This window comes from Amphibalanus amphitrite, unplaced genomic scaffold, assembly GCF_019059575.1.
Source record: "Amphibalanus amphitrite isolate SeventyFive unplaced genomic scaffold, NRLGWU_Aamphi_draft 001640F_arrow, whole genome shotgun sequence".
Classification (NCBI taxonomy): domain Eukaryota; kingdom Metazoa; phylum Arthropoda; class Thecostraca; order Balanomorpha; family Balanidae; genus Amphibalanus; species Amphibalanus amphitrite.
Genome location: NW_024883133.1, coordinates 1 through 69492, shown reverse-complemented (window position 1 = coordinate 69492; position 69492 = coordinate 1). Strand labels below are relative to the sequence as shown.

The window sequence follows — 69492 nt, the reverse complement described above, 5'->3', positions numbered from 1 at the left end:
GGCCCACGACATGTGCAGGCGCTCCCGCAAACTTGTATACTTATCAGTGCGTGGGCGTCGGAGACGAGCCAATCAATGTAGGAAGTGCCGAGAAGGGCCTATAAAACTGTCCTGGGCCGCCAAGTCTCCACTCCTCCGACAGGTCACAGCTCGGTCCGAGGGCCGAGAGGTCACAGTCGGGTTTGACAGGTCGACCACACACCGCTGTGCATACGTAAGTCTATACATGACTAGACTACGCAGGAGCTCCGCCAAAGCGGGGCTGCGAGCGAACAAGCCCCGCGAATTCTTGGGTGTGTGTTGTAGACTCCGCAATTTTCTAGACGCCTATAAGTTTTTTTTCGAGTTGGTTTGATGTTTTAGTATTCCCAGTGGGAAATAGGCTGTTATACATGATGCAACTAATGATTACAAGAAGTTCGTATTAATTGACTTTTGGGGAGCGGGTCCAACTGGTTCCGATTCCAACTAAGACCGGGTCCGACTGGTTCCAGAAATGTCCAGCCGGGTCTGGTTCGAGTCTGGTTCCCAAAATTTTCATCTTTTGCCACCTCTAATCACCACTTTTGAGCTGGTAACGATACATTAAAAGCAGATTAAATAACGGCGTTGAAAGTAAACTATTGCGTAGATGTCGGACATCTTTGGACAAATGGCTGGCTTGGACATTTTTGGACGGACAGTCGACGTATGTATTGGACATTGGACAGACATTGGACATATGTTTTCTGAAATTGACATCACTAATGCAAACGTATGAAAGCACTGGCGAATCCAGAAACAATGGGAGGCACACAAAGGCTCTCCAATTTCCAAACACATCCTTGGATTTCGCTTTCTTATACCCCACAATGCAGCTAAAACAACTTTCCTTAGCACGTGCTCCGCTCGGCGATCGGTGGATTTGGCATTTCTTTGGCGTCTTTCAGCAAAAAATCACGGCACTGACCCTATGCAGAACGCTGATCGACAGAGGGCGTGAAAGGAGTGGAGACCGAGTTGCGCCAAAAGAAAATTAGTATATGAAGGTCACTCGTACCACCAATCGCCGAGCACGTGCTAATGGCACCTTACTGGATCGGACGAGACTGTAAGATTCATTAGAACGGCGAGGACCACAGCCATACACACATCCGCGCCGCAAACGCCCGTACGTACTCGGCGGCGGCATCGTGAACCCTTGCCTCATGGCTCATACAAATAGAATATTTATATAAAACACCCAGTGACACCTAGCGGTTGGCCAGACATTGCACTGACGTGGAAGTGACTTAATTCCAAGTGATTTCTTCTCGAAATTGTCTACCTCACATGCATGTGAAATCAACCTTAAAAAAATACACAGTTACATAAATTAATGAAAACAAAAGAAACAACATCAGTATTCAGCAAAATAAACATACCGAAGAAACTATTAGTACAGGCGGCGGCGCCTCACGAACTGCACCCTTCCCTTTGCTGACAAACCATCACAGAGGGAACATCTTTGCCCACCTCCTCCCCACTCCCCCACTAATTTATTATCTTCCCTCCAAACCGCGCTCGAGGCGCGTGAGGACCGTTGAGAGGAGGGTGGGAGGGACAGCCGGGGTTGCCGCGGCTCGCAGCATAGCAATGTCAATGGGTTTGGTAGGCGGTGGCAGAGCAGATGGCAAGACCGGTGTGGGTGGCTGGTTGCCCTGGGATGGCTGTTAGCGCCAAAGCGCACGGGGCGGCTCTGACGCCGGGGGGCGCACCGCCGCTCCCAGTGGGGTTGACCGTTGCATCATTGGCGGCCTTGCCGATTCTGGCAGGCAGGCGGGGAGGGGCTGGGGGCCGCCGCACCGCAGGCATTCGTGTGCCCTCCAGCACCTGCCCCCGGACAGGCACACTCGGTGGTTGTAGCGCAGGCAGATCTCGTTTGGGCACAAAAATGTCAAATTGACCGTTTTGGACCTCTTATTTTTAGCTCGCACCTGAAACATTATTCACGACCGAGCCTTAAACGGGTTATCAAATGTTTTTTTTGCAGTGTTCTTAACTCCGTTATGTTCATGAACTTTGAGAAGAGTTGTCGGAGAACGCTAAAACCAGAGAAATTTGACTTTTGATTGTCTAGGGTGATTTTATTGTTGAGCTTGCCTAAAACATGACCAGATTTCTCTCATCACGTTTGTCGCTCTTTCAAACGTCGTTCCGCTTCTCGCCTCGTAACCAGTAGGTACTCAGAAGCCGAGTTAGAAGGAGCGTGAAGTGCCCACCTCTCGACTCAACGTGTTACGTCGGACCACGTCCACCACCCTGGCGCGGGTTACGTTGAGGGGGCTTTGCAGGGTATATAGAACAACGGGTACACCAACGACGCGAAAAGCGCCCATTTTACCTGGATGAGTTACATGGAAGATGATATATTTTTTGAATATGGAAAAAATAGAGTATTTCATTCTGACGAGTAAAGCCAAATTCATAAAGCAGTTATTTTTAAAATATATGTACCAGAAATAACATACTAATCATAGTTTAAAACTTAGTCTAAAGTTAGTTGAAAAGCGTATAGTTGATACCAAGATGGAAGGAATCAATGGCAGGCAGAAATGGCGCAGCTGTTTCATTCTTAAAATGTGTTCGCAAGCAGGATTTACGTTATGCTAGCGACATCTATTAATGTAATCGGGGACGCTGATTGGCTGATTGAGTCCGTGAGCAGTATCGCTGATTTACGCTAGTACAGGGTTGAAGCGATGTGCGCATGCGCAGGAACTTGTGCTCTCATGGAGGGGCTTTTGGTACGTCGGGCAGCGCCCAATGCTTTTTGGACATGTTATGGCCTCCGCATCGAAAACGCTAGATAAAAAAATTGTAGAGGAAGCTTGAGGCTACCTTTCCCCACAATAATATTGGCACTTTCTCTTTTAGCTTACGTGTGGGGCTCGCTTGAAAAAGGTCGATTTAACATGGAAACCCTATGGGGTAGTAGTTTTTGAGCGCCCATTTGGCCTAATGCTACCAACCGTTACTGGCTACCCCTGGGGCTTTGAGCCCCCAGCAGCTCTTCTATCTCACTTATACCCTCGTCCTGTCATGTTGATCAAGATAGCCCATATTCAGCCCAGATTCAGCCCGGATTCAGCCCAGATTCGGGACACCTCTGATCAAGCTGAAACTCGCACACCATGTAGGCCATGACATGCCCAATCCACAGTCCAAGTCATTCGGTGGCACTCCCAGCCGTTTGACCTACAGAGGTCAGCAAAGGTCACGTGGCCCAAATTTGCACAGCAGATTGTGGCCCACCCAGTAGAGCTAGAGCGCTAAAAATGGCACCAATCGACTCGCCAGCATCTAATCTTACTTTCCCAACACTCATTTGACCTCTCAAGGTCATGCGATGACCTAAGGTCATTTGTGGGCTATGTCGAAAATACACTTGCACAGCAGTTTTCGAGTAGATGGATTGACCGAATTCCAAATCAAAGCACATCATCGGGTAGCCCATAGGCCGTAGTAACTTTCCTGAAAAACCACTTTACGATATATGACCCCGTTTGACCTCGGCAGGTCAAAATGTGCAAATAAACGACACTCAATACGTCGCAGCCCGGATTCAGCCCAGATTCGGGACACCTCCGATCAAGCTGAAACTCGCACACAATGTAGGCCATGACATGCCCAATCCACAGTCCAAGTCATTCGGTGGCACTCCCAGCCGTTTGACCTACAGCGGTCAGCAAAGGTCACGTGGCCCAAATTTGCACAGCAGATTGTGGCCCACCCAGTAGAGCTAGAGCGCTAAAAATGGCACCAATCGACTCGCCAGCATCTAATCTTACTTTCCCGGCACTCATTTGACCTCTCAAGGTCATGCGATGACCTAAGGTCATTTGTGGGCTATGTCGAAAATACAATTGCACAGCAGTTTTCGAGTAGATAGATTGACCGAATTCCAAATCAAAGCACATCATCGGGTAGCCCATAGGCCGTAGTAACTTTCCTTAAAAACCACTTTTCGATATGTGACCCCGTTTGACCTCGGCAGGTCAACATGTGCAAATAAACGACACTCAATACGTCGCAGCCCGGATTCAGCCCAGATTCGGGACACCTCCGATCAAGCTGAAACTCGCACACAATGTAGGCCATGACATGCCCAATCCACAGTCCAAGTCATTCGGTGGCACTCCCAGCCGTTTGACCTACAGCGGTCAGCAAAGGTCACGTGGCCCAAATTTGCACAGCAGATTGTGGCCCACCCAGTAGAACTAGAGCGCTAAAAATGGCACCAATCCACTCGCCAGCATCTAATCTTACTTTCCCGGCACTCATTTGACCTCTCAAGGTCATGCGATGACCTAAGGTCATTTGTGGGCTATGTCGAAAATACAATTGCACAGCAGTTTTCGAGTAGATGAATTGACCGAATTCCAAATCAAAGCACATCATCGGGTAGCCCATAGGCCGTAGTAACTTTCCTTAAAAACCGCTTTTCGATATGTGACCCCGTTTGACCTCGGCAGGTCAAAATGTGCAAATAAACGACACTCAATACGTCGCAGCCCGGATTCAGCCCAGATTCGGGACACCTTTGATCAAGCTGAAACTCGCACACAATGTAGGCCATGACATGCCCAATCCACAGTCCAAGTCATTCGGTGGCACTCTCAGCCGTTTGACCTACAGAGGTCAGCAAAGGTCACGTGGCCCAAATTTGCACAGCAGATTGTGGCCCACCCAGTAGAGCTAGAGCGCTAAAAATGGCACCAATCGACTCGCCAGCATCTAATCTTACTTTCCCGGCACTCATTTGACCTCTCAAGGTCATGCGATGAACTAAGGTCATTTGTGGGCTATGTCGAAAATACACTTGCACAGCAGTTTTCGAGTAGATGGATTGACCGAATTCCAAATCAAAGCACATCATCGGGTAGCCCACAGGCCGTAGTAACTTTCCTTAAAAACCGCTTTTCGATATGTGACCCCGTTTGACCTCGGCAGGTCAAAATGTGCAAATAAACGACACTCAATACGTCGCAGCCCGGATTCAGCCCAGATTCGGGACACCTTTGATCAAGCTGAAACTCGCACACAATGTAGGCCATGACATGCCCAATCCACAGTCCAAGTCATTCGGTGACACTCTCAGCCGTTTGACCTACAGAGGTCAGCAAAGGTCACGTGGCCCAAATTTGCACAGCAGATTGTGGCCCACCCAGTAGAGCTAGAGCGCTAAAAATGGCACCAATCGACTCGCCAGCATCTAATCTTACTTTCCCGGCACTCATTTGACCTCTCAAGGTCATGCGATGAACTAAGGTCATTTGTGGGCTATGTCGAAAATACACTTGCACAGCAGTTTTCGAGTAGATGGATTGACCGAATTCCAAATCAAAGCACATCATCGGGTAGCCCACAGGCCGTAGTAACTTTCCTTAAAAACCGCTTTTCGATATGTGACCCCGTTTGACCTCGGCAGGTCAAAATGTGCAAATAAACGACACTCAATACGTCGCAGCCCGGATTCAGCCCAGATTCGGGACACCTCCGATCAAGCTGAAACTCGAACACAATGTAGGCCATGACATGCCCAATCCACAGTCCAAGTCATTCGGTGGCACTCCCAGCCGTTTGACCTACAGAGGTCAGCAAAAGTCACGTGGCCCAAATTTGCACAGCAGATTGTGGCCCACCCAGTAGAGCTAGAGCGCTAAAAATGGCACCAATCGACTCGCCGGCATCTATTCGTACTTTCCCGGCACTCATTTGACCTCTCAAGGTCATGCGATGACCTAAGGTCATTTGTGGGCTATGTCGAAAATACACTTGCACAGTAGTTTTCGAGCAGATGAATTGACCGAATTCCAAATCAAAGCACATCATCTAAAGTTAACTACGTTACTACGGCCCAAAGTTACTACGGCCCATAGGCCGTAGTAACTTTCCTTAAAAACCGCTTTTCGATATAATGTGCAAATAAACGACACTCAATACGTCGCAGCCCGGATTCAGCCCAGATTCGGGACACCTCCGATGAAGCTGAAACTCGCGCACAATGTAGGCCATGACATGCCAAATCCACAGTCCAAGTCATTCGGTGGCACTCCCAGCCGTTTGACCTACAGAGGTCAGCAAAGGTCACGTGGCCCAAATTTGCACAGCAGATTGTGGCCCACCCAGTAGAGCTAGAGCGCTAAAAATGGCACCAATCGACTCGCCAGCATCTAATCTTACTTTCCCGGCACTCATTTGACCTCTCAAGGTCATGCGATGACCTAAGGTCATTTGTGGGCTATGTCGAAAATACACTTGCACAGCAGTTTTCGAGTAGATGGATTGACCGAATTCCAAATCAAAGCACATCATCGGGTAGCCCACAGGCCGTAGTAACTTTCCTTAACCCGGCACCGCCTGGGCTATTTCCGTACCCACATCAGCCTGGGGGGGGGGGGGGTCGGATCCGACCCCCCCTGTTATCTCGAGAACCAATGGTCGTATCGAGCCCCGCGAGGCGGCGTTCGAAAGGTCTCTACGACACCTTCCCAAAGCATTCTTAAGATTTTAAGATTGAGGTCAACTTTCGGGTCAAGGTCAGGTCAAAGGTCAAATTCAGGGGTTTTGCATGATTAGGCTTACAGACAGCGGGATCGATAGCTGCTGCTCGAAACTCACCACAAATGACCTCAAAGACCTAGTGAAGGTACCATGTGCGTATAGAGGTCATACTAAGTACGGGTCAAGGTCAGGTCAGGTCACGAAAGGTCACGGTTTTCACTTTCTGCTACATGGGCGTGCGACACATGTTTTATGGCTTATTTTTGACGCCAAATCCGATGGTAATGGTTATATGTGACCCCAAGTCACTGTGCTGGTGATAAGTGTGCATTGAAAGCATAAAAAATCGTTTATACCATACATAACTAAACGAGGGCTAAGAAAAAAGGTCAATTTTTCAACTTTTTATTTTTGACATAAAAATGCACTTTTCTAGACCAGCTTTGTCCCAGGAATCTAGTGGTGCCATTTGCTTTCACATGCGATGTTCAGAAGTGCCTCTAATTCGCGAAAATGCTGATGACGTCACCATGCCCTATGCATGTTGGAGCTATTTTTTACAATTTGGGGGTCAAAAATCAAGATAGAAAGTTGAAATTTGGGACATCTAATGTTCTAATAGAGCTCTATAACATATATTCCGGTTTTTTGGAAATTCTCAAAATTTTGGATTTTATTAGCTGTTTTCCAAAAATTATAGTTTTTTGAATTTTTAGGGGTGAAAAACGCATTTTATGGAAAATCCGAGATAGCCATTTTAAAGAACTTGTTGAGCTGCGTCTTTTCATGTCCTTAATTTGCAATTTGCTTTAAACCTCGATTTTTGGCGATTTTTTTAAACATTTACCATTTTTTGCCTGAAACGCCATGTAGTTACATCACTAAAATCGATATATCTCAGAAATTTTTGAAATATTTTTTCTTAAAAATTGCACAGAAGACGTCAAATTGATGGGGGAGAAGGTATGCGAAGTTTCAAGTTGATAGCGCAAGCGGTTCATGAGTTATTCAAGAAAAACGGAGGGGGGGGGGGTCGGATCCGACCCCCCACAGGCGGTCGCGGGTTAAAAACCGCTTTTCGATATCTGACCCCGTTTGACCTCGGCAGGTCAAAATGTGCAAATAAACGACACTCAATACGTCGCAGCCCGGATTCAGCCCAGATTCGGGACACCTCCGATCAAGCTGAAACTCGCACACAATGTAGGCCATGACATGCCAAATCTACAGTCCAAGTCATTCGGTGGCACTCCCAGCCGTTTGACCTACAGAGGTCAGCAAAGGTCACGTGGCCCAAATTTGCACAGCAGATTGTGGCCCACCCAGTAGAGCTAGAGCGCTAAAAATGGCACCAATCGACTCGTCAGCATCTAATCTTACTTTCCCGGCACTCATTTGACCTCTCAAGGTCATGCGATGACCTAAGGTCATTTGTGGGCTATGTCGAAAATACAATTGCACAGCAGTTTTCGAGTAGATGAATTGACCGAATTCCAAATCAAAGCACATCATCGGGTAGCCCATAGGCCGTAGTAACTTTCCTTAAAAACCGCTTTTCGATATGTGACCCCGTTTGACCTCGGCAGGTCAAAATGTGCAAATAAACGACACTCAATACGTCGCAGCCCGGATTCAGCCCAGATTCGGGACACCTCTGATCAAGCTGAAACTCGCACACAATGTAGGCCATGACATGCCAAATCCACTGTCCAAGTCATTCGGTGGCACTCTCAGCCGTTTGACCTACAGAGGTCAGCAAAGGTCACGTGGCCCAAATTTGCACAGCAGATTGTGGCCCACCCAGTAGAGCTAGAGCGCTAAAAATGGCACCAATCGACTCGCCAGCATCTAATCTTACTTTCCCGGCACTCATTTGACCTCTCAAGGTCATGCGATGAACTAAGGTCATTTGTGGGCTATGTCGAAAATACACTTGCACAGCAGTTTTCGAGTAGATGGATTGACCGAATTCCAAATCAAAGCACATCATCGGGTAGCCCACAGGCCGTAGTAACTTTCCTTAAAAACCGCTTTTCGATATGTGACCCCGTTTGACCTCGGCAGGTCAAAATGTGCAAATAAACGACACTCAATACGTCGCAGCCCGGATTCAGCCCAGATTCGGGACACCTCCGATCAAGCTGACACTCGAACACAATGTAGGCCATGACATGCCCAATCCACAGTCCAAGTCATTCGGTGGCACTCCCAGCCGTTTGACCTACAGAGGTCAGCAAAAGTCACGTGGCCCAAATTTGCACAGCAGATTGTGGCCCACCCAGTAGAGCTAGAGCGCTAAAAATGGCACCAATCGACTCGCCAGCATCTAATCGTACTTTCCCGGCACTCATTTGACCTCTCAAGGTCATGCGATGACCTAAGGTCATTTGTGGGCTATGTCGAAAATACACTTGCACAGTAGTTTTCGAGTAGATGAATTGACCGAATTCCAAATCACAGCACATCATCAGGTAGCCCATAGGCCGTAGTAACTTTCCTTAAAAACCGCTTTTCAATATGTGACCCCGTTTGACCTCGGCAGGTCAAAATGTGCAAATAAACGACACTCAATACGTCGCAGCCCGGATTCAGCCCAGATTCGGGACACCTCCGATCAAGCTGAAACTCGAACACAATGTAGGCCATGACATGCCCAATCACAGTCCAAGTCATTCGGTGGCACTCCCAGCCGTTTGACCTACAGAGGTCAGCAAAAGTCACGTGGCCCAAATTTGCACAGCAGATTGTGGCCCACCCAGTAGAGCTAGAGCGCTAAAAATGGCACCAATCGACTCGCCAGCATCTAATCGTACTTTCCCGGCACTCATTTGACCTCTCAAGGTCATGCGATGACCTAAGGTCATTTGTGGGCTAGGTCGAAAATACACTTGCACAGTAGTTTTCGAGTAGATGAATTGACCGAATTCCAAATCACAGCACATCATCAGGTAGCCCATAGGTCGTAGTAACTTTCCTTAAAAACCGCTTTTCAATATGTGACCCCGTTTGACCTCGGCAGGTCAAAATGTGCAAATAAACGACACTCAATACGTCGCAGCCCGGATTCAGCCCAGATTCGGGACACCTCCGATCAAGCTAGAACTCGCACACAATGTAGGCCATGACATGCCCAATCCACAGTCCAAGTCATTCGGTGGCACTCCCAGCCGTTTGATCTACAGAGGTCAGCAAAGGTCACGTGGCCCAAATTTGCACAGCAGATTGTGGCCCACCCAGTAGAGCTAGAGCGCTAAAAATCGCACCAATCGACTCGCCAGCATCTAATCTTACTTTCACAACACTCATTTGACCTCTCAAGGTCATGCGATGACCTAAGGTCATTTGTGGGCTAGGTCGAAAATACACTTGCACAGCAGTTTTCGAGTAGATGGATTGACCGAATTCCAAATCAAAGCACATCATCGGGTAGCCCATAGGCCGTAGTAACTTTCCTGAAAAACCACTTTACGATATGTGACCCCGTTTGACCTCGGCAGGTCAAAATGTGCAAATAAACGACACTCAATACGTCGCAGCCCGGATTCAGCCCAGATTCGGGACACCTCCGATCAAGCTGAAACTCGCACACAATGTAGGCTATGACATGCCCAATCCACAGTCCAAGTCATTCGGTGGCACTCCCAGCCGTTTGACCTACAGCGGTCAGCAAAGGTCACGTGGCCCAAATTTGCACAGCAGATTGTGGCCCACCCAGTAGAGCTAGAGCGCTAAAAATGGCACCAATCGACTCGCCAGCATCTAATCTTACTTTCCCGGCACTCATTTGACCTCTCAAGGTCATGCAATGACCTAAGGTCATTTGTGGGCTATGTCGAAAATACAATTGCACAGCAGTTTTCGAGTAGATGGATTGACCGAATTCCAAATCAAAGCACATCATCGGGTAGCCCATAGGCCGTAGTAACTTTCCTTAAAAACCACTTTTCGATATATGACCCCGTTTGACCTCGGCAGGTCAAAATGTGCAAATAAACGACACTCAATACGTCGCAGCCCGGATTCAGCCCAGATTCGGGACACCTCCGATCAAGCTGAAACTCGCACACAATGTAGGCCATGACATGCCCAATCCACAGTCCAAGTCATTCGGTGGCACTCCCAGCCGTTTGACCTACAGCGGTCAGCAAAGGTCACGTGGCCCAAATTTGCACAGCAGATTGTGGCCCACCCAGTAGAGCTAGAGCGCTAAAAATGGCACCAATCGACTCGCCAGCATCTAATCTTACTTTCCCAACACTCATTTGACCTCTCAAGGTCATGCGTTGACCTAAGGTCATTTTTGGGCTATGTCGAAAATACACCTGCACAGCAGTTTTCGAGTAGATGGATTGACCGAATTCCAAATCAAAGCAATCATCGGGTAGCCCATAGGCCGTAGTAACTTTCCTTAAAAACCACTTTTCGATATGTGACCCAGTTTGACCTCGGCAGGTCAAAATGTGCAAATAAACGATACTCAATACGTCGCAGCCCGGATTCAGCCCAGATTCGGGACACCTCCGATCAAGCTGAAACTCGCACACAATGTGGGCCATGACATGCCCAATGCACAGTCCAAGTCATTCGGTGGCACTCCCAGCCGTTTGACCTACAGAGGTCAGCAAAGGTCACGTGGCCCAAATTTGCACAGCAGATTGTGGCCCACCCAGTAGAGCTAGAGCGCTAAAAATGGCACCAATCGACTCGCCAGCATCTAATCTTACTTTCCCAACACTCATTTGACCTCTCAAGGTCATGCGATGACCTAAGGTCATTTGTGGGCTATGTCGAAAATACACTTGCACAGCAGTTTTCGAGTAGATGGATTGACCGAATTCCAAATCAAAGCACATCATCGGGTAGCCCATAGGCCGTGTATTAGTAGCCCATAGGCCGTGTAAGTGTATTTTCGACATAGCCCACCAATGACCTTAAGTCATCACATGACCTTGAGAGGTCAAATGAGTGTTGGGAAAGTAAGATTAGATGCTGGCGAGTCGATTAGTGCCATTTTTAGCGCTCTAGCTCTACTGGGTGGGCCACAATCTGCTGTGCAAATTTGGGCCACGTGACCTTTGCTGACCTCTGTAGGTCAAACGGCTGGGAGTGCCACCGAATGACTTGGACTGTGGATTGGGCATGTCATGGCCTACATGGTGTGCGAGTTTCAGCTTGATCGGAGGTGTCCCGAATCTGGGCTGAATCCGGGCTGCGACGTATTGAGTGTCGTTTATTTGCACATTTTGACCTGCCGAGGTCAAACGGGGTCACATATCGAAAAGCGGTTTTTAAGGAAAGTTACTACGGCCTATGGGCTACCCGATGATGTGCTTTGATTTGGAATTCGGTCAATCCATCTACTCGAAAACTGCTGTGCAAGTGTATTTTCGACATAGCCCACAAATGACCTTAGGTCATCGCATGACCTTGAGAGGTCAAATGAGTGCCGTGAAAGTAAGATTAGATGCTGGCGAGTCGATTGGTGCCATTTTTAGCGTTCCAGCTCTACTGGTTGGGCCACAATCTGCTGTGCAAATTTGGGCCACGTGACTTTTGCTGACCTCTGTAGGTCAAACGGCTGGGAGTGCCACCGAATGACTTGGACTGTGGATTAGTCATGTCATAGCCTACATTGTGTGGGAGTTTCAGCTTGATTGGAGGTGTCCCGAATCTGTGCTGAATCCGGGCTGCGACGTATTGAGTGTCGTTTATTTGCACATTTTGACCTGCCGTGGTCATACGGGGTCACATATCGAAAAGCTGTTTTTAAGGAAAGTGACTACGGCCTATGGGCTACCAGATGATGTGCTTTGATTTGGAATTCGGTCAATCCATCTACTCGAAAACTGCTGTGCAAGTGTATTTTCGACCTAGCCCACAAATGACCTTAGGTCATCGCATGACCTTGAGAGGTCAAATGAGTGTTGTAAAAGTAAGATTAGATGCTGGCGAGTCGATTGGTGCCATTTTTAGCGCTCTAGCTCTACTGGGTGGGCCACAATCTGCTGTGCAAATTTGGGCCACGTGACCTTTGCTGACCTCTGTAGGTCAAACGGCTAGGAGTGCCACCGAATGACTTGGACTGTGGCTTGGGCATGTCATGGCCTACATTGTGTGCGAGTTTCAGCTTGATCGGAGGTGTCCCGAATCTGGGCTGAATCCGGGCTGCGACGTATTGAGTGTCGTTTATTTGCACATTTTGACCTGCCGAGGTCAAACGGGGTCACATATCGAAAAGCGGTTTTTAAGGAAAGTTACTACGGCCTATGGGCCAGCTTGATCGGAGGTGTCCCGAATCTGGGCTGAATCCGGGCTGCGACGTATTGAGTGTCGTTTATTTGCACATTTTGACCTGCCGAGGTCAAACGGGGTCACATATCGAAAAGCGGTTTTAAAGGAAAGTTACTACGGCCTGTGGGCTACCCGATGATGTGCTTTGATTTGGAATTCGGTCAATTCATCTAGGTACTCGAAAACTACTGTGCAAGTGTATTTTCGACATAGCCCACAAATGACCTTAGGTCATCGCATGACCTTGAGAGGTCAAATGAGTGCCGGGAAAGTACGATTAGATGCTGACGAGTCGATTGGTGCCATTTTTAGCGCTCTAGCTCTACTGGGTGGGCCACAATCTGCTGTGCAAATTTGGGCCACGTGACTTTTGCTGACCTCTGTAGGTCAAACGGCTGGGAGTGCCACCGAATGACTTGGACTGTGGATTGGGCATGTCATGGCCTACATTGTGTGCGAGTTTCAGCTTGATCAGAGGTGTCCCGAATCTGGGCTGAATCCGGGCTGCGACGTATTGAGTGTCGTTTATTTGCACATTTTGACCTGCCGAGGTCAAACGGGGTCACATATCGAAAAGTGGTTTTTAAGGAAAGTTACTACGGCCTATGGCCGATGATGTGCTTTGATTTGGAATTCGGTCAATCCATCTACTCGAAAACTGCTGTGCAATGTATTTTCGACATAGCCCACAAATGACCTTAGGTCATCGCATGACCTTGAGAGGTCAAATGAGTGTTGGGAAAGTAAGATTAGATGCTGGCGAGTCGATTGGTGCCATTTTTAGCGCTCTAGCTCTACTGGGTGGGCCACAATCTGCTGTGCAAATTTGGGCCACGTGACCTTTGCTGACCTCTGTAGGTCAAACGGCTGGGAGTGCCACCGAATGACTTGGACTGTGGATTGGGCATGTCATGGCCTACATGGTGTGCGAGTTTCAGCTTGATCAGAGGTGTCCCGAATCTGGGCTGAATCCGGGCTGAATCTGGGCTGAATATGGGCTATCTTGATCAACATCCGAATGACTTGGACCGTGGATTGGGCATGTCATGGCCTACATTGTGTGCGAGTTTCAGCTTGATCGGAGGTGTCCCGAATCTGGGCTGAATCCGGGCTTCGACGTATTGAGTGTCGTTTATTTGCACATTTTGACCTGCCGATGTCAAACAGGGTCACATATCGAAAAGCAGTTTTTAAGGAAAGTTACTACGGCCTATGGGCTACCAGATGATGTGCTTTGATTTGGAATTCGATTAATCCATCTACTCGAAAACTGCTGTGCAAGTGTATTTTCGACATAGCCCACAAATGACCTTAGGTCATGGCATGACCTTGAGAGGTCAAATGAGTGTTGTGAAAGTAAGATTAGATGCTGGCGAGTCGATTGGTGCCATTTTTAGCGCTCTAGCTCTACTGGGTGGGCCACAATCTGCTGTGCAAATTTGGGCCACGTGACCTTTGCTGACCTCTGTAGGTCAAACGGCTGGGAGTGCCACCGAATGACTTGGACTGTGGATTGGGCGTGTCATGGCCTACATTGTGTGCGAGTTTTAGCTTGATCGGAGGTGTCCCGAATCTGGGCTGAATCCGGGCTGCGACGTATTGAGTGTCGTTTATTTGCACATTTTGACCTGCCGAGGTCAAACGGGGTCACATATCGAAAAGCGGTTTTTAAGCAAAGTTACTACGGCCTATGGGCTACCCGATGATGTGCTTTGATTTGGAATTCGGTCAATCCATCTACTCGAAAACTGCTGTGCAAGTGTATTTTCGACATAGCCCACAAATGACCTTAGGTCATTGCATGTCCTTTAGAGGTCAAATGAGTATTGGGAAAGTAAGATTAGATGCTGGCGAGTCGATTGGTGCCATTTTTAGCGCTCTAGCTCTACTGGGTGGGCGACAATCTGCTGTGCAAATTTGGGTCACGTGACCTTTGCTGACCTCTCTAGGTCAAACGGCTTGGAGTGCCACCGAATGACTTGTACTGTGGATGGGGCATGTCATGGCCTACATTGTGTGCGAGTTTCAGCTTGATCGGAGGTGTCCCGAATCTGGGTTGAATCCGGGCTGAATCTGGGCTGAATATGGGCTGTCTTGACGGACATCTGATGTTATTGCAGTGCCATCTTACGATAAGGACCCTTAAATTTGATTTAATTTTGTTTGATGAAACTTGTCGGGCTCCGCGATGAAAAGATTTGAGTACATAGAAGCTCCAAAATCAAAATAAATAAATTTTCAAAAACTTTTCAAGGTAAGTAGATAAGAATCGAATAATGAGAGACACTTAATAGGTGGCAGTTTTTTCGTATGGAGACAGCTTTAAGCATTTACAAGAGACAAGAGTGGAAAAAGTTACCCCGTCCGCGCCGGGGTAGGTAGGCTGAAAGTTACCCCGGCCACGGCCGGGCGGCCGGGGCAGGTTCTCCACTTATGCCTATAGCCTTATATGCAATGGCCATTTTCAACAGGAGCACCAAACTTGACCGGGTCATGAAGGGAGAAGCAGGAGTCATCATGTAAATGGAATCCAGCCCGTGTAATGAAAGAATAACAAAACACTAACTTTTTACGCAATTTAGTTTTTTTGCACCTAATCCACTTCCGACTTTCCCCAGGTGGCCCCAGAGGACGACGGAAAATCATCTGATCGCGGTAGCTGCAGCTGAACTTAGATCTAAAGTAATGGTGTGAACTGTGAAGTGCTTTAGCGAGGAACATAGCGAGTATGAATACGTGAAGAATCATTGAACCTTTCCTCGAAAAAAAAAAGAAAGCCAAAAGTCTAATTTACGAGCTACAATGAGATGATGACCAAATAATGCCTCCACTTTGTACGCTTATTCGTCACACATAGGCGGCGGAACGGGGAGGGCACCGGGGCACCGTGCCCCCCTTTGATTTAGGCATTTTAACATTATTCCTATGGGAGTTGCATAGAAAGAATGGGACCAAAAGTCGGCAAAGTCGGCTTAACCCGCGCCCCACTGGGGGGCTATTCATAGCCCCCCTCCCGTTTTTCTGCAATAACTTCCAAACCACGTGACGTATCGACGCCAAACTTTCAGTACCTTCGGCTGCATCAATTTGACACCTTGTGTTAAAATTTGATCATCGTAGCTACCATAGGTCGGCCGGAAATGACGTCAGAGTGACGTCATGTTCGGCCGATTTCGACGCAAAACATTGAACCACGGCAATCACTCCCAAGAGCTCAGTTTTTAAGCTAGATCCAATTTATTTGCATGAAAGGACTCAAAATTGACTGCGCTATCAAACTGCTATCTCGGATTTTCAAAATTTTGCAAATTTCGAAAATTTTATATAATAATATTCAAAATTTATATTTTTATATTTTATTCAAAAGGTTTTTAACTTTTCGAAAAAACCGGAATATATGTGACAGAACGCATGCTTATGACTAACTCTAGCAAGTTTTAGCTAAATATCTTAAAAAATGGCCAAGCTATACGCATTATTGCAAAAAATTCACAAGTATTAATTTTTCAAATCAATTTTTCAGCACCTATTTGACATCGTACACCAATATAAATAGCACCATCGTGTTCCTGAGCTCAAACTGCATCCAAAAACACATTTTTTGTTGAAAAACTTAAACTTCAAAATTTGACATTTTTTGACCTGAAAATGACCTGGCCTAAGCTAAATTCGACTCAAAATGACCTCGAATGACACAGACGACATCAAATTCGAAATCTACGGCCTAAATGGACCATAAAACATGTGTCACGTGACCGACGCATGATATCATATTTCCGTGACCTGTGATGACCTGACCCTGACCTGAAAATCAAAGTACAAGTGTTATACCCTCAAGGTATCTAGAGCATCTGTTTACGAGTGTGGAAACCAAAAATGAGCCTGATCTGACTTGTAAGACGGCGGCCAGAGCCCAAAAAGTGAACAAGCCAATATGCTAATAATTTTTACTTTGACCTGACCTGTGACGTCATCGGTGACCTCGAGGTCAATGAAATTAGGTTTCGTTCGACAGTTTTTCCGGGGCTATCAGACGCCGTTTGAATTTTGACGATCGGTCCAGTAGTTTCGGAGCTAGGCAGTGACGTACCCAAGGGGGGGGGGGCCCTCAGGCCCCAGGATATTTTTTTAAACACTGGATAAAACGTCTTTTACTCGGAAGAAAAATTGATATTAAAGTTTAATTTATGTGCCCTGGGTACCCGAGGGGCCCCTGCAGTCATCCAAGGGCCCCCAGTTTCCTGGGCCCCTGGTCGCCTAGGGGGCCTCTGGTAGCCGGGGGCCTGGTCTCATGGGGGCCCCTGATAGCCTGTGGCCCCTAGTCGCCTAGGGGCCCTGGTCGCATGAGGCCCCTGATCGACTGGGGGCCCCTAGTTGCCTAGGGGGCCCTGATAGCCGGGGGCCTGGTCGTATGGGCCCCTGATAGTCTGTGGCCCCTAGTCGCCTAGGGGGCCCTAGTCGCATGGGGGCCTCTGGTTGCATGATATTGAGGCCCCTGATCGCCTGGGGGTACCTAGTCGCCCAGGGGGCACCTGGTAGCCGGGGGCCTGGTCGCATGGGGCCCCTGGTTGCCTGGGGCCCCCGGTCGCCCCTAGTCGCCTGGGGGACCCTGGTCGCCTTGGGCCCCTGGTAGCCTGGGATCCCCTGGTCGCCTGGGGGCCCCTGATCGCCTGAGGACCGCTGGTCACCTAGAGGGCCCCTGGTCGCCTGGGGGCCCTGGTAGCCGGGGGCCTGGTCGCATGGGGCCCCCTGCCCTGGTCGCATGGGGCCCCCTGCCCTGGTCGCATGTGGGCCCCCTGATCGCCTGGGGGGCCCCTGATCGCTTTGGGGACCTGATCGCATTGGCCTTTGGTCGCCTGGAGGGCCCTGGTCGCCTGGGGCAGTGGGGCCCCTAGTCATCTGGAGGACCTGGTCGCCTGGGAACCCCTGGTCGACTGGGGGCCCCTGGTCGTCTGAAAGTACGCTTATCACCTGATTGATCCCAAATCATCTGAGTGGCTACTGGCTACTGGATATAACCCGGCACCGCCTGGGCTATTTCCGTACCCACATCAGCCTGGGGGGGGGTCGGATCCGACCCCCCCCTGTTATCTCGAGAACCAATGGTCGTATCGAGCCCTGCGAGGCGGCGTTCGAAAGGTCTCTACGAGACCTTCCCAAAGCACTCTTAAGATTTTAAGATTGAGGTCAACTTTCGGGTCAAGGTCAGGTCAAAGGTCAAATTCAGGGGTTTTGCATGATTAGGCTTACGGACAGCGGAATCGATAGCTGCTGCTCGAAACTCACCACAAATGACCCCAAAGACCTAGTGAAGGTACCATGTGCGTATAGGGGTCATACTAAGTACGGGTCAAGGTCAGGTCAGGTCACGAAAGGTCACGGTTTTCACTTTCTGCTACATGGGCGTGCGACACATGTTTTATGGCTTATTTTTCACGCCAAATCCGATGGTAATGGTTAATATGTGACCCCAAGTCACTGTGCAACTTTTTTTTCAACTCAATTTTTCAACTTTTTATTTTTGACATAAAAATGCACTTTTCTAGACGAGCTTTGTCCCAGGAATCTAGTGGTGCCATTTGTTTTCACATGCGATGTTCAGAAGTGCCTCTAATTCGCGAAAATGCTTATGACGTCACCATGCCCTATGCATGTTGGAGCTATTTTTTACAATTTGGGGGTCAAAAATCAAGATAGAAAGTTGAAATTTGGGACATCTAATGTTCTAATAGAGCTCTATTCCGGTTTTTTGGAAATTCTCAAAATTTTGGATTTTATTAGCTGTTTTCCAAAAAATATAGTTTTTTGAGTTTTTAGGGGTGAAAAACGCATTTTATGGAAAATCCGAGATAGCCATTTTAAAGAACTCGTTGAGCTGCGTCTTTTAATGTCCTTAATTTGCAATTTGCTTAAAACCTCGATTTTTGGCGATTTTTTAAACATTTACCATTTTTTGACTGAAAACGCCATGTAGTTACATCACTAAAATGGATAAATCTCAGAAATTTTTGATTTTTTTCCTTAAAAATTGCACAGGAGACGTCAAATTGATGGGGGAGAAGGTATGCGAAGTTTCAACTTGATAGCGCAAGCGGTTCATGAGTTATTCAAGAAAAACGGAGGGGGGGGGGTCGGATCCGACCCCCCCAGGCGGTCGCGGGATAAGTAGTGACTGGAGTAGGCACTCATCTGAAGGAGCCAATATCTTTCACAGTGCCGGAGATATCACAGAAAAACAAAAAGGCTAAACTGAATACCCTCCCAACCTTGGCCCCAAAGGCGTCATTGGCTAACACAGGGATGTGGGTCGATTTGCAATCTCATTTCCTCCTAAGTCCTATTCCTTTAATTAATACAGAGTGTCCCAGAATTACCCAAGCATTTATTTTCTGGCTAAAAGTACAATTGCGCTCGTTTCCTAGTGAAACATATAATAACCGCGTTTACATAGGGCTAGTTGCCAGATAGTGGAATTCCGATAACGAGACATTTATTCCCCACTATTATATTATATACCTACATATCCGGAATTGGAGGATGTTCAGTAATTGAGGCGCTCGCTCATAAAATGCCGTGCGTTTCTTGCACACTCCTCAAGCAAAAATATTTTTACTTTCCAATTTTCCACATTTTCTCAAGGCTTAGACCGTTACAGCGACCGTTTTAACCCGCGCACCGACGGGGGTCTGCGCCAACTTCGCACCGACGGGGGGGGGGGCGGATGACCGCCCCCCCTGAGATCTCGAGAACGAAGCAAGATAGCGACAAGCGGTAAACAGCATCGGATACGCACGGCCAAGATCTACAATTTTTACTAAGGTCATTTTCAGGTCAGGTCAAAGATGACGTCACAGGGGTCGAAAAAGTCAAAATGGCGGCGCTAGATATGGAGAGTTTTTCTCGAATAACTTTCGAATTAGTCAAGATAGGAACAAACTAAGGGCATCATCGTGATCCTCTCGTCAATCCGCATCAAATGATATATATGTTGACCTCGAAAGGTCAAGGTCAAAGGTTGACCTCAGGTCACGTGACCTCGAGGTCATCATATATATCATTCGATGCGTCTTGACGAGCTGAACACAATGAGACCATCCACGCGTCTGTATCTTGTTCCTGTACGGAGTTATTGGCCAAAAACCTTTGGTGACCTTTGATAACGTCACATGACCTCACAGCTGCCCAACAGCAAAACAGACCTCAAGGTAGTGAAGGTTGATCGTATATGAAGTCATTTTTGGTATATGGGGCCATTCCGACCCGTTTTAGTGGTAAAAACAGGGAGTTGATTTTTCCCCCATTGACTTATAATGGGGAGGTCGCGAAATTGACCTGACCTTAGGTCACCGATATCAAAATTCCGAGATATACAAATTGTAGCTACTAATCACCTAATAATATCCTGCGACTTTCAAAGGCCTCCGACATCTACTGTAGCTCTGGCACGGTGACAAAGTTGCAAAAAAGTGACTTGAGGTTGGGTCATTCAAAGTGACCTGGTGACCTGACCTTAAAAGGTAGGAGGTTCAAACTTGCACACCATGTGTAAAATTGATGAGTTTATAGTCATACCAAATTTCGCGGCGCTACGCGCCGCGGTTTTCCCGCTATTCGCGAAAAACCTCAGGGGGGGGGGCGGATATCCGCCCCCCCCGTCGGTGCGCGGGTTTATTGACTTTGATGAAGTCGAGCGCGAGAAATCACAACCAAATGCTACATTAGGTTGTAAAGAACTGAATTGCGTTTTCCCACACACATGGCGTTTTCTCACCTACGTCTGCAGGAATGACCGGACCCACTATGCCCCCCCCCCCACCATCGAAAGGTTCTTCATGACTCCCGGGGGCCCCCGGGGAACCTGGGGGGGGGGGGGCCCTATACACTGTGGGGGGCCCCTTCGAAAGCAGGTGGCCCCCTGCTGGGCGAAATCCTGGGTACGTGCCTGGAGTTAGGAGGGGGTCTATGGAGAGCCCCCCCCCCCCCCCAGTAAAGCGTGTTATACGCAGACCCCAGTGGGGCGCGTGTTAATTAAAGGTGTTCCGCCGCCACTGTCGTCACAGACACAGTAGGTAGGTAAGTCATCGGGTGTTGTAGAAGACGGCGTTCAGGCGTGAGCCTAGGCTCGCTACATCCACTTAATCAACCGGAAAAGTTGTAACATCATGGTTGTTGTATTGCACTTTAATACCTACAAACGTGACACAAATGAAACATGGCGAACTTTATCATGTGCTCAACCATCAGGCGGCGTCCGTCTCGGCCTGTTTGTCCCGGCGCCCCGCGGAGCGTCGGGCGATGCAGGGATGGAGCAGCACCAGCGCGCCGCCGGCCAGCATGCAGCCCGACAGCACGGCGAACACGGTGCGAAACGTGCCGGCCGCGTCTCGCAGCAGGCCGCCCAGCGGCTGCGCCGTCAGGTTGGCCACACCCGCGAACAGGTTCGACATGGTCAGCGTCGACGAGAGACGCTCGACGCCGTAGTACTCGGCGTACATGACCGGCGTCACCACAAAGTAGAAGCCGACGGCGGCGTACACTACCGCACACGCGGCGAACAGCTCGGCGTACGAGCGGACGAACACGAGCGCCAGCACGCCCGTGCCGCCCACCAGGCACGTGATGAACAGGCCGTAGCGCTTGTGGAACAGATTGCGGTCCAGCAGGAAGCCCAGCGAGAGACGGCTGACGATGTCGATCGGAGCGATCGTGGCGATCATGCTGGCAGTCTGACCGCGACTAACGTCAATCTCCAGACCGAAGCGCGGCACCAGCAGACACACGTGCGGAAGGCCAGCCGTGAAGAGAAACACACTCGTCACACAGGCGACGTACAGTGGATCCGTCAGCAGATGGAGGTCTAGGGACCGGAGCACCTGCTGCCAGCAGCCCGCCGATCGCGGCGCCTCCGGAGGCTCCACGGCCAGACTCAGCTGGCTCAGCATGATGGTCGAGGACACCAGCGTGGCGCTGGGCCTTCGGCTGCGAGCAGCGCTCTCGGAGACTGCCAACGAGGGGCGCTTTTCCATTCCGTAACCTTGGGGTAACAGCCGTGCGGAGGAAGGAGCCTCGTCCGGTAGAGGAGGCTTCTCTGCCACTAGATCAGCCTGCTGAGCTTTCACACCAGGCAGCGAGGGCTGGCGTTGCCGTCTTCGCTTCCGCATTTGTTCCAGGCGCATAATCTCGCGCTGCTTGTCCATCGGCCGATACAGCATGGCTGAGATGATGGTGTGCAGCTGAAATCCTCCCATCATCAGGTAGGTGCCGGGGATGCCGTACTCCTCCAGCATCCCCTGCACCATCAGCGGGAAGAACACGCCGCCGATCGCGGCAGACGCGGCCGTGATCGAGTTGGCCAGGCCGCGACGCTTCACAAAGTACTTGGTCACCATCAGCGTGCCGGGGAGGTTCGCGAACCCCTGCCCGATGCCGAAGATGACCCCGTTGGTGACGTAGAGCGCGTAGATGTTGCTGGTGAGGCCGCTGAAGGCCAGACCGAGCATCGTCAAGATGCCGCCGCCTATGCCGACGGTTCGCTCGGAGAAGCGGCGGCAGAGTGCGCCACAGACGGGCGCTATCAGAAAACTGCCCGAGTAGAACAGAGCCGGGATGACGGCCACTTGCGCCGAGGTGAAGCCGTACTCGTGTACCAGCGCCGCCAGCAGCAGACCGAAGGACTTGTGGATGCCGCCGACCAGGATGAACTGCAGTGCGGCGCCGGCCGCTACCACCCAGCTGTAAAAGGAGTCCTCAACTTGGGGATCTTCGATGAACTGTTCCACTTCTCCGCTCCTCTTCGAAGATGTGTGTGTTGCTTTGGAAGAAGTCACGGCATTGGCCTGAATTTTACTTTCATATGACATTGCAGAGACACTCGAACTTCGCTCGTCCGAGGATGGTGCCAGTGAGGTTTCCCGCGACAGTTTGGGACGGGAGGCGTCCGTCCACGTTCTTGCTCGGGTGGACAAGGGGGACACACTCGTCAAGGACGACGTGCTCGAGGTCCTCGTCGTGGGGGATTCGCTGGTTGCCTTGACGGATGCGTTGGCGCCTCCTTTCTCGGCCACGACCCCTGAGGATGACACACCTGAGGACTTCTCTATCGATTTAGAGACATCCTCAAACGAGGAGGAGTCTTCGAGTCCCGGCATGGTCCTTCACCGTTATGCTTACACACTTTCACAAAGTGCTTTCATAACGAGACCAGCCTTCTTATCATTCCAATATCGTAAACGGTTTACGCGAAAGGCAGATAACTATGTATCACAAGTAGTTAGTTCAATTATACGGAGAGATGCCTCAGTTACAAAGCACCGCAGTGTGCCAGTTCACTATCACCGTATCCGCCGTCACCGGCTCATTCTTCCACTGATCGCTAATGCCGCCACCAACGTTCGGTCTGTCTTGCCCAGTAACGCTGTCACCACTGTCCTTTTCGACGAGTTACCGTCTTCGACTGCCGCCATTCGCCGGCCGAAGTTGAGAGTACAACGTCCGAAACGCAAAGCCACCGCAACTACCAATCCTCACACAAACGAGTCCACGACTTCGCCCGTTTCGCCCGCCTCTTCTCTCCCAGGTCTCCACTCCTCGATGTCCCACTCAGGCTCCGAGCCAGCAGCGGTGCGATGCTCTCCTCTCCACACCCAATACCCGTCTGATCGCCGCAGAGGACGGCGATGTGTAGCGAGCTGACACAAGTCGCACCGCAACGCAGCCTGGGCGGAGGCGGGGCGGGGCGTCCATGGCCGCAAGATAGCGGTACGTCGGCTCAAGTGGCCACTTCACCTCGCAGTACCCGTGACAGTCAGCGACTACAGTCCCGAGTCATCGTGACACGAGGGATGTAGGACCTACTGCAGAGCCTTGGCGAACCCATGGGCGTGTGGTGTAATCGCCGGCCGCCATTCACCGTGATACGCCGGTACGCCGTGACCGTGAACCAATGGACCACGACCGTGGCCGTGTGACGTGTGTGCGTGAGGGGGGGGGGGAGGGGGACATCCGAGCACGGAGTAAAACAACTCGTCATGTCTGACTCTGGGTATCGTCGTGGCTAGTGGATTGTCGTTGCAGATGAATTGGAGGTTAGAAAGCACTGATGACTAAAATTTTAGGCATTGCAACGAATATTTTGGGCATATAGAGCTGAGGAACCTATAACACGCTAGTTAATATTCTACACGCTGGACATCTAGATCGTATAGTTCCATAACAAATAGGTTATGGTTTTTTAACGAAACTGATTTTACCCACCCCAGGACGACTTATTACTGTGTACTATACTGCTGGTTGCAGAACAATGCTGGGCATTTATCCAATGAACGTTTGACCACAGAATAAGGCACATGACAGGCGCACCGGAAACATTTAGCAGAGTTCACAGACTGCGATAACTCCTCACGCGATGCCGTGCGTCCGTCTAGACTTGTACCCGCTATCTCACGGCGTAACCTTGTACTTCGATACATCAGCGTCACTCCCGGGTCAGCAGTCGCCAATCGGCGGCGGAACCTACCTTGCGGTGGAGTTTATAAAACACATTGTACCTACCAATTGAGCGCCAGCATAGCTTACTGGTCTTTGGCAATACCTGCTTGGAGTAGAAAGACGCCCAGTCATGCTTACAGCTCCTTCGGCAATGTCGTACCTATGACTAGCTAAAAGCCTTGTGCATTTGCATCAGCAACAGAACGAGACGAATCATCAGTGGCACCTCGTCTATCCTCGTCTTTCTCCTGCCTTTACGTCTCTTTCTCGCTAAAAATGTCAGAGGCAAAAGAGCACTGCAAGAGCTCTGGCAGGTACAAAGATTTAGAGGAGTTGCAGCGCCGACGGATAGTGAGAAAGCTACACTCGTATAGCACACATTGGCCGACTATCTAACCACACTGACCACCAAAAAAACAAAAACAAAAAAAAAAAGGAAAAACCGTTGATGTGGACGGTGTATTTCATAACGTATAGTTAGGTATATCAGGCGTATATATCACAGTGCGGTGCAATCTCGCTATCAGCTAATGGCAAGTACAGGTGCTCATTGGTCTGCGATGGAGATCTCAACATAGTTATGTACATATGAACAAAAAGCCGAGATATCAAACTATCAAATCCCACTCATCCCTGTTTGAACACTATCAATGACTCGAGTCGAGTCTCTTCAGCCTTGGTTCGAAATCAATGGAATATCAAAACGATACGCATATACGATACATGCATGGATATCAGATTCAATTGGATTGTAGAACGTGGGTCTCACAATCGCACTGAACGAACATATTACACTTGGTCAACTACGTATGTATACTACCAGAAAAAAAAAAACGTGGACGGTGAGAGAAAGAACTATATCGCGAATCGCATACCCTAGTTGTACGTGACACTGCCCGCAAAATGCTATGAGTACCATGCGCTACGCAGCGCATGGTACCAATAATCCATGGAGTGGGGTAGCATGACAATTTACCGACATTTTATAACACAAGATAGATAAAAATTGGCCAGTGTTTCACTCAATGCTAACAAGACGGGTAGGTAAGTAATCAATACATCGCGTCGGCACAGCACTGACACACTGCACTTTGGTAACTGGAAGCTGGACATCAACTGACAACAAAGTCCCTACACGGCGGTCCATAGATACGTCAGGTCTCGGGAGTCATAATAAACATCGAACAACACTTGGTAGCTGAGATCGTGGAGAGATCGTGGAGACCTAGCTAGTACTTGTGGAGCCTGTCGCTGGAGGCAGTGATCGACCTGTGGCCCTGGGCTATCTTCCCACGGCGGACATCACGCAGCTTCAGCACGGCCTCCCAGGCGTGGGACGACATCCCCAGGCAGGCGAATATCTGCAAATGGAAGAGAAATATTCAATACGAGAAAACACAGACATGAAGACAAGCTAATGGAAAAAATTCAGTGGGATGGATAGGTTAGGTCATGGCACATGGAGAGCAAAGAAATCAACTCCTATCTATAAACAAGTCATACAAAAAAAAAAAATTCTCTCAATACAGCCTTCCAGGCATTTAATATCTATTCAATGATTCTTATTAATATGTCAACATACCAGTAACAAAACACTCACAGATCCAATAGTAGAGAATGCAAACACAAACACTCACTGTGGCAGCCACCCATGTGGCCTGCAGGTGCCCAAATGAAGTGGCGAGAGCAGCAGCAGTTAGGTAGAGCACACTCCAGCAGCTACTGAAAAACAGCTCCTGACAAAGCACAGGCAATTGTTACGTTAGGACTGTACTTCAATAAACCACGGATGAATATTACATAATTTTCAGCATAGGTATAATGTACATTGAATGTAGAAAGTTCAGGTTGATCAAAATGCAAGCAAGAGAAGTAACTGTGAAACATTTGCAGCTTCCTAAAAATGCCTAAAATAACACAATGAGAAAAATACACTTACCATTCCCAGCCAAGGTAAAAAGTGTAGCTTCTCCACAACATGGAAGGCATAGCAGAGCAGCAACAGAAGTGATGTCCAAAAACTAACCAGGCAGACAAAGTAGTACCATGTAGCTCTTGGATGAAGACTCAAGTTGGAGAATGTGATGCAGAGAAATCCACATAAAGCAACAAACTGAAAAAAGATAATGCATAAAACCAAACCATGTTTTTTTTTTTACTAAGTTTGAAAGTCTTTGATTCAAATTACAAATGAAGACAAAGATATCAATTGTGCATTGAAAATGATTTTCTCCTCTGTTCTCTTTGCTGACCCCAATGAAAAGATATCACATCTTTGCAATTTAAAATATGTTGATGCAAAATATTGTACAACACAAAATGTAAAACAATACAAGACAGAAAATACAAAATATATTGTGTTATATGTCTAAAAATAAATGAACAATTAAACAAAATTATCCAACTGAATTACTTAATTCAGTAGGTGGAACTATGGTCATGAGTACCCAAATATAGGAACGTTCCCATTTTTGGGAACGGAGTTCCCAAATATGGGAACGGGCGTTCCCATTTATGGGAACGGAAGGTAATTTTTCGGCCGTTCGCCCACTAAAACTCATTAGTGCATCACGTTTCAAAAAAGTGCACGCTAATTCAAGTATCTACTAAGTCTCTATAAAATTATCTTTAATCTGACCGTTGCACAAGGAAATTGACCGTCGAATGATATTTTTAATGATTTTTTGAAGTGACGGAATGGTGAAAACATGGGTTATTCTACATTTAACATGCAATTTTAAGGAAAATGAAGCGTTTTTTACATTTTGAGGTCAAGTATAATAATTTTCCCCTGGTTATGAAGTTTCATATTAGCGACACCAGATGCTGACATATGCAAGCGAACACGCGGACAGTCCGGGGGTAATATTGTTGACTTTTGGTGTCGGGGCGCACGACCTCGTGGAACGTCAGTGATTTTACCGAACTACTGTTGTAAACTCAGTTTTAGTGGTTTGAAATTATTCAGCTGTATTTTATCAGCCCGGAAAGACATATTTTATTTGGATGCTAGCTGTTTAGCGTTGTTTTATAAGGAGCGTCATGAGCGTGGTTTTTGTCTTCCGTGTTTCTAAGCATGATCGTTTTGGGGGAATTTCTCTTATATAGGTCGCTCTGTGTGGCTTGTTTATAATTTTTATGCTGATTTCGATCATTCCTCGTGCCCATCCTACCAGGCCTTTTGCCACTTACACTCATCAAGAAAGGAAAAAACTAGATTTTCATTGGGACTAGGTGTTTTGAGGGTGTAACATATTCAGCGTTCCCATTTTTGGATACTTCCTTGTGCTCGTCAACTATCGGTGATAAACAGACAGGTGCTTGACATGTCTCCACCCTCGGCGCGGACGGTGGATATAGGTATGGAAGACCTTGTTGAACATCGCTGAGCGTTGTGAATTACGTAATCCTGCAGAGGGGGGCGTGCCCGCTGCGAGATCGACGGGAATAAAAGCGCAGAAGACCGGGCGAAACATGCGACGGTCTTGCCGGAAAGGTCATCTGATGATTGTTGCGTTAACAATAATTTGCGGCGTTGGACGTGATGCTTGTTAATGAAAAGAGCCCTTGAAAGGCGTCGGTGAAATCGTTCCCAATTTTGGGTACGCCGTTCCCATAATAAGGAACGCTTGCAGCGCCAGTGTACGAGAGCGTTCCCAAATTTGGGATCGCGGCCCGGATGATGGACTGCTTTAGAAATAGGGGAACGATTTGAAACTACGATGGGCCTTACAATATCAAACTCTTTCCCAACAATATTGAGACAAATATCAGGCGGTTCACGATCGTTTTATATTTTTTGGACGTCATTTAACGGTTCTTTTTCTTGTTTTAAATAATGCCTACATGGCGTTCCCATATTTGGGTTTATCGTTCCCAAACATGGGAACGAAAATGCGTTCCCGAAAATGGGTACGCTTGACCATAGTTCCGCCTACTGAATTGGAATAGCTTTAACTCTCATCTTTGAAGCCCAAAAAAGTAAGAAAATGGGTGAAATGGATGAATAAATGAAAAGTTTTATCATCACAACATATAAAAATGGCGCATTGTTACAAGAACAGGTACCTTGATGCATATCAAAACATAACACCATGTGATAAGATAATGTATAACTAATAACACCAAAACAATTGCACAAAACTACAACAGAAATTCATTTCAGTCACTCAGATTTCAGAGATCTAGGATTCAAAAATGTTTAGATAAGTGGAAGGAATGTCCACTGATAAACACCCTCAAAAGATAAATGGAAATATAATGAAAATAATACTCACAATTTGCAGCATCTTCAAAGCACCATTCAGAGTATGAAGGTATTTTTTCTCAAATCTTAGCCATGGCAGAACCTTAGTTGTTGCAGCTGTGATGACTGGAGGGCTCAGGCTCGCCATATCACTGATCATGAATGTCATAACAAATTCCAGCCTGAATGCAATATGCAAATCACAAGAAAAGAAATTATCACTTTTCAATCTTTCCAGTTTCCACAGGACAAGGAGGAAAACATAGCATTCAATAGGCACATTTATGGCTTCCCAAGCGTTCGCTTTGTGCTCTTGACCTCTGTTCGTAAGCGGAAGCTGCCACACGTTTTTAGCGAGTTGCTAGGCATCTGAATTCTGACTTTTTCATTTGAGCCTTGGTTGCTAGGCAACGTCGGTTGAGTTCACGTCAACGAACATGTTGTTATGAATATTTTGCGCCATATCTGTCTAAAATAGTGCTACCAGATTACTTCCAAACTTCTCTATAAAATGAGTACTTTTTGGCGAATGTTTCGAACCCTTCGAGTGGAACCCGGCAATGTTATCTCGGCGTTGTTTCACAGGACGCTGTTACCAAGCTGCTATTCCACTTTGCGAGCTGACGTCACGCTTGTGGCAGTGTTGGAAAAATGGGCTTGTTGATTTCTCCATTGAAGCCCAAACGTGTAATAGCATCGTGCTGCATCACTGTGAATTGCACCACCCTGATGACTGATCCCCATAGCAAACCCACACCGATGCTCACGATTCTTCGATGCTCCGGGATGCGTGAATCGTTCTCCTCTAAATCCCAGTATTAGGATGGACGGTCACCACTTGCCACCATCAGACGTAGGCATCTCCTCAGAAACGGGCTCTAGTGCGCTGTGCGAATATGGGTGACAAGCGCGGCTGAGTCGCCGCCTGGTCGCGGCTGTCCTTTGTTGTCCTCAGTTTGTCCTTTACGACGGTTTCAAACAATCTGTTCGCTGACCGAGCGGCGAACAGATCGACTCCTAATGCCATTTCATAACAATTCCAATTCCATAATGCTGAATGGGCCTGCCCAAATCCGGAACGTAGCTAAGAATGCTTAAGATGTTCGACAGATTGCTGATCCCCTGTTACCTTAAAAATACGACACCGTACCTGACTGGCAATATTTTGTACTGGAGAGTGGGGACACTGTTTCGAACATCGAACAACATTGCAAATAGATACCCAGCTAGGTCGAGCGCCGTGTCGTTCAGTGGTCAATTTGGAGAATACGTTAAACTTCCTGATTGAGTTAAACCTTAAAACGTATGCTATACCACTATCGTATGAGCTTAATTGTCTGAGAAGTGTCATAACCAAGGTCATAACATTCAAAAAGTAATAACACTAAAAGTTTCACCCTCTTCAGCCGCGCGAGCTGTTATTACTGTCGACATGGATGGCACGAGCAATATCACAACCATCACTAGATAAAATATTTATTCGTCTAGCACACTTTTTCCGACCACGGTGGTATCGCGTTTCTGCAGCAGTCGCAGCTGCTTCTTCTTCATCCGTTTTATTTTGTTAGGGTTCTTCACCACCTGGTACACCTCGGCCTTCAGCGCGTTCTCCGCTGCCTTCTTGGCGTTGTACTCGCGTCGCTTCCGCAGGTCCTCTAGCTTCTGTTTCCGCTCGTTCTTCAGCTGGTTCTCCAGCTCCTTCACCACCCGCTCGCGCTGCCGTTTCTGCATCCGCACCTCGTAGCTGACCGGGTCTTTGACCACCACCCGCGACGCCGGCGTTCGCACCGACTTCCAGAACCGACCCGACTTGGCCAGGCCGCGCGGCGCAGGCGCCGGTCGGACGCGGGTCAGGGCGGACACAGGGGCTGCCGGGGCGGCCGCGGGGGCGGTCACGGGGGCTGGGCGGGCCGCGGCGCCCACAGCGGCCAGCACCCGCTGCGCAGCGGCCACGCGCCGCGCCGCCTCCCGCTCCTCGGCACTGCTCTCCGCGGCGTCCACTCGCTCCACGTCTACGACCTCGTCCTCCCCGTCCACTTCCATGGCCAGTTCGGCGGCGTCTGTCTCCGCGCACTTTGAAACGGGCTCTGTGGCGGGTTCTGTGGCGTCTGAAGGCACTTCTTTGCCCTCTGAAACTTTCTTCACAGATTCTGATGACGAAGATTCGATATTTTCAGATCCATCCTCGTTTGACCTATCCATGCTCTGTGAGGCATTTTCGGCTGTTTCTTCCCCTTCTATAGCTTCATCTTCACTCGAGTTCGACGCAGTCGGCGTTGAGCTGATAATCGATTTTATTTTTGTCTCACCCTCTGTTGCTTTGGCTGTACTTTTCGCTGCACCATCTGCTGTTAGATCCACCGTGCTTTCTGCAGCCTCCCTACCAGTTTCAGCTGTCGCCGCCTCCCCCGGGACACACAGTGTTGCTGCCGTCTCTTTCCTCTTCTCGTTGCTCCCGCCACCCTGTTTTTCCGGTTTGGACAGAGTTGTGGTCTCCTCCTCGACCGGTTTCAGCTTGCTGGCCGCCTCTCCGCGGTACTTTTCCAGCAGGACCTTGGTGCGGTGACCACGCGCCGGACCACTCTCCTCGGCGGACCCGGCCGACCCCAGCGGCGTCAGGGAGGAGGCGCGTCGGCTCCGCCGCGGAGAGGCCGCCGCCGGCGGGTCGCAGAGCGAACTGTGACGGGCTCGAGCGGCCGCGGCCGGGGAGGGCGCCGCCGCCACGTCCGGCGAGGGCTGGTAGCTCTTCCTTCTTGTGCTGACCATGGCTATGGTTTGGTCAGCTCACTGACCAGCCTGTGGGGAGGGAGATGTGTTAGCAAAGCACCAGTACCTACCTACTGCGGAGAGCATCTGCAGAAAGAAATGCCCTCTGCTCAAAACACATGGAAGTGTGAGAAAATAAATATCATATTTATCCTGTATGGTACAACAATGCATGTCTAATCAGTTTTGGGGACACCCTATGATCAAGAAACAATGACACTGACAAGAAAGGACAACTCCATCATTTTTAAGATTAGGTATCCCTAAGATGATCTGATCATCTGAATATATTGTATTTTGTAATATGTGGAGTCATTGTGTCAGTGAATCCCTGTTGAAGCAGTTCAGTTGTTGCTTGTTAATAAACAGTTTTTGAGTCTGCCAAATGGGTCTGTTAACTGCAAGGCTGCTTCCTGATATGTGCTGCCCCTCTAATTAGCTTTCTGGGTCTGCCAAATGGGTCTGTTAAGTGTTAACTGCAAGGCTGCTTCCTGATGATATGTACTGCCCCTCTGATTAGCAAGAGACAGCCTTTGTGAATCCTTAACCCGCGCACCGACGGGGGTCTGCGCCAACTTAGTACCGACGGGGGGGGGGGGGGGCGGATGACCGCCCCCCCTGAGATCTCGAGAACGAAGCAAGATAGCGACAAGCGGTAAACGGCATCGGATACGGACGGCCAAGATCTACAATTTTTACAAAGGTCATTTTCAGGTCAGGTCAAAGATGACGTCACAGGGGTCGAAAAAGTCAAAACGGCGGCGCTAGATATGGAGAGAGTTTTTCTCGAATAACTTTCGAATTAGTCAATATAGGAACAAACTAAGGGCATCATCGTGATCCTCTCGTCAATCCGCATCGAATGATATATATGTTGACCTCGAAAGGTCAAGGTCAAAGGTTGACCTCAGGTCACGTGACCTCGAGGTCATCATGTATATCATTCGATGCGTCTTGACGAGCTGAACACAATGAGACCATCCACGCGTCTGTATCTTGTTCCTGTACGGAGTTATTGGCCAAAAACCTTTGGTGACCTTTGATGACGTCACATGACCTCACAGCTGCCCAACAGCAAAACAGACCTCAAGGTAGTGAAGGTTGATCGTATATGAAGTCATGTATGGTATTTGGGGCCATTCCGACCCGTTTTAGTGGTAAAAACAGGGAGTTGATTTTTCCCCCATTGACTTATAATGGGGATGTCGCGAAATTGACCTGACCTTAGGTCACCGATATCAAAATTCCGAGATATACAAATTGTAGCTACTAATGACCTAATAATATCCTGCGACTTTCAAAGGCCTCCGACATCTACTGTAGCTCTGGCACGGTGACAAAGTTGCAAAAAAGTGACTTGAGGTTGGGTCATTCAAAGTGACCTGGTGACCTGACCTTAAAAGTTAGGAGGTTCAAACTTGCACACCATGTGTAAAATTGATGAGGTTATAGTCATACCAAATTTCGCGGCGCTACGCGCCGCGGTTTTCCCGCTATTCGCAAAAAACCTCAGGGGGGGGCGGATATCCGCCCCCCCCCCGTCGGTGCGCGGGTTAACAACCTTGCAGCTGACCACACAATTTCCAGTTGTGGAAGCTCTCAAAAGCGGCCCATCAAGATGAATGACATCAACTGGATGTGGTTGCCTGTTTCAACCAATAACAGAATAAATAAGGTTAGGTGAGGTTAAATTTGGTTAAATTAGACTAGCTTGGATAAGGTCAGGCTGGGATGAAAGTTTCAAATGCAAACATCTGTGCTGACATTTAGTTCATTTATTCATGCCTTAAAGTGTCATCAGTAATTACCTAGTGGTTAAGTCAAAAACACCTGCAACCTGAGCCCTGCTTCAAGGCATGCCGCTGCAGGGTGCAGTGCAATGCTGCTGTATTGGTGCAGCGTTTCAGACTAATGCTGCTGTATTGGTGCAGCGTTTCAGACTAATTCGCCTTGGCGCCCAAGCCTTGCAAGCATCTAAGCTAATTGATGTTTCCATGGAAATCCAATACACCACTACACGCACGGACGCAATGCACTGTAACATCATGCCTTGAAACAGGGTCCCTGCATGCAGCAATTTCTTTTGCTTCTACTGTCCACCAATTAGTGATACAATACAAAAGTCTACCATGTTTGAAGCAATTCTTTCAAAACATTTATAACTTTTAGTTTATAACAAGACTGAGACTGTTCCTGAATTTGATGATATACACCATACACAGAGTCATGAAAGCATTAAAATATAGCCATGCGAATCGCAGGCGACGCAGGGGACAACACACACACACATCTATTTCCACTTTGGAAAATATTCGTTGTAAAATAACCATTCTGCATCCTAACCTCCAAGCCGAAAGAAAGTAAAGCGATGATCATACATAGCGAATACAATGACTGAAAGCATTTTGGGGATTTAGAACATCTGACGTTTAAAAACACAAATATATTTTTTGTTACCTCTGAATGAACGCAGTTTTCTGATAAAAAATCTAACGATCAGACGATAAGCAGCTAAAAGGTTAACTAGTATTCTATAAATCTTAATCTTTAAATCTAATCTATAAATAAATCTAAAACATATTATATATCCTGATGATGTCATTTGCAAACCATAAGCAACATTTCATATTTTACGCTGCCATATGAAGGCAGCTTGTACTTGTACTTGTACTTGTTGGGTTAGGGCGCATAGCCTCGTTGGGCTCAAGCGTCCGTAGTTGTTGTCATCAGTGCGCCATTCTTGTCTCGATCGAGTAGATGTTGCAATCGGTTGCAGCCAGATTGTGCAGAGGGAAACTAAGCAGATGAAGGAAAATGATAGGTTTAGCATGGGATGGCATGGGGATGTATGCGCGGGCTTCGGATATGTCCAGGCAGGAAATGTCCGGTGAAGTATATTAGTAACGGTTAGTTTCTAACATATAACTGATTAAAAACTTAAAAATAGAAACAAAAAGGATGGTTTCTGGTTATGAGTCATTCAATCATAACGCTCTTGACCTCGCATCTGTCCAGCGAGCCATTCAGTTCAAAAGGATCTTCAGGCACGAGTCTGCTCTTGGTACCTCACTCAGTTATCAACTTGCGTTGGAGGGTTCATGTCTCATGATCATACCGATCATAACGAGCCTCAACTTCGGAACTATGCGACTACTTCTACAAAAGAAGGGACCGGATGGTACAAAAAAGATTAACGAAGGTATACATCCAAGAGAAATCTAGAAAAAGAAACTACAGTAGCAAACCAGTACAGGCTGCTCTTCATTCATCCACTAACTGCATCCATCTCTCACACCGATGCATCTCCACTCCCGCATCCTTCTCATTCAACATTCAATCTCCATTCATCCAATCATTCCCACACAATGCACGACTGTTACACACATGAGGACGTCCACAGAGCAGTCGCAGCACATAACACAAAACACCAGAGAGACGATAAAGTTAACAATCAACACAAATTACAAAAGCAGGAGATCACATCAATGTGCCAGATCGACGGCCATGCCCTCCGCATCAGTCGCGACGGGGTTCGCCAATCGGCAGGTAGACTAACATAATCCAATAATTGCACATGATAGCTTCAAACACAAATAATCACAGCTAGTTCATCGCAGATCATCGCAGTCACAGCTTTTTGAAGAGATTGGTAGCACGTAGGAACCTGAAAACCTCGTCAGTGATGTCCGGGTGTTGATCACCCAGAAGAGTTTTCAGGGTAAGTGGTACATCCAATTGAAGGCACTTCTGAACAATCGATTGTCGGTGAGTAGCATACACTGGGCACTCCACAAGTATATGTTTAACTGACTGGGGACACAAACATCGGTTACATTCAGGCCTGGGGTCTCTATCTATTATATGTCCGTGAGTGAATCGTGTATGTCCTATTCGCATGCGACATAACAAGATTTCCTCCCTGCGACTGGCGCGTTTACAAGATGACCATGATCCAACTTCATCCTTTATCAACTTCAAGTTGGTGTTTGAGTTATACTGCTGCCAGCACTGATTGAACAGGCGACGGACAGACAACCGGGATAGTGCTCTTTGGGACCCATTTCAAGGACTACTATTTGATCCAGCGAGATAGCCTCCCTGGCCTGACGGTCAGCTAGCTCGTTCCCAGTGATGCTGCAGTGTCCAGGGATCCACAAAATAACAAGTTCGCGATCAGACAAAGTAATCAATCGATGACAGGTCTCTAAAATCTTCATGATAGTAGGATGGGAAGTGACCGGCCATATGAAGGCAGCCTTAAAATAAACATGTGCTTTTTTGACTCTTTTGCGCCATGAATGTATGCATAATATTTTGAAGTTATGCGCATACGATTTTCATGTCAGGATTTCTATTTTCTTTGCTTCAATTTTCAGGTACCCAATTCATATAAAATGATATGAACATGGGATCAATAAGGCGCCTCTAAAGCATGCGAGATGCCCCCAAAAAAAGATTGATACAAAATTTCAGCCAACCAGAGCTCGCTTTGCGATTACGTCACAAAGCTTGTTTCCGGCTGTGTGTGAAAAAAGATTGTGGCTCTGTGTGTGTGAGAGAGGGTGTGTGGCGCGGTCGGTTATTTAATATTTTTAATTGCAATTTTCCAGTGTTTGTTATTTATATATATGTTTCCTGGTAGTCATAGACTTATGAGAGCTGAGTGTCAATTGCAATTTTCCATAATGTTTTATATACTGATACTCTTGCTGCCTGTCTTAGTTGCCTGTCGTCTTCTTCACTGATTCCTCCGTTTGTGTTTTTTGCAATTTATTTTTCAACATTCTATCTGAGTGTGTTAGCCACAATCACAGTTTGTACCAGCTGCCTAATTGTTTGTATGCATAATCCTAGTCTTCGTTCAGCACTTGTAGGTACCGCCAAAAGTAGAAATGCAATGGCTTTATTCAACTAAATTTGACATGTGCATGTGTGCCTGGGGACAAAACAGAAAACAACTAGTATTAGTGCTAGTAAGTACACCAAAGTGCACCACATTCAGACGGTTACCTAACTAACGGGCAGTTTACCACATTCTCCCCTGCTGTGCTAAAAAGACATGAATAGGCAGTTATCAAACAGCCATACAACAATGAACAAACAGTCATACCTTACAGGCACCTTTGTTCATGTTTTCATAAGATAAGGCATGTGACTGGCTTTGATGAGCGTCTTAGTATACATGTTCTCATACCTATGTTAAGACGTACCACTGGCATTCTTGTATGGTTAGACCAACGTGGTTCAGTCGCCGGTTCTGACTGGTTCGATGGCAGCACGCTTGATCGGGGTTGTCGTTGTGGGTGATGCGGCACGCCCAGGGATGATGCAACGAGGGCTCTGAGCAAAGCGACAAGCCTGGAGACTGCACGCTCTAAGACGGCGCATCCGAGGGCCCCAAACGAACGCCCAGGAACCCCGGCCGGCTTGCTCGTTGCCTTCCCTTCTCATTTCCTTGCTAGTTGCTGCTGTGCACAACTGCCAGGGGCGAGAACTTGCAGAGAGACTGTGTTGAACTTGCTGCCCGGATAGCGCACGAAAGCCTAGTGCGAAAGTGGGTTGACCTCCAGGATTTCGACTGGCTCAACGGGCAGGTCGAGCTTTTCTCGGACGTATTTCTTCAAGAGAACCTGCCCGGGATTGAGGAGCCAGGATGGTAGCAAAGTCCCAGTGGCAGACCGCCGTTGGAAAGAGAACATCCTTTCGTGTGGGGTGGCATTTTGTTGCTGTGCACAGCAGAGACCAGATAGAATGCAAGATGTCAGGCAGGACGGCGTCCCATTGTCCTCTGCTCAACTTCCTGCTCTCCATAGCGAGTTGAACAGCACGCCAGATGGTGCCGTTAAGCCGCTCACATTGTGAGTTGCCTTCGGGGTGGTACGGTGTCGTGCGACTCGTGGCGATCCCCAGTCCTGTCAGGAAGGATCGAAGCTCGGGACGCCGCCGATTTTTGTACTCCGCAGTGACGGAGTACAACGGGCTTCCTCCAGCACTGCGCAACGTAGGTCAGGCTGCTTTCAAGGCCAGACTGAGAAAGCACCTTCATGAGCGCGAGCAAGTGACGTAAACGGCGGTAAATGTATGCTGAATGTGTTGTCAATTTGTCTGATCCGACTGTGTGAATTGTGATGCCGCGTGTTTGTTTCATCATCATTGCCCCCCATTCTGTATCTGACTCGAGCATGTAATAGCCGTATTTTTCCACGGATTTGCCTCACGATGTGAAATAAATAAATAAATAAATAAATAAATAAATAAATAAATAAGCTCAGCTGTCATGAAAGCTGAACCGCGGTCGGAGGTATGCCGGCTTCCCGAAGATGGAGATGAGATGAGTGAGACACTTTATTACGGTGGCGACTGGCGGCTGTCATATCCTGGCAGGTTTAGGCGAATGGGAACCGGGAGAACTCGTCGATCATAGTGAGGATGTACGTACTGGCTGCCGTTCGGACTTGTGGATAGGGGACCTTTGAAGTCCAAGTTGATTCTCCCGAATGGAGATGTAGCATTCAGCAGCTTCGCGGAGGTGGCCCTCAAGAAGTTCGGCTTACATCGACAGCAGGCCGGGCAGTTGGAGGTGACGCGGCACACGTCATCCACGGACACGGAGTAGGACATATTCTTGCTGCGCACAAAGTGCAGCGTCCTCGCTACTCCGGGGTGAACGAGAGACTTGTACAGCTGCTCCAGAGCTGGATATGAGGCGGCTGCACAGTGGGCGCGGCTGAACGTATCAACAGGAATGTTTTCTCGTCCTGGCTGGTACCTTATGGTGATCGAGGACGCTGAACAAGCTGTTTTCCCGACCTTGTTGACGAGTTCGCCGACGATCGGCAGCAGATACGCGTCCAGTTCATTGAATCTGTTGATAAGAGAGTAGTGAACGACCACCCTTTTCTTCTTGTTTTCGGCGTGTGTGGCCAAGATTCTTACTGTGTGGCGACAACTTGGACACGCCAGGGTGAGCGGCTTGGCTCGATGACGCCCTCGTTTAGCAGACGTTGAACTTCGTTCTCAACGAACTTGAACAATGAACTGCTCTGGTCGCGATAGGGTGGCAGTTGGAGGATGCCGCCTGACTGACTTTCATCTGCGCGAGATCGCAGATACTGAGCTCGTGTTCATCGCCACCAAGCTCCAGGGTTACACCCTCGTGTCTACGGAGGAACGGCATGCGGAGGATGACGTCCGTGCAGAGATCCAGGAGGATGGACAGTTCGACCTCCCGGTACTCCCGATCGTCAACGGTCACAGTTGACACGCTGTATCCTCGCACCTGTGTTGGGAGACTGGACGATGCCATGGAGACTTTAGACGAGCACCCTCATGCCGAGTGCGGGGACGAGCTTTGCGCTGATGAAGTTGTCAGAGCTCCCTGTGTCAATGAGAGCTGTGACCTGACGCCCGTTGACTCTCGCGCTCACTGTTGCTGGCGCGTGAGTAGCGGCGGCAGAGTTTGAGGCTGCGAGCGTGGGCGAGAGCTCCGGCTGGCGGGGTTCTTCGGGGTAGGACTCGTACTCCTCCTGTACGGCCGACGCGTTAGCCACTGCCGACTTGGAGCGGCACACCTTCTGCCAATGTCTGGATTTGCCGCACTTTTCCAAAGGTTGAGTTTCTTGCAGGACACTGACAGACTGCTCATGGGTGGCGTGATGCTCTATGGCGGTGACGGCGGCGAAGTTACAGTCACCCGCCAGGCTGTTCAAAGCCAGAAGGAACTCATCGATGTTTTCTTCTGGCTTTTGGTGCCTTGTTGACAGCAGGTGCCGCGCATATATTTCGTTTGGCGTCTTCAGATATGCAGCGTCGAGTTGCTTCAGGGCTGCGTCGTATGTACGTCTGACAGTCTTGAATCACGTCTACGATTTCTGGTCCGATATGGAGAAAGAGTGGCTCAAACTTGTCCGGATTGTGACTTTCGATAGTTGCCAAGAAGTTCTTGAATCAAACTATCCTCAAGCCAATCCAACTTCAGCCCAGTAGCGGCGGAACACCTTCAGTTAAGAGGGGGCACTGCCGACTTTTGGTCCCATTCTTTCCATGCAACGCCCATAGGGCTAATGTTGAAATGTCAAAATCAAAGGGGGGCACGGTGCCCCGGTGCCCTCCCCGTTCCGCCGCCTATGCTTCAGCCAACTCAACTCCAACTGATTGGAATCCTCAGAGCCAGACCTTACATTTCTTGTGAGCTTGAGGATGGTGTGGAGGGACGTCGAACTTGTCTGAAACCTAAAAGCTAGGTTTCTATTTAATGGCCTACGTTTGCCTCTTATGTTCGAGTGTTGGTGGTCGGCCAAATCGACTATTTTTACTCCATTACTGGCCATAGTCAGGATGAGAGCCTCATTTGGGACCATAATGAACCAACAGCAGGGGTGAATACCTCTACTGAGACTGCGGCTCCAGTTTCCTACAACCAGCTCTGTAATTTCTTCTGTGATTGACGATCTGTCCTTCATTTCAGGTTGACTTCTGGGGAAGAGCTAGACTGCAAATAAAATGGCCTAAACAGTTGCTATGTACTTAAAATGCAAACTCTACATGTCATTAGCGCGATCCAAATGAACTGTGTTTAGCGGCCAGCTTTGCTACGTTTGAGAAGACCATCCACATTACCATAATGGTGCAGTCCAGGAGAGAAGTGAGAATTCTGCTGCTGGGAGAGCCGGGAGTGGGGAAAACCTCACTCATCCTCTCACTGGTAAGCTGTTTATTGTCGATGAATTGTAGTATTTGCGAAAGTACCTAATGTCTTGATTCCCTATGAAAAGCAGTTCCAAGCCTTTGGGCTTGGGAATGCATGCTGCCTGTATTGTTAGGTGTTGATTACATGGTCTTGTTATTAATTTCTGCAATTATTTGTTTTGTGATATAAGTTTTCAGCTTTGTCAAAATCGATTCGTTATTTCTGATTTGTTGTTAATAGAATTTCTATTGTATAAGCATGAGTAACTGTCACATTTAAACATCAGATGAATCTGGTGAATCATCTGTGATGATTTGTTGGTGATTTGTCTGGCTGACAAGTGAACCAATTACTGCTGCCCGGGTGATCTGCAGGTGAATAATGAATGCTATAGTGGCAAAAATCCAAACGATTCATTGACTACTATCCGTTCAGTTCCCCATTGGTTTCTCTTAATTCCCACCATAGTAACACTAAGTATGGTTCAATGAATGGGACCGATCTCACCGCCATCGCGGCCGGTTTGAGGAGCAAATAGCGAGCGGCATGAGAATCGAACCGCCCCCTATCCGTCGGTCTGCTCAAACCGAGTTGACGCCCTGTCAACTCACCGTCGGTTCCATTCGACCACGGCCAGTGCCAAGAAACACGATCAGAGGGTGGATGTAAATGATGACAGAGAACAAATAAACATGCAACTGTGGTCAAGGGCACTGGAGCGGTGCCTCTTCGGGAGGACAGTCTCATTGCATGGCTGTTGGGGTTGACATTGCAATTTTTGTGTGATTGTTGACATTGTAATATTGACGACATTGTAATGTATTTGTTATGACCGTTGCTCGTTCGATCTTGGCAGATTACACGACTACTTTTTATCGATAACAGATGTTATTGTCTTATCAGCCAACTAAGTGGTATGTTCAACAACTGTCTGCATCGCACTGAAATCGCAATCTGATCTCTGGTACGGCGACATTCTGTCGTCCTTGTCCGTAACATATATATATGCGACAGACCATTTGAGATCAACGTCTCCAAGCGTGCAAATTTAGGTTAATTAATTTCCAGCATTACGCAATGCAAATTCCATGATTTGATGCTAAGCTGTGGACAAGAGATTCGTGTAAAAAATATGTGGGCGCTGGTCCCATATCATTTCTTTATTTCTTTTCACTCCCTCAAATTTAACAGGTTGTTTTGTCGGTGAGGGCTCGCTGATGCGGTGTCTAGTGGGGTTTCTGATTCCCACTGGGGCACCTCGCTCCTGGTGAGCGGAGAGAGAGTTTTTGTCTTTGACCACTGTGCTGTCTGTACCGCTGTATGTGGCGGCTATCTGTGTGTGCCCTTCCCTGCTGTCTGCGTTCGATTCTTACCGGAATACCCCCATCCCTCCACAGGCGAGCACGGAGTTTCGCGTCGAGATGTTGTTTGTGTCTGTGACCGCTGTCTGTGTATGGTGTCTGATCTCCACCTGAATACCCCCTCCGGCCTCCACAGGTCAGTGAGGAGTTTCCCGAGGAGGTGCCGGCCCGGTCGGAGGAGATCACCATCCCCGCCGACGTGACGCCCGAAAAGGTGCCCACGCACATCGTCGACTACTCGTGTAAGTGTGACAAAACACTGTATTCAAAGGTGCCCACGCACATCGTCGACTACTCGTGTAAGTGTGACAAAACACTGTATTCAAAGGTGCCCACGCACATCGTCGACTACTCGTGTAAGTGTGACAAAACACTGTATTCAAAGGTGCCCACGCACATCGTCGACTACTCGTGTAAGTGTGACATACCCCATCACTATATTCACTGTATTCAAAGGTGCCCACGCACATCGTCGACTACTCGTGTAAGTGGGACATACTCTATCACTATATTCACTGTATTCAAAGGTGCCCACGCACATCGTCGACTACTCGTGTAAGTGTGACAAAACACTGTATTCAAAGGTGCCCACGCACATCGTCGACTACTCGTGTAAGTGTGACAAAACACTGTATTCAAAGGTGCCCACGCACATCGTCGACTACTCGTGTAAGTGTGACATACCCCATCACTATATTCTCTGTATTCAAAGGTGCCCACGCACATCGTCGACTACTCGTGTAAGTGTGACACATCCCATCTCTAAACAGTGTATTCAAAGGTGCCCACGCACATCGTCGACTACTCATGTAAGTGTGACATACCCCATCACTATATTCTCTGTATTCAAAGGTGCCCACGCACATCGTCGACTACTCGTGTAAGTGTGACACGTCCCATCACTATAAACAGTGTATTCAAAGGTGCCCAGCCCACGCACATCGTCGACTACTCGTGTAAGTGTGACAAAACAGTGTATTCAAAGGTGCCCACACACATCGTCGACTACTCGTGTGTGACATACCCCATCACTACATATATAATATATTCAATGTATTCAAAGGTGCCCACGCACATTGTCGACTACTCGTGTAAGTGTGACATACCCCATCACTATATTCACTGTATTCAAAGGTGCCCACGCACATTGTCGGCTACTCGTGTAAGTGTTACATACCCCATCACTATATTCACTGTATTCAAAGGTGCCCACACACATCGTCGACTACTCGTGTGTGATATACCCTATCACTATATTCTATTCACTGTATTCAAAGGTGCTCACGCACATTGTCGGCTACTCGTGTAAGTGTGACACATCCCATCTCTAAACACTGTATTCAAAGGTGCCCAGCCCACGCACATCGTCGACTACTCGTGTAAGTGTGACAAAACAGTGTATTCAAAGGTGCCCACACACATCGTCGACTACTCGTGTGTGACATACCCCATCACTACATATATAATATATTCAATGTATTCAAAGGTGCCCACGCACATTGTCGACTACTCGTGTAAGTGTGACATACCCCATCACTATATTCACTGTATTCAAAGGTGCCCACGCACATTGTCGGCTACTCGTGTAAGTGTTACATACCCCATCACTATATTCACTGTATTCAAAGGTGCCCACACACATCGTCGACTACTCGTGTGTGATATACCCTATCACTATATTCTATTCACTGTATTCAAAGGTGCCCACGCACATCGTCGACTACTCGTGTAAGTGTGACACATCCCATCTCTAAACAGTGTATTCAAAGGTGCCCACGCACATCGTCGACTACTCATGTAAGTGTGACATACCCCATCACTATATTCTCTGTATTCAAAGGTGCCCACGCACATCGTCGACTACTCGTGTAAGTGTGACACGTCCCATCACTATAAACAGTGTATTCAAAGGTGCCCAGCCCACGCACATCGTCGACTACTCGTGTAAGTGTGACAAAACAGTGTATTCAAAGGTGCCCACACACATCGTCGACTACTCGTGTGTGACATACCCCATCACTACATATATAATATATTCAATGTATTCAAAGGTGCCCACGCACATCGTCGACTACTCGTGTAAGTGTGACATACCCCATCACTATATTCACTGTATTCAAAGGTGCCCACGCACATTGTCGGCTACTCGTGTAAGTGTTACATACCCCATCACTATATTCACTGTATTCAAAGGTGCCCACACACATCGTCGACTACTCGTGTGTGATATACCCTATCACTATATTCTATTCACTGTATTCAAAGGTGCTCACGCACATTGTCGGCTACTCGTGTAAGTGTGACTCAACCCGGCCCACTTTATCCACAATGTTCTGAACGTGTGATATATTTTGTTAGGTAAAAATTTCATGCTTAAGTTCAGATAAAAATGTGCGTGCTCTGGCCAGCATAATGAGTTGCTATACGTAAATGGAAGAACGGACGAATGAATGAATGAATGAATGAATGAATGAATGAATGAATGAATGAATGAATGAATGAATGAATGAATGAATGAATGAATGAATGAATGAAACCTACTGACACTGCCTCCCCCACCACACACATATACCTGACACCCCCCTCCCCCATCAGCTCTGGAGCAGACTGAGGACACCAGCTTCTGGCAGAGATTCTGACACCCCCCCCCCCCCCACAAACACATACTGACACCCCTCCCCCGTCAGCTCTGGAGCAGACAGAGGACCAGCTTCTGGCGGAGATTCTGCGCGCTCACGTCATCTGCGTCATCTACGCCGTCGACGATGAGGACACGCTGGACAAGGTAGGACAGTTGAGAGGTGTGCGGTACATAAATTTCGGTTATTGCATTGTAGAGCGGTAGAGGTGCTCATTGCTCAGGCCTCAGAGCTAGGAAGATGGGGCTGAATGACCGGCCCCAGGCCCCAGGGTGCCGCACTGGATTGCTGGTTTTGAAGACATCTTTCGTCTGCCTCTTTCTTTGGGGTTGTTTGTTTTCTTCTCTTCCTCTTCCTCTCGCACTTTTCCTCTAATTATTACAACTGAAATTGACTTCCAATGTCACTTAGTTATGTAGCCAGCTTTAGGGGCACTGCTGGTAGCCGGTAGGGCCATGAAGAGAACATGGGCGCCGATGATGACCACTGTAGTCAGGGCGCCCAAAAACCCCAATTCATCATCATCATCATCATCATGAAGAAAGCCTGCTGGAATTCGAACGGGTTCAGGCTGCAGGCTTTCGTGAGAGTCAGAGTCAATATCGTCTCTCGGGCCAATATTTTTTTTTTCACACGAATTTCATAATACTGGCGCGGCTTTGTCGTTTCGTCATACCCACGGCTGCCAGCTGGCAGCTGGCATTTATACCGGCTATGACGTACTCCGTACTATTGTTAGTTGTTGCTGTTGTTGTTTTATGTTTTACATGTCGCCAATAAACACAGGGGTTCGAAACGCTTCAGTTTTGATGGTTGCTGTCCGGACCTTGTGCTTATATATCTATCGTAGGCTTATTTTGCCATGGTTTGCCGCTTCTTATGTTCACATGTATTTTGGAAAAGCGAGAATATACAGTTAGTGTGTATATGTGATTCGAACTCAGTGTTTGTGGATTCTTAGCTCAGTTTTCTACCCTTTCCTCCGTAAGGCACCGATGTATCCTATGAACGCCCTGTTGTGTACACTTTTGTTTACGTTGTCGCTCGCCATTGTGTTGCAGTTTACACACTGTACGTGTGAGTTGAGTGTCTAAGTTGCTATGTTTGCCACTGCAATCTACCGTGCGCTGACGGTCTCCCTTCTTTGCCAGGTGACGGACTACTGGCTGCCGCTGGTGCGTCAAACTCTGGGAGAGGAACACTCGACCCCCGTCATACTGGTCGGAAACAAGGTACGAACGCGGTCAGTCAGGAAAACCATGTATGGGAGAGGGACCTATCAACGGGGGGGGGGGGGGGGGTAGTAATACTCTACCGGAAACGAGGTACTAGCCCGGCGAGGTAAACTATGGGAGAAGACGCCTTCTTGACAGTTCTTGACAGGCTGTGGCGATAGCTTGCTTGGCCACATTTTCCGTTCTTAAACTGACTTTGAAACAATAAACAACGAACGAGCATTGTTGCAAAGCTTTACAAGACACCCTTGCTTTGTGTAGCTCAACCACAACCTCGGTCGTAAACTCTGGTAAACTCTGTTCATATCTATTACAGCTGTTACTATGGCCTAGCATCGTAATTTCGTGATGTGTCATTTTGATTAAATTTATGCCTCTTGTCGCTCTGTTCCGCATAGCAAACTACGTTCTTTTCTCTTTGCACTTCTCGTCCGGAAGCGTCTCTAGAAACTGTCCTCACAGTGCATATCGCTCTATTGCCGCGTAGCCGGTTTTTCGTTGTTAACCGGTGATGTCGAAATACTCCGAGCGTTGACTCCCGCCCGGCACCTATCGGAGTGTTGATCTCCGCACCTTTGTGGCGCGGCTGGGTGAAGGGGCGTTGACACAGTTTTGCAGCTCCTCAGTCACATTTACTAAATCGCCAGGTAGATGGACCGTAAAACGGATACAGCATCTCATATTCTGCTGGTTTATTGACATGATACACTGTTGTCAGCCTTGCTGGGCTGTGTTGGATTAGCTCGTTTTTTTCTATGACAGTGACAATATTCTCCGTGGTTCTAATGTGAGCAAGGCAAAAATGTACTTCGTAGGATAAATATATTCGGCGAAATTTGCGAAATCTCTAGCTATTTACGTAGGCCATCTGCTCAAGCTTTTGCATTTGAATGCAGCATTTTTTTTTAAAGGTAGTGTGCCACCTTTGAAAGATTTCCCATTTTATTTTTCCTAGGATAAGAAGCTTCTGTTTTTACCTAATATCGCAAAAAAATCAAAAATGGGCCTGGAATAGTGCCTTTTTCGCCTAAAAGTTTTTCGGTTTTTAGATATGTATAACAACTGTAGTGGACTCACCTGCAAACAGGCGTCGGGCAACAATCGCGATTGCGGCGCACTTGTGACAATAAGCAAAGGTCATTATAGTGTTACGACCATACGACGTACGGGAATGAGTTATCAGCTGTCTAATCGTAGACAACACAATGTCGAGCCTTAAACTGTAAGCCCGTATTGGTATTGTTTCTTTTATTTGGCTGTCTAACATTATTTATGGTTTGAAATATGATTTTATGTAAAATAATTGATATGAAAAAGCCGTCTTATAAGTTATGACCCCATTTCACCACACGCAAGTGGCAGAAATGACAATGATCAGCTGACGCATTTTTCTTGGCCGAAGTCAGAGCGCGCGGCCCGACGCACCACGCGTATTTGGAAATTCCGACCTCGACGAGCATCAGAAGCCACCTAACAGGCGTGTTCGAAACCGCAGGAGATGATGATGAACGGGTTTATCGAAACTTGATTGGATGAGCATATCGGTAATAGCGATTTCAGTGTGTGCATTTATTGTTCATAGTGGTGTGAAATGTGGTTGGGGTACGACCGACAACCCGTCGGGGCGAATTTCGCACTGGGGTACTCAAAATTTGAAGAATTTAAGACGTTTCCATGAGTTTTGAAGGTATGGATAAGTTCTAAAAATCCGGTTCTCCTTATCTGGGCCATTAACTCCATACGGTCCAAGAAAGCTGGCACACTACCTTTAATTAATAGGCTGCTTTTCGTATTAAATGTCCGCGAAGGTAATTTCGCCGTGTAGATAGTTTCTAGATTCGAACCCGTGTCCCCCGCACACTGCACCGGCGTCGACTGACTGAGCGTACCGGCGCCGTCTGACTGAGCGTACCCGCGCCTTCTGACTGAGCGTACCCGCGCCTTCTCGCGGGTCTGACTGAGCGTACCCGCCCTGTCTGACTGAGCGTACCCACGCCGCCTGACTGAGCGTACCCGCGCCGTCCGACTGAGCGTACCCGCGCCGTCTGACTGAGCGTACCCGCGCCGTCTGACTGAGCGTACCCGCGCTGTCTGACTGAGCGTACCCGCGCCGTCTGACTGAGCGTACCCGCGCCTTCTCGCGGGTCTGACTGAGCGTATCCGCGCCTTCTGACTGAGCGTACCCGCGCCTTCTCGCGGGTCTGACTGAGCGTACATGCGCTGTCTGACTGAGCGTACCCGCGCCGTCTGACTGAGCGTACCCGCGCCTTCTGACTGAGCGTACCCGCGCCGTCTGACTGAGCGTACCCGTGCCGTCTGACTGAGCGTACCTGACTGAGCGTACCGGCGCCGTCTGACCGAGCCCCTCTCCCCCGGACAGGTGGACCTGGTGGAGTACAGCACGCTCGAGGCCGTCATACCCATCATGAACGAGTTCGCCGAAATCGAGACATGCGTCGAGGTACGGTGTTGTAACGTCATCATAGCTACAGGCTACAGTGCGTTTGTTTAGGCGGCTGAAGTGTGCGGTTTTTATCCAAATATCTGTCTTTTGAGACCAATGCCGTACTAAATATTTTCATTGCTTCATGCCATGACGTGCTAATCCGGGTTCAAATGCGGTCCTTTAGTATTGATATTATCAGCCTTATATTAATATCTTATTGCGCATCTTTCTTTGAATTTCCAACACCTTAACACTGTTAGGTAGTTGATACCCTATTTCCTGCGTAGCCTCATGCTTTATACAGAAGATATACTTTTGCTCGATAATTTGCCAGCTAATGATGCTGTCCTTTCATCGACCATTGATGTATGTCCGTTGCAGTGCTCGGCGCGGACGTTGAAGAACATCTCTGAGATGTTTTATTACGCTCAGAAGGCCATTCTTCACCCCACTGCGCCCCTGTTCAACACAGCCGAACGAGACGTGAGTCAAACTGGAAGTGAGGGATTTTAAAAGTGATGATTGACGACTTGGATTCTCAAAATATCAGTTTTTCACCTTTTTTACATGATGTTCCATAAATAATGACAACTTGTGGTTTGGGTTTGCCATGCAATATTGTTGAACACCTATTTGTAGTTCAAACTGACTCCCGTTCTCCCCACGCTCTGGTCTGACCTCTGCTTCTCTCTCACCAACAGCTTACGGAGGCCTGCAAAGCAGCGCTGGGTAGAATCTTCAAGGTGAGACTTACAGCTCTTTCAAAAGTGTCTGTAACCGGAAACTCGCCGCGCCTCAGTTATAGGCATTTGCGTTTGTTGGAACTGTACTTATTGACCTCAATCAGTAACAAAACCGCCAATTTCAAGTGAACCACAGGGTATTTAGTCGGCGACGTACTCTCCGACTCTCGTTCACTCATGTATTTATCTATTTACTCACTTTGACTCACTTGTTTCTTTGTGTTTCTCTCACCCACCCGCTGCATATACCGCCCTTTCGGCAGAGCCGTCTGTATATTGTGACTGCATATCAGACTTCCCCTCCCGTCCTCAGATTTGTGACATGGATAACGACGGTCTTCTCTCGGATACGGAGCTCAACACGTTCCAGCGTCGCTGCTTCAACGCGCCACTGCAGCCACAGGGACTCGACGACGTCAAGTCCATCGTCATGAAGAACGTCAGGGATGGCGTGGTCGACGACGCGCTTACACTGGACGGTGAGATTTGATGTGGAACAGGGGGAAGGAGGGGATGTGTGAGCTCCGATGTATGGCCGGCAAGCTCCACGTCGTTTGACCCGCGTTTCTATATTTAGCGAGCTAGCAATTACTGGTGAGAGAGGGCCACGCTAGACCCGGTAGAATTGTGTTGCCATCTACCAGCCTACGATACTTATTTCCCTTCCAGACCCAGACCAAGCCGTGATAACAGATAACAGCTGCTGCCCTAACATTGCCTCTGCAGTCTGCATCGGTTTTTCTTAAACAGCTGCGTCTTCTATCTAACAACTTTTCCCCACAGCTGAATTACTGCGCATCTGTGTGACTGTATTAGCCGCGCCTCAGCCGTCGTGGTGACCGGCCCCCGTATCGCCGCAGGGTTCCTGTTCCTGCACTGTCTGTTTATTCAGCGCGGCCGGCACGAGACGACGTGGACCGTGCTGCGGAAATTCGGCTACGGAGACGACCTGACGCTCACCAAAGAGTACCTCTTCCCGCCGTGAGTAGACGACCCGGCATCAAAGAGTTCTTCCCGCCGTGAATAGTTCCTCTTCCCGCCTCGAGTAGACGACCTCTAGCTCACCAAAGTGTACCTCTTCCCACCGTGAGTAGATGACCTCTAGCTCACCAAAGAGTACCTCTTCCCGCCGTGAGTAGATGTCTTCTAGCTCACCAAAGAGTTGTAACTTCCCGCCGTGAGTAGACGACCTCTAGCTCACCAAAGAGTACCTGGTCCTACCGTGAGTAATTCCTTTTCCCGCCGTGAGTAGTTCCTCTTTCCGCCGTGAGTAGACGACCTCTAGCTCACCAAAGTGTACCGTCCTCTTCCCGCCGTGAGTCTTATGTGGGAGGGCCAGCTAATCTCAGCACTTCAAAGAACCCGCTGTGATTGATCACTTACATACGTCAGTCACTGACGATCCACTGTGGATGGGGTGCCTTTTCTGCTTCTTTTCATCATGACTGGTCTGGAAAAGACATACATATCTCGAATGAGATATTCATTGGAAGAAAAATAGAACATCCTCTTCCTTGTATGAATTGACGTCACCCCTCCATCGAAGGCCGTCTTAACGTGGTTGTCGGGCCTGATTTCTCAGTCTCTGCCCGTCCAATTCATCCCATCCCGTCCCGTTCCTGATCATTGAATCTCCTCCCCTCCCCATACCCCTTTTCCAGCCCCACAATCTCCGCCTTTCCCAATCCGTCCCCCCTCACTGCCCAGTGTCCATCCCTGAGTGTCCCCCGCTCCCCTGATTCCAGTCTCGCCGTCCATCACACTCCGGTCCGCCCCTATTTTATCCTTCCCGGTCCTGGCCTCGCACCTCTCCCCGTTCCCGGTTCCAGCCCTGTCGTCCCCTCCCGTCCCAGTCCGTCCCTGACCGTCCCTGACCGTCCCGTCCCTTACCTCTCCTCTCCCTGTCCCCCGGTTCCAGCCCTGTCGTCCCGTCCCGTCCCAGCCTGTCTCTAGCGGCGCGCCTGCTGCCCGGCTCGCCCGTCCGCCGTCTCCCAATCAGTCCGAGCCACAGCGAGACCGCCCTGCACACGGCAGCACTCGACTCGTGGAGGTAGGACGACGGTAGTGGGGCCAGCCGAGCGCAGAAAGGGCGGGCCGTGCGGGACCGTGCCAGGGCTGGGGCCGGGAAGGAGGCGGTAGATATTTTTGATACGTTTGGACAAGGTGTATAGTTTTTACGGTCCTGGAAAATTGTTCTGATTAAATCGGGGAATTAGACGAAGTTAAAATGTCAGGCCGAAATCAAAATTTCGTGCTTCAACGGAAATTCGTGTATGTCTTTGTATAAAGTATTAGATGGTTCGTGATCGCCAGCATTTTGCTGACCACATGTTTCTGTTTTGTGTGTTTTCAGTCTGAGGATCCCGCCGGGCTGCTCGACTGAGCTGACTCACCAGGGATATCAGTTCCTCCAGGTCAGTACTGATTGCTTCGGGTCTGAGGGATACCAGTTTGTCCAGGTAAATCTTAGGGATTAGGATTAAACTTCGACTAAATTGCCGGTGATATATCTCAGTCCTTCCTTTCAGGCAAATGGTGATGATTAGGACTTGAACTACATGGGATTGGCCCACGATTCTTTGATTTTCGAGTTCATTTTGTGAAAAAAAGCTGTTAAAAAAAAAACAAGTGACATGAAGCACAGTTCTGTAAAATTTACAGAACTGTGTTACATTACAATGGTGTTGGTGGCTACACACCACCTGCTGTCTTATTTTTCTCGTCAACTATCTGTTTGTCTCTAATTGTTATACACTTCTGTTGCCACACAAATGTCTTTGTGCTGATGCCTGCTGCCACACACATGCGCTGATGCCTTTGTCTATTATCCGTGCCCAGGTGATGTTTGAGAAGTACGACCAGGACAAGGACGGCTGTCTGGACCCGGAGGAGCTCATCCAGCTCTTCTCCACCTGCCCCTATATACCCTGGGGAAAGCAGGTACGAGGCACTGCAATACAGGTGTAGTCACAGGTGCAAAGTTATCAATGGCCCCTTGGAATTTGTGTGCCGAATTTCTAAACAAATGTATGTCAAAACTCATTTACCTTTACCATATCAGCACTTCAAGCTGTGCATTTGACATTGCTTTTGCGATTCTCTCATTTCATTTCTCTCGCTGGCCTCCACCACTTTCCATATTATCCCCGCCTGGCGTTGAACCTTCGCCTTGCCGTCTGCCCGCTCGGCTGGCCGGCTCAGCTGACTGCCCGCTCCCGCAGGTGTACAACACGGTGCCGACGGACAGCCGCGGCTATCTGACGCTGCAGGGCTACCTGTCTCAGTGGACGCTGTGGACACTGCTGGGAGCCGGCCGCACGCTCGAGTACCTCGGACACCTGGGGTACAGCTACGTCATGGAGGAGCCCCAGTCGGCCGCCATACACGGTAAGGAGCCTGCTGTACACGGCAAGGAGTCCGTCATACACGGTAACGGATCCCAGTCGGCCGCCATACACGGTAAGGAGTCACCATACACGGTAAGGAGGCGGCCATACACAGTAAGGAGGCACTATACACGGGAAGGAGCCCGCCATACACGATGAGCCCAAGTCGGCGGCCATACACGGTAAGGAGGCACCATACACGGTAAAGGATCCCAGTCGGCCGCCATAAACGGTAAGGAGGCCGCGATATGCGGTAAGGAGTCCCAGTCGGCCGTCATACACGGTAAGGAGCCTGCTGTACACGGTAAGGAGTCCGCTATAGACGGTAAGGAGCCCCAGTCAGCCGCCATACACGGTAAGGAGCCTCAAGGAGACCCAGTCGGCCGTCATACACGGTAAAGGATCCCAGTCGGCCGCCATACACGGTAAGGAGTCCGAGATATGCGGTAAGGAGGCGGCCATACACGTTAAGGGACCCACCATATGTACACGGTAAGGAGTGGTCCTTAGTTGGCCGCCATACACGGTGTGTAGACTGTGGCAGGAACGTGGCTTCGATTCTCAACCGGGTGTTTTATTGTCAACATTCACGCTCATCAGATGTTGGGTTGTTTCTCGCCTTATGCCTCTGAATGTTATGCAGACACTATATAATGTAAGCATTCTGAGACTTAGATCCCTTTATTGCTGCTGGGTAGTTTGGTTTGACGTGTCTTACCAACGATGCCTTTGGAATACAGCGTAGTTTGCCATTTCAGCCATAACAAACTACCACAATGATGGACTTCTGTCTGAGTGTTCTGCGGCAGTGTCGTCTGATGCGCATGGTGCTGTGGCGCGACATGTCGCTGGTTCGACCTGTCTGTTGCCGCTCGGGTGTCTGCTGACCTCTGACGTTCTCTGGCCAGTGACCCGGGAGAAGCGGCTGGACCTGCAGAAGAAGCAGACGTCCCGCACCGCCTACCAGTGTCACGTGATCGGACCGAAGGGCGCCGGCAAGACAACGTTCTGCCAGGGACTGCTCAACAGGAACGCTGAGGTGAGAGGAGGGGTGCCAGTGTCACGTGATTGGTCTTTGTCAGGGACTGCTCAATAGGAACACAGAGTAAGACAGGGGTGCTATACCAGTGCCATGCAGCAGTGTTTGCTTGTAGAGTTATTGCAAAACGATTACAAGCTCAGTGCTCAGGCAAATGCATCAAATTTCACCATTGTTTTGTAATCTTACGCCAGGAAAAATATTGTGCATCACTTTCCATCCACTACACTTGTCCTGACCACGTATTTCGACAACCTTCCTACCTTTCTCGCGCTTTCGTTAAGCAAACCGTGTGTGTGATGTCTGTAGTCTGACCTCTTGCTACCCCACCCTCCCTCCCTCTCTCATACGGTTTCATATGTACTGTAGTCTGACTCCCCCCTCCCCCGCTCTTAGTCTGACTCCCCCTCTCCCTCCCCCAGTCGGTGTCCTCTGTGCTCGAGTCGGACCTCTCGAAGCAGACCATCAGCCCTGTGCAGGTATACGGCCAGGAGCGCTACCTTCTGCTGTGCGACATAGACGTGCACTCCGTCACCGACACTCTGCTGCCCTCGGAGGCGCAGTGCGACGTGGTCTGCCTCGTGTACGACGTGGCCGACCCGCGCAGCTTCGAGTACATCGGCGGCATCTATCTGGTTAGTGACTGGGGTGCGAAAATGATGGGTGGAGGTTAAGACGCCTTTGTGTAAGTATTTAACAGCGGAGATGTTTAATGTAGCAGCACTTTACTGGGACGCCAGAACCACATTTGTGGTAGATGATGAGCCTTGCCCACAGAAATGCATTCTTTGTGGAGATGCCTGTTTCGGGAGTCGGAACTCGATGTGGGGTCTTACATCAGTCGAAGACCTGTCGAGCCTCCCTCATTCGTTGTTCGGGCCGAGACTCCAGTCCCCGCCTAGTGGTGGGTAACTGTTTTACTCCTGTCCCGCAGAAGTACTTTGCCGAGACGCCGGTCCCCTGCCTAGTGGTGGGCAACAAGAATGGTCCCCTGCCTAGTGGTGGGTAACACTGTTTGTCTCCCGCCCACAGAAGTACTTTGCCGAGACCCCAGTACCGTGCCTAGTGGTGGGTAACAAGAGTGACCGCGGCGAGGTGCGTCAGCAGTACATGGCCCAGCCGGGGGAGTTCTGTCGCCGGCACCGTCTGCCGCCCCCGCAGACGGTCACCTGTACGGGCACAGTGCGGCGCGACGTCTACCTCAAACTGGCCACCATGGCCGCCTACCCGTGAGTGGGGGCTGTGGGTTCGATTCCCGGCGGGGAGGGGGGGGGGATAACTTAAGAGGGCTGAACTATAGGCGGTGGAGGGTTTGGTGATTGAGTAACGGGTAGTAGATGGTGTGAGTTAGTGCCTGTTATTGGGGGTCGGTTGGATTGTACCCTGTTTTAGTGGTTTGTAGGATCATGAAGAAGACACTGATCGCATGCCAAGCATGAAAATTGGGTTGGGCTGTCAGAGTATCCAGCTAACACTGTCAAATCGGTAAATTTGTCGACATTCCTCCCGTATGTGTATTTGGTGGTGTTGGTTCGTAGCCGTTGCACAAACGATGTCTTACAGACCCGGTTGTGTGACGCAGAATTGTGGTGTGTTTATGATGAATGAAGTCTACCCGGATGACGTTAGGAGTATGATCACAGGCGTGTGAACAAGACATTTCCGATTGTTTCTCAGCATTTTCAGCATTTTCCAAAAAAATTCATTTCATTCCAGCATTTTCAGCATTTTCTGATGCCAAACCACTCGCACCTCCTATTATTCATAAAACAGAAATCCCTTTTTCAAACAGTCCTGGTGCTTAGCCAGTGTTACGTATACCTTCCATCCCCTCCGTCCGTGTAGATAAAATCCCCATGCTGCTCCATCCGACCTACGCCATTCTGTTTCTTGTGTGTGCCTAGGAATACGTCGGCTCTGTCTCGTTGTATCAGTGTCTTTCCAGGGTCTGGTGTCTCGTTGTGTGGCCGGGTCTTGGTGTCGTGCTGTGGTTTGGTGTATCCGTCTCCCTGTCTCATGGTCTTGGGGGCCGGGTGTCGTGATGTGGTATAGCTGTCCGTGTTGGTGACTGGTGACTGGGCTGGTGCGTCGGGCAGCTGCCGTCACCAGTGGTGGTCGGAGGCCGTCAGCACCACCAGGTAACACCACCAGGCGGCACCACTCAGCCGGACCCGAGAAACGGGTGGCGTCAGCGTGTGTCTGTGCTGTCACGCTTTGCTTCACGATTTGGCTGTGCTGTGAATTGCTGTGATCACAAAGCAGAATCTGTATACGTTGTTCTAAAGAAAAAAAATGAAACAAATTTGACCACATCTCTCTTCATGTCTCTCTCCCCTTCATTCTCTCCCCCTCTCTCTCTCCCCTCTCTCCCCGCTCTCCCCCCTCTCTCTCTCTCTCACTCACGCTATCTCTCTTTCATCCCCTCCCCTATTTCCTCTCTTCTCTGTTCTCTCTTATCCTTGCCCTCTCTTATCCTTGCCCTCTCCTCCTTTCCTCTTATTAAATAATGTTTGCAGTCTTTCTCACCACTCACAAGTCACACTCAACAGAAACTCACGCTATTGCTGTGTCGTGTCCACACTGCTGTGTGTGCCATCCCGTATGTGGTCTACTCGTATGTCCACCGATTCGCTGCCGTCCTAGAGTGAGCCGATACCTACGGGGACTGAGAGTTTATGTGCTGAGTTGGACCCAGGGTTTTTGCCGTTTGTGCTGTGGTATTTTTGTGTAGCTGCTGTAAGGGCTGCTTATAAGTTTGTGGATTGACCGTGCCGGTTTTTGTGTTGATTTTGACCCTGGTCTCCCTGGCAGCGCACTATCCCAGGTTATCTTATGTCCATGTTGTGTTGTCCGGTGATATTAAACCCATTGACGCCATTAACAAGTCATAATCGTGATGTGTTTTGACTGTAATGTTTCTAACACACAAAGCTCTCATCCATTAAATATCCTATCTCCGTGACGCTGATCTTTGACTAATATGTGCTAGATGACTAATAGATAGTGTGCAATGGTAGCGGTATTGGTTACCCATGACCCGTGACCTGTGACCCTGGTGACCCTGAATAACATCCTCTGACCCCCACCGCTGCTCACTGTGACTGCTCAGTCGGTTCCTCCCGGCCTGGATGCTCTTCTCGCGCAGTGGAAGGTCAGTGAACCTGCACAGACTGAGCCGCAGTGTCCCCAGAAACGGTCGTAGTTCGGACAGTATGAGCCGCATTTGTAGTGTAGGCTTCACTGCGCTGCTTTCAAAGCTGAAATACGGCTAGTAGTACCCTGGCTAGTGTGGCATACAGTCAGACCTATGACTGGTAATGCTATTGGCCAGTCGTGCACTCGCATTCTTCAGTTAAAAGTGCGCAGTTTACGGTGTGTGCGACTGCCGCGTGCCAAGCAGCTTAGCTCTGTAGTTTGTGTGCCTGCAGTCCCTGATGACCTTCATGACAGTTGATTTAGTTACATTCGTTGTTGCTTGGTCCGAGCAGTATGTGATTTCTTCAGTGAATTAATGCTTACAAGGCTTAAGCTGCCTCCAGCAACGAGCCTCCTCTCGATCGCACCAGCGTTTCAGCTTTCCTACACACTCTGCATTGACCCATGATATGTCGTGCTATGGCTGTGTTGTCATGTCAACACCGCCTTTCCTGTGTCTCACTCACTTCGTGTCTCATTATTTATGTTTTGCTCTGTGCTTGGTGTAATACGGGGTATGGGTTCCGATTTTAGCACTTCGTGGTTTTAGTTGAGAAACCCTGCCTATCATTGAATTCGGTGTTTGGTTTCCGGTTGTATGTGCTGTTGCCGGCTCGTGTAAGCTGTTGCACTTTTGCCTTCTTTTTGCTTGTTTTAGCATATGGTTGTTGCTATACGTTTGTTGCACCCAAGTGCTAAACAAATACCTACTAAAAAGCATTTTTTCAGATAAAAGGACAATTATTTTCTAATTGAATGCGATTTGTGTTCCTCATGGTTGGGTCCCCAAACGGATTCTCCCGTCATTTTTTTTTTTTTATAAATGTGAGCAATTTCAATTAGCGTGTGTTTCTGCTCCCTGAGTTACATGTGAAAGTATGTGTAATGTGTATTCCAGAACCATATATTCAAACATGTATGCTTAAAGTCCACACATATGACTCGTCGTGCCGTAGGCGTGACATTTCTGTTTCTCCCCTCAGGCACCTGCGGAGTATGGGTCTGCTGCCGCGCGACAACAGCGGCTGGATGAAACTTGGCCTCGGATTGGCCGCCGTCGTGTGCGGCGGCTTCCTATTGGCCCGCTACGCCCGGTTCCTGCACCAATGAGCGACGAGCAGGCGCCCGGCGGGCTGAACAAGCCTCGATAGTGAATACATAGGACAGTGATGTGTGCCTGATCGTGCTGATCAGTGTAAATGGCTTCTGGAGTTGAGTGTAACTCGTGAGTGTGGGGTGATGTACTCCAAGCGTAGGTGTCTGAGTGATGCAACTCTGACTATCTCCAAAATGGAATGAACTTGGCTGAGGTACGAACCATGTGAGGTGATGAAAAGAGATATTCGGTTTTGTGTGATCCGATCAATAACTGTAGAAAGGATTTCCAGAGCAAAACGCATTGCAGAGCTGCCGGATACCGAAAACCTCCAGCCCTGAAACACACTAGAGATGCCGTTTCTCTGAACGAGTCCGGTTTTCACATTCATGGCACGCTTTGACGCGTGACTGCGGGAACGCCAAACGTATGCTGCTGTAATCCCTGTACTTCTCCTGCCTCTACGATGGCTCTGATCAGACTTCCCCAAAGTAGCCATAATTCCAGTCCGATATGCAAAGTGCTGTATATTTGTGTGCGATGGCATGGTGTTTGTGCGGGGGTGAGCACTGAGCAGTTGTCTTCAGAAGACGAGCGTTAACCGACGAGCAGTTGACTGAACTCGTTCGCAAAGCGTGTGTGTGTGGCTGATGTTAACGCTGTCGTGATCATTTGCTCTCAGCAGATCACTGATCAGATACAATGATGTGTGTGTAAGGGGCATGCATTTGTCGGATCGGTGCTTGTTTGATAGACGATGTGTCGTCTGGAGTCCTTATGACGTTACATCTTTGATCTTGCGACATCTTATCGCGCTGTAAATTATTCGGACAGTCTTGATTGCTTGCCTGTGCCACGCTGTGTTTGTGTCTGCTGAGAGTGCCATTTTCGGACGGCAGAGGCTCGATGACGTCATATAGTTACTGATGACGTCATATAGTTACTGATGACGTCACTGGAGCGGTCAGAGCCCGCTGTGTGACGTCACAACACGGCGGGTGGACTCAAATGAGCGCCTCTAAGGCGGGAATGAACAGACTGCTGGGTGGTTTGATTCGCTACATCCCGAGAGTGAGGGTCGATGCTTGTGTGTCATGCATATGATATGGGAACGCGTGTGTCTGATTGTGGATCGTGTTTGTATGAAAGACAGTATGCTATGTAGGAGAGCGTGGTTATAACGATTGTGGCGATTGGTCGTCATGTGTACATAAACGCTGGCCGCGGCAGTGTGCTGTATATTCTAGGCCGGTTTGTTAGACCCTCTAGATCGGCCTGACCCCAGAGTCAAGGCCCCCTGGGCCGGTGAGAACCCGCGGATGAGTTGGTCAAACCCCGGTGTGTTGGGTGTGAGCAGTTGAGGAATCCTGCAGTCAACCGATATAAGCGAGCCGAGAACCCGTGGACGGCTCTGTTCGCAAGATCTAGGTAAATAAAGTACAAACCCTACTCTACTGTTTGTATGAGAGAGCGACGAACGTCGGCACGGCTGTGCGTCAAAAAAGATGATCTAAGAGTGTGGAATGGAATGGAAAAAGAAAAGAAAAAAAGAGTGTGGTGTTCGCAGATCTGTTTCCTGTTATGACCTTGTCCTCGATGACGAAGGTTTGGAGAGTTTTGAACCAACGAAGTTGGTCAAAAACACGGAACACTGACCTTCCAGTCGGGTTATTTCAGTAAGGTAATAAATAAGTGTATTTGTTTTCACACACCACCGGTGCGGCGCCAAGGCTCAGTAGAAGAGGTCCCGCAGGTCGAGATCGAACCCGCCCCCCGCCCGCCGGGCAAAGCGGCCCAGCAGCGCGCGTAAAGGCAAACAGCGAATTGGTTGGTTACATGATAAATAAATAACATCATCACTCGCACAACACGCTCGTTTACGCATGTAGTAGTTTACACGGATACATTCAGACAGGCGTTCCTTCGTCACCAATCGGAAAGTTTCGGTCGCGCGCATACCGGGTTCTGCTATCGGGAAAATCTGGCCGCTCTCCGCCAGCCGCCGCCCTGGGCGGAGCGAGCGAGTAGCAGCGCCGAGCACACCGCACACGTGTTTTGGGCGGCCGATCCACCATCGCGGCCCCGGCGGCCAGTAGACGCCCATACCGCGTCCGTCATGTGACCGCCAGAGCCACGTGCCGCGCCGCCGCCGCTGCCGGCAGTTATGTACAGCTGGTGGAAGGTCCCCACTCGGCAAAACGTCATCCGCCGTCAGCGTCGCCGGCGCGCCGCGGGAAAAGACCCACCGCGCCGGAACAGCCGTCCAGAGGAGTTACCAGTAGACGTCCATAGCCACACCGGGCCTAATGAAACCCCACCGGGTCACGGAATCCTGTCTGCGCGTTATGAGTGGCTACTGAGAGTTCCTTGTTCGGTCGGCATTGCGAGGACCCCGCCGGTCGCGGCCGCAGTCCACGTAAGTCGCACAGCTACCACCAGCTGCTCATAACCCGCCACTACGGCGGCGGCATGAATGTAGCCACCGGCGGCCGGGTTATGGGCGTCTAGTAGAATAGTCCAGCTTAGGTAGCGCATCTGCCAGTTCGCACCGGCGTCACCCGCCGCGCGAGCCGAGCCGTGTGCCGGCGGCCGGCCCGACACGCGGAGCAAGAGCAACGGAATGTGGGCCCTCTGGATATCTTACAACCAACATACACACATACGGTATTCGAATACATTGATTAAATACAACATGATTTTTCACCTCAAAATGTTCACAATCAAGAAAGCAACGAAAAGAAAAAAATACACTTCATTTAGCAGAGTGAAGAAAAAGTTGCGCGTTATGAAGTAGGTAAACGCACACGCAGACAGACATCAGCTTGAAATGACATGGTTCCGATACGAGCATCCCTTTCATTCAGTCGTCGTGCACACTGCACAGTGGCCAGTGCACACTGCACCTGAGCCGCAGAAACGGGATCACATAGAGACGATAGTCGATACAGTGTTAGTAGAGAGTAGCAGCGAGAGAACACACCCAGTACACACCCAAAGTACACGCCCAGGGCCGACCAATACACTGTCCGGCCGATCACCTCGCTATCCCCAACTGGCAACCAGGGAAGGAAGGTGTTCCATCGTCCCGACCAGCGAAGAAGGGTCGGTCACCCATCAGCCATATCCGACACTGGATAAAAATGGACTGGCATTTGAGACTAGACAATCATGTGGGAAAAGATCGGTTCGCTGAAGATGCGATATTAGGCGACCATGATAGTACAATTATTTTTTCACAGCGATAAATAAAACAAAGCAAGAAAGCACTTACAACAAAATAATTTTTACGTCGTTCTTTCAAATAGAAAACCTCCTAATCACAGGATCAGTCTGCGTTCTTGTGTACAACACGAAAAGGTGTAGGTATGTGCACCGTAAAACACGCTAAGTGAATAAATAGCTATATCGGAATGATAACATGCCTATATTCGCCGTCTATCTCACGAAGTTAGAGAGGATCGGCAGCTGAAGCGCGGACGATGACAAGGCAGTGCGGTACACCTCCAATACACGATCGTACGACACGCTATCCTACATTCGATGGAGCCGCGGCGGGGCCGCCGCAGAGGCCAGCTTTCTTGTTTTGATTTGCGCACGGCTATAGGGCGCCCCTCGCGCTGTGCAGTAAATGAGATCGTCTGCTCTCACGCCCTTCTCACACCCGCTCACGTCTAACTCACACTGGTGTGTCTCACAGTGAGATCCGACGAGCTCACAAATGAACTCTTCTTACACACGGTAAATATGTCCCATCCAGTGACACAGTTCGCACACTGACCTTGGGTAAATATGTAGATTGTAAATATATGTGTAGCATTTGATAGATATAGCTGACAGCAAGGGCTGCGCTGCCAGGTCACTCGTGAAAAGCTGTCATGTCACACGCGTCATGCTGTCCGTCGCGGGTGACGGCAGGGAACCGTCACGTCACACTGGCCTCGCTCAAGACAATAATAATCCGTTCCGCTAACTCGTTCAGGGAGACGGCTGCCACGCAAGAGCGACAAAGAACACTCAAAGCATCCCGCGGAAACTGGGCGGCCCGTGCGTGTGCGTACATATCGAATATGTTCTTCTGTCCCCACACGGCTGAACCAGGGTCGGCCAAACTGGGAGTGTGATCACCTTCCCACAAACCAGTCCGTCAGTCAAAAACCCCGGAAAATCCACTCGTTTCACAATATGTGTTCTCGGCAGAGAAGACCAGGTATCCAGTACAGCTAGGCCTAGAAGTTGGTGACGCGTTCGCGACATTTCTTCATGAAGTCCTGTGCAGCCTTGTCACCGAGGCGGCTCTCCAGAGTCTTCAGGATCGGGTGCTCTGGAAAAAATGTGCGGAAAGGTGCGTTAGGTAACTTTTTAGTGTTGAAGGAAATTGGTAAAGTTTGTCCGGCTTTGGATGCCGTGCGGGCCATTATTAGCCCATCGTTAGCTCATCCAGCCCGAAATAATGAGCTCAGCCCGATACATCATTAGCTCACCGCCCATAACCGCCCATACCTCTGTCTCGCTGGTGCATGAGGTTCAGCTCGATCTCCTTCAGGCCGTGGAAGTTGTCCGCGTTGGACGTGCCCCGGTCGACGCCAGGGATCTGGGGGTGGACGGGAGGACACTATCAATGCATTGGTTCTCTACTTATACGAGTATATAGCAAGGAAAGAAAACAAACTCACGCTCGAGGTCGAACCTTTGGCGGCAGGTACGCGAAAATCTAGGTACTGTTTCAGATCAAACCATCTAACCAAGAATCACATCTCATGCCTCTTGCTTCTTAAAGTCCTGTATTCCTAATGGTGTCTTGGGTGAAGTAATGTTTATAACTGTATGTCATCAAAAGTCAGTGAGGTCAGTGAGTCTGAAGGTCAGTGAGAGCTCTGTGAGTTCTCACCTGGTTCAGCAAGAAGTCTGTTTGTTCTCACCTGGTTCAGGGAGAGGCCTGTTAGCTCTCATTCGGTTTCTTTGAGTTCTCACCTGGTTCACTGAGAGGTCTGCGAGTTCTCACCTGGTGCAGTGAGCGGTCTGCGAGTTCTCACCTGGTTCAGGGAGAGGTACGCCTCGCCGGCGAAGTCGTTGAAGGTGAGCACGTCGTGGTCCATCACGGTGAAAAGGATCATGGCGCCCTCGGCCCGGCACTGCTCCAGCGTTACAGAACTGGGGACGGCGGGCAGTGGCACATGGGGTCAGGGGCGGATCCAGGGGTCGACAAAAATCGGAGTCTCGGCGCGTCAATGCTCTTGCGTCACAGGACTGAGGACAGCGAGACGCACGGTTCCGTGGTACGCAATATACGAGTATACGTTGTGCACCGCGGAACAGTCTACCTACAGGCGCCGACAACTGGTGACACCTAGCGACCAGTTTGATCACTACATACTTTGCATTGCGGAACAGTCTACCTTCAGGCGCCGACCACTGGTGACATCTAGCGACCAGTTTGATCACTACATACTTTGTAGTGCGGAACAGTCTACCTTCAGGCGCCGACAACTAGTGACACCTAGCGACCAGTTTGATCACTACATACTTTGTAGTGCGTAACAGTCTACCTTCAGGCGCCGACGACTGGTGACATCTAGCGACCAGTTTGATCACTACGTACTTTGTAGTGCGGAACAGTCTACCTACAGGCGCTGACAGCTGGTGACATCTAGCGACCAGTTTGATCACTATATACTTTGTTGTGCGGAACAGTCTACCTTCAGGCGCCGACCACTAGTGACATCTAGTGACCAGTTTGTATACTTCATAATCGGTAGTGCGGAGAAGTCTATCTTCAGGCGCCGACAACTGGTGACATCTAGCGGTAATTTTGAGCAGTATAGTGTGTTGCGGCACAACGTAATAGCGGGCGTTTCCAAACTCCGTGGTGATAGTCAATCCACGCAACAACACGCGTAGTCCGCACTAAGCCCCTTGCTCAGCACACCAGCACATAAACGAACCACTTTCTTCCGTAAAGGAGCTCAGCTGTGAGCTACGACCAATTTGTGATTGAAGCCTGAAGGTGAAGCACAGGGCTGGTAAAAAGCGCCGATTCGCTGATAATATCGGAGCCAGAACAATAGCTGTACAAGCGATTTAGGGAGCCAAAAATAAGCGTTTCAACGCAAGTATGCATGTGCAGAATAACTGCTAAGTTTTGTTTCATATTTTCATTTTATTTCTACGACAAACCTCAAAATACAAGATGCCTGAGCACAAATATTAAATTAGTAACAGCATTCAATTTCCCAATGAGGTCTTATGCGCAATGTTTGTCTACAAAGTACAAAGCTGGTAGCCTATTCAGAATAGCTGTAAATGCTTACCGCGAACAGCGTCAGCATTGATCAGTCGAAGAGCCATCAGTCGATTTCCAGCTTTAACACTACGGAGAATAGGGCTCCGTAACTTTTATCAGTTGATGAGGACCTAGTGTTGAGGGAACGGGGAGCCACAGAGCCTTCTACCATTGGCGGTTCACTGTATTACCGACTAGTTTAGAACACAAATAATGATATTCAAGTGGCCTTTTCATTTTTATCAATGTCAAGTCTCGTCAAAGTCTCGTGCAGGGTTGCGGCACGGGCAAACTGTACATTTCATGGTATGTTGGTTGTTGTTCGGTTGGATTTGAAGCTGCTCCTCTTCTATATAGTACATCTCATAGCAATATCATAGATCACCTACCTCAATATTTTAAAGGTAGTGTGCCACCTTTGAAAGATTTCCCATTTTATTTTTCCTAGGAAAAGAAGCTTCTGTTTTTACCTAATATCGCAAAAAAATCAAACATGGGCCTGGAATAGTGCCTTTTTCGCCTAAAAGTTTATCGGTTTTTAGATATGTATAACAACTGTAGTGGGCTCACCTGCAAACAGGCGTCGGGCAACAATCGCGAATGCGGCGCACTTGTGACAATAAGCAAAGGTCATTATAGTGTTACGACCATACGACGTACGGGAATGAGTTATCAGCTGTCTAATCGTAGACAACACAATGTCGAGCCTTAACCCGCGTCCTGCTGGGGGTCCTGGATTTCCACGCCCTGCTGGGGGGGGGGGGGTGTTTGAACACCCCCCTTGTAACTCGGCTCCTGGGCCACGTAGCGATACGCGGAAGGCGGCGTTCGAAAGAGCGTAAAAAATAATGACGAAATCACTTCGGTCAATTTTTTGGTCAGGTCAAAGGTCAGGTCACCAGAGGTCATTGAAGGCAAAATTTCGCCGATTTCCAGGTCGAATGTCGGAAATTTCCAAGAAGCCAACGCATAACTCGGGAACCAATAGAGCTACAGCGCCGCGGAAAAGCGCATTCGATAGCCCTATTAACGCCCTTTCTGGGTAATTCTCTCAGATTTGACCTAACGTCAACGGTTTTGCCTGCAGGGGGCAAAAACTGCAAAAATAGCCGATTTTTTCGAAAACAGTTTTTCTGCAATAACTTTTGACCCAAGCCTTGTACGAGCTTACTTTTACCGGCATCGTGTTCCTCTCGTCAAGACGCATCGAATGAACTATGACCTGACCTTGAAAGGTCAACTTAAAAATTTGACCTCAGGTCAAGGTCATGACCTGACCGGAAAGGGTCATGTTGCATATCAGTCGATCCGTATCGTCGAGCTGAACACATCTAAGGCGTTTTCATCGCTCTAGCATGCCTCTATCAAAAGTTATTTGCGAAAAACTGTTAGATACCATTCGTGACCTAAGATGACCTCAGGGCATAAACAAGGGTCACGGACACCATTTTCAAGCTCAGTGTATCTAAACCACTTGTAATTCGGTGTTTGGGAGTGTTTATAATGTCTTTCATCCAAAAGAGGCGCATTTCAATTTTCTCCCATTGACTTATAATGGGGAGGTCGCAAAATTGACCTGACCTTAGGTCATCGATATCAAAATTCTGAGATATACATTTTGTACATGCTATTGCTCTTAGCAATCGCTGAAAGTTTCAAAGCGATCGGTCACTCGGTGTAGCTATGACAGACATTGAAACTTTTTATGAGGTGAGGTCACTTCAAGTGACCTGGTGACCTGACCTTGAACGACCTTGGTCTGAAATTTTCACAACATGTGTAGAATTGATGTATGATAAGGTGTACCAAAAACGGCGGCGCTCCGCGCCGCCGTTTTTGAGATATTCGCGAAAAACCACAAGGGGGGGGTGTTCAAACACCCCCCCCCAGCAGGGCGCGGGTTAAACTGTAAGCCCGTATTGGTATTGTTTCTTTTATTTGGCTGTCGAGCATTATTTATGGTTTGAAATATGATTTTATGTAAAATAATTGATATGAAAAAGCCGTCTTATAAGTTATGACCCCATTTCACCACACGCAAGTGGCAGAAATGACAATGATCAGCTGACGCATTTTTCTTGGCCGAAGTCAGAGCGCGCAGCCCGACGCACCACCACCGCACCACAAAGTATGAGCAGAAGCCGCGTCCAAAGCCAGGGCCCCGGTAACGTGAGGTAGCCGAGTCGGGGCAGCGTGCGCTGACCCAAGCCGGGGCCGCAGCTTTGGGCGCGGTCTACCGCATCCCCGCGGGCAGCCCCGGGCTATCACATGACACCGGGAGGACGCGCGGCTCCGGCTTGGGTCAGCGCACGCTGCGCCCTGACTCGGCTACCTCACGTTACGTTCGCCCTGGCTTTGGGCGTGGTCTACCGCACCACCTAACAGGCGTGTTCGAAACCGCAGGAGCTGATGATGAACGGGTTTATCGAAACTTGATTGGATGAGCATATCGGTAATAGCGATTTCAGTGTGTGCATTTATTGTTCATAGTGGTGTGAAATGTGGTTGGGGTACGACCGACAACCCGTCGGGGCGAATTTCGCACTGGGGTACTCAAAATTTGAAGAATTTAAGACGTTTCCATGAGTTTTGAAGGTATGGATAAGTTCTAAAAATCCGGTTCTCCTTATCTGGGCCATTAACTCCATACGGTCCAAGAAAGCTGGCACACTACCTTTAAGCTGATCAAGCTGTGGAGCTAGACATGAATATGGCGCTTGTTTTTACTTTGAAGATGCATACGGATACCTAACTCAAGTGGCTAACGATACTCATTTATTTGCCAACCAACCCAGTATGGTTAGCATATTTGTTACTAAATTAAATTAAGTTTTGAATATCAAGATACCTATGCTCCTCTTCTGCATGTTTTTCTTTTTGGTACGTCATACTCAAAATATGCTTATATAAGCAATCCTGATTTATATTTGAGGCATTTTGTAACTAAAGTTAATATGAGACTTTCACTTATAATGCCTTTGTGTTTCAGTTCTCAGCTTAGGACATCATCAATCATGTGTATCTCAGATGATGCAGACAATGACCAGCCTGCGGAAGATCTATGCTAGTGGGCGAGATGATGAAATTTCCTCTGTTGGTGAGCCAGTATTTTTTTGTCAACAACATTCATTGCCTTATATGCATTTGTGCCTTACATTTCTGTCACCAACCAGCTTAAACAAAAGTAGAAATTATATACCTACATTCTTTTGCTGTGTTTGACACCAGCCGATGTCCCAAAATCAGGATACATCAGTGAGCTAGAAGTAAAACTAAAATAGTTACTGATGATGTTTAAGGTGTTCCTGAAAAGGACGCTGTTCACCGCACTTTCAAGCTTCTTCTGTTACGAGTGTTAGGAGCCACTTTTCATGGCCAAAAAGTTGGTCAGAGCCACCAAAACCATTTTTACCAGCCCTGGTGAAGCAGCACCCAGACGAAGACGCAAAAAACACATTACAAACAACTTTAGTACAACACAGTGCAGCTTCACAGTAAGCACATCGAACGCTGCCAGTTTCAGACAGAAAGAAAAACAACGTCGGTGATCCCCCATACTCCCGAGGTGAAACACAAAGGAACGCAGGCGGCAGAGTCTATTCAATAACGTAAGAAGAAAGCTTTCATCAAAGTTCCATTAAGTCAACAATTAAGTGTTTTATCATGTTTGTTTCTATTTATAATATGTAGGTACATTAGAGCAACCACTAACCACTAACCACAAATAATCACCAGTCACACAATGCTCTTCACATCAATGTAGCAACACATTGTTACAAAAGCCATGACAGGGCCCCGATAAATTACTCATTGCTTTCACGTTAAGGAGGCAAAATGGGTTTGCTAGATGTGGCTACTTCAGAAATAACAGACATATTGTCTGCAAAAATGGTCATAACTAGTTTTTCCAATGAGCATATAGCGAAATTATCCAGGACAACCCATTTGAAAGTTGATGTGGCGGTTTAGTTCCCTTTCGAATCCGCTTATTCCCTGGCGGGACTGGAACCCACGGCCCCTGGGTCAGTTGACTCACTATTCGAAGCACTCGTCGAAGACGGGGTTGAGCGTGCGTTTGTGGACGACCGTCTGCTGCTCCACACAGGACGAGAAGATGTGTCGCGGCAGCAGCTCAATGATCACAAACGGGTCACTGAGACCTGAAACAGAGGCGGCAGGCGGGTCTGAGATTCACCAATCACAGGACGGACGTGCATGAGATCGACACAGTGAAGCATGACCTGATTAAAAGAGTGTAGAAAATATATCATACTTATTGAGATATTTCCAAGAAGTTTCGCAAACACAGACTATGTCACAAAGACTGCCGAATGCCGTGTGCCCAAGTCAAGTTGTCAACTAGTCCAGCAATATAATTAGCTTTCCATCACCACGAACCCTTGTTCATTCTGCCCCCTATCCCCCGCCGCCCGTCGTCACTGACCGTTGGGGTCGAGCGGTATGACATTCTTGGCGCTCAGTATCTCCACCGACAGAGAGTCGTGGTGGAAGTACACGCGCACAGAGAGCGTGCCGAACTCTGTCGTCTCCTGGGTCTCCTGCTCCTGGAGCCGCTCGGCGTGGAACAGCGCCATCAGCTCCTCCGTCGAGAGACTGTTCAACTGGCGGGGACAGTGGGACGAGCGTCAGAGGTCGTGTGCCATAAGAAACCAGTTAGAACCCTTAGAAGGAATCGGTTTTGCTGCCGTTCCAGTCAAAACGCATGAACCTGGTAGCCAGCCGCTAGGTAGCAGAAAAATGCAATGACTCGACGATGCTACCAACAATTACATGTTTTACAGCAATCCCTTCATCTTCCTTCACAATTAGCAAAATGTTACTGTAACGCAAATCAATCATTTTTCTGGAAGGCATTTGCCGAGCAATAATAAGCCAATGCACTCTCAACGAAGAAGTATCTTTGCATAGCTTGATATCAGGGAACCGTCCTAAGGATTTCTAGCGACTCTAACGCCCACCCTAGAATTTCTGGTATCTTTTTGTCTTTCGTCATACGCTATCATATGGGAATTTCTGGTCCCGGACTTCTTCTGCCCGTACCCGAACTTCAAATAAAACTCCCCCGCCTGCCGTCTCAGTACCCATTTCTGCTGAGCAATCTCAGTTAATTCCACCCCGGTCAAAGTTTCAGCAGCCGCAGACGTCCCGCTGAGTCTACCTGCCTCGGCGGCAGGACTCGTTACCTTCAGACTGCGCAGCGTGTCGTCAAAGAGCTCTCCCTTTAGCGTGTCCAGGGGCACGCCCTGGCCATCGGCGTGGAAGAACCGGCGCAGGATCTCCAGCGCCTCGCACAGCCGACTGTAGAACGCCGGCGACTTGTCCTGCGGGCGGGCACAAGAGTGTGATACGCAGCGTAACGTATGTAGTTTGCAACGTCAGAAATTGAAACGGACTAGAAACTGTACAATTTCAATGTATAAAAGTAGGCGGAGCTGGAAAGCAACTACTTTACACCACCTACGGAAGGCAGAATTATTGCAATATCAAACGAAAAGTAAAATCTCAAGTCTTACGTCAGAGATGGAGTCGGCCTGTGCTTTGAGCTCGGACACGGTAACCAGCCAGATCTGCAGTAGCGCCCGGTCGAAATTCTTCTTCATCAGGTCCGCGTGCAGGGCCACCTGGGACAGAGAGACGGAGCATAGAGGTCAGAGGTGCACTAACAGCTACAGCTGAAGCACCGTTCGGCCTGTACGATGGTGGATCGGTGTGACAAGTAGGTAATCACAGGGAAATGACAAAGCCATCAACCAGCAAAAGCAATAGAAAAAAGACACATATTCCTCTAGTTCTCTTTCCCCTCAAACCTTTCACTCCTTGTTCCTTTTCTCTTTCGCTCCCTCCCTCCCTTTCTCTGTGTCTCTTTCTCTGTCTCTGTCTCACTCCCACTCTTTCTCCGCCTCACTCTCCCCTCACTCTCTGACTCTCTCCTCTCTCTCTCTCCTCTCTCTCTCTCTCTCTCTCTCTCTCTCTCTCTCTCTCTCGTCCTCTCTCTCTCTCTCTCTCTCTCTCTCTCTTCTCACTCAGCGGTCAATCTCAACTCCCCA

General features: G+C 48.8%; 4 protein-coding genes and 1 long non-coding RNA gene across 26 annotated transcripts; 1 reads left to right on the top strand and 4 right to left on the bottom strand.

Annotated features, from left to right (window-relative positions):
* Positions 1-21056: 21056 nt before the first annotated feature.
* LOC122374328 (monocarboxylate transporter 7-like) lies at positions 21057-22676 on the bottom strand. The gene has a single exon (XM_043353018.1). It carries the CDS (start codon positions 22674-22676, stop codon positions 21057-21059), a length of 1620 nt encoding a protein of 539 aa, XP_043208953.1.
* A 2067-nt stretch (positions 22677-24743) lies between these two features.
* Positions 24744-28964, bottom strand: LOC122374326. Its single transcript, XR_006255197.1, has 4 exons — positions 28581-28964; positions 26243-26416; positions 25941-26039; positions 24744-25664 (listed from the first exon to the last, which is right to left on the bottom strand). It is a non-coding gene; the product is annotated as an uncharacterized LOC122374326 (long non-coding RNA).
* A 1045-nt stretch (positions 28965-30009) lies between these two features.
* On the bottom strand, positions 30010-34887 carry LOC122374325 (coiled-coil domain-containing protein 86-like). Of its 8 annotated transcripts, none has more exons than XM_043353008.1 (2): positions 33987-34887; positions 30010-31345 (listed from the first exon to the last, which is right to left on the bottom strand). In XM_043353008.1, the coding sequence occupies exon 2, from the start codon at positions 31313-31315 to the stop codon at positions 30026-30028; it is 1290 nt and encodes a 429-aa protein (XP_043208943.1). In that variant the 5' UTR covers positions 31316-31345; positions 33987-34887; the 3' UTR covers positions 30010-30025. The 8 variants fall into 8 exon arrangements, with proteins under 8 accessions (XP_043208943.1, XP_043208948.1, XP_043208946.1 ...); XM_043353013.1 differs by lacking the exon at positions 33987-34887 and adding an exon at positions 33773-33934; XM_043353011.1 differs by lacking the exon at positions 33987-34887 and adding an exon at positions 33659-33730.
* Positions 34888-35592: 705 nt separating this feature from the next.
* Positions 35593-58593, top strand: LOC122374323 (mitochondrial Rho GTPase 1-like). 15 transcript variants are annotated; one of them, XM_043352995.1, is made up of 19 exons: positions 35623-35691; positions 39783-40019; positions 41502-41607; positions 44053-44150; positions 45156-45236; positions 47620-47700; positions 48067-48168; positions 48387-48428; positions 48742-48907; positions 49289-49409; positions 50347-50478; positions 50782-50842; positions 51267-51368; positions 51650-51815; positions 52723-52853; positions 53276-53488; positions 53886-54082; positions 55963-56004; positions 57032-58593. In XM_043352995.1, the coding sequence occupies exons 2-19, from the start codon at positions 39939-39941 to the stop codon at positions 57156-57158; spliced, it is 2049 nt and encodes a 682-aa protein (XP_043208930.1). In that variant the 5' UTR covers positions 35623-35691; positions 39783-39938; the 3' UTR covers positions 57159-58593. The 15 variants fall into 15 exon arrangements, 14 of the variants coding, with proteins under 14 accessions (XP_043208940.1, XP_043208930.1, XP_043208935.1 ...); XM_043352993.1 differs by lacking the exon at positions 35623-35691 and adding an exon at positions 35750-35889; XM_043352994.1 differs by lacking the exon at positions 35623-35691 and adding an exon at positions 35842-35877.
* Positions 58594-58812: 219 nt separating this feature from the next.
* LOC122374327 (BAI1-associated protein 3-like) lies at positions 58813-69066 on the bottom strand (the record flags this gene model as incomplete). Its single annotated transcript, XM_043353017.1, has 7 exons — positions 58813-61465; positions 61645-61735; positions 62178-62295; positions 67461-67584; positions 67869-68046; positions 68629-68766; positions 68959-69066. Coding segments are annotated over 7 exons (852 nt in total), but the record flags the coding sequence as incomplete, so codon positions are not given.
* Positions 69067-69492: the final 426 nt, after the last annotated feature.

Excerpts from the sequence above, each read along its gene's own strand:
- LOC122374325 (XM_043353008.1), bottom strand. The coding sequence starts at position 31,315 with ATGGTCAGCACAAGAAGGAAGAGCTACCAGCCCTCGCCGGACGTGGCG.
- LOC122374323 (XM_043352995.1), top strand. The coding sequence starts at position 39,939 with ATGGTGCAGTCCAGGAGAGAAGTGAGAATTCTGCTGCTGGGAGAGCCG. Across the intron at positions 47,701-48,066 it reads AAATCGAGACATGCGTCGAG|TGCTCGGCGCGGACGTTGAA; the intron begins GTACGGTGTTGT and ends TGTCCGTTGCAG. Across the intron at positions 49,410-50,346 it reads AAAGAGTACCTCTTCCCGCC|CCCTGTCGTCCCGTCCCGTC; the intron begins GTGAGTAGACGA and ends CCCCGGTTCCAG.
- LOC122374328 (XM_043353018.1), bottom strand. The coding sequence starts at position 22,676 with ATGTCATATGAAAGTAAAATTCAGGCCAATGCCGTGACTTCTTCCAAA.